The sequence below is a fragment of the Pongo pygmaeus genome, chromosome 9, assembly GCF_028885625.2.
Source record: "Pongo pygmaeus isolate AG05252 chromosome 9, NHGRI_mPonPyg2-v2.0_pri, whole genome shotgun sequence".
Lineage (NCBI taxonomy): Eukaryota > Metazoa > Chordata > Mammalia > Primates > Hominidae > Pongo > Pongo pygmaeus.
Genome location: NC_072382.2, coordinates 57,872,919 through 57,931,715, shown reverse-complemented (window position 1 = coordinate 57,931,715; position 58,797 = coordinate 57,872,919). Strand labels below are relative to the sequence as shown.

Sequence of the window (58,797 nt, the reverse complement as noted above, 5' to 3'; positions counted from 1 at the left end):
ACCCAGGGGCCCAAGGACAGGCATGCTCTGCCTGCTGCCACCACTGGGGCCTGTGGACTGGCCCACCTGGCATCCTATCCCAGAAAAGCCTCATCACATCCTCCATTAACAACTGCAGCCTAAGTCACTGAAGGAATTACAGACAATATTGACAGTATTCATAGGCAAAGAAAGTATATGGGGACAACACTACTGCATGTACCCATAATCAAACCTAAAGTGTTTTACTCAACAAATACAATAGATAAATCTACAGGAAAAAGTCTTGCCCTACAAATGCCAATCCAAAAAATTTTAAAAACTACTCTTACATCAGATGCACAGATATTAATGAAAGGACAAAAGAAACATGAACAAGCAAGGATATATGACACCTCCAAAGGAACATAATGATTATCCAGCAATAGATTCCAATGAAAAAGGAACTTATGAAATGCCTGGAAAAGAATTCAAAACAATTGTTTAAAAGGAGCTCAGTGAGATACACAAGAACCCAGATAAATAATACAAAAGAATTAGAAAAATAATTCAGGATATGAATGAGAAATTTACAAAAGAGATAGATATCATTAAAAAAGAATCAAACAGAAATCCTGAAAATGATTAATTTTAATAAATGAAATTTTAAAATAATCAAGAGCTTCAACAATAGACTATATCAAGCAGAAGAAAGAATTGTAGAATGTGAAGACAAGTCTTTCAAAATAACCCACTCAGACTTTTTTAAACAGAACAAAGTAAAAAAAAAAAAAAAAGGAAGGGAAAGGAAAGGAAGGGGGCTGAGGCGGGCGGATCACGAGGTCAGGAGATCGAGACCATCCTGGCTAACATGGTAAAACCCCGTCTCTGCTAAAAATACAAAAAATTAGCCGGGCGTGGTGGCGGGCGCCTGTAGTCCCAGCTACTTGGAAGGCTGAGGCATAAGAATGGCATGAACCTAGAAAGAGGAGCTTACAGTGAGACGAGATCACGTCGCTGCACTCCAGCCTGGGGGACACAGCAAGACTCCGTCTCAAAAAATAAAATAAAAAATAAAAAAAGTGACCAAACCATATACCACCACCTACAAGGAACTCACTTTACCTGTAAAGACACAGACTAAAAATAAAGGGGTAGGAAAAAATATTCCACATAAATGGAAACCAAAGCAAGCAGGAGTAGCTGTACTATTAGATAAAACAGACTTTAAGTCAAAAATCGTAAAATGAGACAAAGAAGGTCATTATATAATGATAAAAAGATCAATTCAGCAAGAAGATAAAATAATTCTAAATATGTATGCACCCAACACTGGAGTATATGGATATATAAAGCAAATATTATTACCTCCAATGGGAAAGATAGACTACAATACAAGAAAAGTTGGGGACTTCAACACCCCACTCTCTAATTATTAGATAGATCATCTAGACAGAAAATAAACTAAGAAACAGTGGATTTAAACTGCACTTTAGACCAACTTTATAGAACTTTTCATATGACAGCTACAGACTACACATTCTTCTCATCAGTACATGGAACATTCCTTGGGATAGACCATATGACAAGCCACAAAACAAGTCTCAACAAATTTTTTTAAAGTCTAAATTATATCAAGTATCTTCTCAGACCACAATGGAATAAAACTAGAAATCAATAATTCTTATTATTTGAAAATTAGAAAAACATGGAAATTAACATGATCCTCAACAACCTTTGAGTTAATGAAGCAATTAAGAAGGAAATTTTTAATAATCTTGAAACAAATGAAAATCAAGACACAACATACCAAAACCTATGGGATACAGGAAAAGTAATGCTAAGAGGAAAGTCCATAGCAATAAACGTCTACATCAAAAAAATTGAGAGATTTCCAACAAACAATCTAATGATACACCTCAAGTAACTAAAAAAGTGAGAACAAACAAAGCCCAAAATTAGTAGAAAGAATAAAGATAAGAGCAGAAGTAAACAAAATAGAAACAAAAAATATACACAAAGGATCAATGAAACAAAAAGTAGTTTTTTGGAAAGATAAACTCAGGCTGGGCAAGGTGGCTCACACTCATAATCCCAGCACTTCGGGAGGCTGAAGTGGGTGGATCACGACCTCAGGAGTTCAAGACCAGCCTGGGCAATATAGTGAAACCCTGTCTCTACAAAAAAAATACACAAATTAGCCGGGCACAGTGGTGCACGCCTGCAGTCCCAGCTACTTCGGAGGCTGAGGTGGGAGGGTCTCTTGAGCCCAGGAGGTGGAGGTTGTAGTGAGCCAAGATCGCACCACTGACTCCAGCCTGGGTGACAGAAATAAAACTTTGCCTCAAAAAGAAAAAAAAAAAAAGATAAAATCAATAAACTACTAGCTATACCAGCCAAACAGAGAGGACCCAAATAAAATCAGAAATGAAAAAGAGATATTACAACTGATAACATCTAAATAAAAAGATCATCGGACTACTATGAACAACTGCACACTGACAAACTGGAAAGCCTAGAGGAAATGGATAATTTCCTAAACACATACAACCTACCAAGGTTGAATCAGGAAGAAATAAAAAACTTTAACAGGCCAATAATGAGTAACAAGATTAAATGAGTGATAAAAAGTCTCTCAACAAAGAAAAGCCCCAAGGCTGAATGGTTTCACTGCCGAATTCTACCAAACTTACAACGAAGAACTAACACCAATTCTTCTCAAATTATTTCAAAAAATGAAAAAGGGGAGGCAAGGCAAAATGGCAGAATAGAAGGCTCCACCCATCATTCCCCCAACAAGGACACCAATTTAACAACCATCTACACACACACACACACACACACACAAAACCTTCTTAAGAACTGTAAATCACGTGAGCCCTCATAGTGCCTGGTATTAACTTGGTATCACTGAAAGGCTCTGAAGAGGTAGAAAAAACAGTCTTGAATTGCTGACACCCCCTCTCCCCCACGGCCCAGCAGCAGCTGCATGGTTTGTAGAGTATCGGGTGCTGGGGGAGGGAGAACACAGCAATTATGAGCCATTGAACTCAGTACCGTCCTGTTAGAGCAGAAAGGAAAACCAGACCAAACTCAGATGATGCGCGCCCACAGAGAGCTTTTAAACCAGGACCAGCCACAGAAGAATCACAGGCCCAATGGTTGGAACTTGAGTTCCTGCAAATCTCGCCACCTACACTGCTCTGTTTCTTTAAGTAAATATGAAAGGCAGTGAAGGCCATAAGGACTGTATGATGGTTAACACCGAGTGTCAACTTGATTGGATTGAAGGATGCAAAGTATTGATCCTGGGTGTGTCTGTGAGGGTGTTGCCAAAGGAGATTAACATTTGAGTCAGTGGACTGGGAAAGGCACACCCACCCTCAATCTGGTTGGGCACAATCTAATGGGCTGCCAGCATGGCCAGAATAAAAGCAGGCAGAGGAACATGGAAGGACTAGACTGACTTAGTCTTCTGGCCTATGTCTTTCTCCCGTGCTGGATACTTCCTGCCCTCGAACATCAGACTCCATGTTCTTCAGCTTTGGGACTCTTGGACCTTCCACCACAGACTGAAAGCTACACTGTTGGCTTCCCTACTTTTGAGGTTTTGGGACTCAGAATGGCTTCTTTGCTCCTCACCTTGTGACAGGCCTGTTGTGGGACCTCCCTTTGTGACAGTGTGAGTCAATAATCTTAAGAAACTCCCCTTTATATATACATCTATCTTATTAGTTCTGTCCTTCTAGAAAACCCTAACTAGGATGGGTGAGTGTGGGGCGGGCATAGGGAAGGACCAGGCTCCCCTCGCATATGGTTGGAGAGAGGAGAAACGCGCCTAAGGGCCAGTCGGGGCAGCAGGCCGCCCTGGCGGCTCACCCCAGTCCTCCGCGCAAGGCGGCTGCCCCAGCCTGGCTGCTGCGGGCCCCGCCCAGGCGGCGCGCGCGGAATTGAGAGGTGACAGCCTGCTGGCAGTCCTCAGAGCCCTCGCTTGCTCTGGGCACCTCCTCTGCCTGGGCTCCCACTTTGGCGGCACTTGAGGAGCCCTTCAGCCCACCGCTGCACTGTGAGAGCCCCTTTCTGGGCTGGCCAAGGCCAGAGCCGGCTCCCTCAGCTTGCAGGGAGGTGTGGAGGGAGAGGCGGGAGCGGGAACCGGGGCGGCTGCGCGCGGCGCTTGCAGGCCAGCTGGAGTTCCGGGTGGGCGTGGGCTTGGCGGGCTCCGCACTCGGAGCAGCAGGCCGGCCCTGCAGGCCCCGGGCAGTGAGGGGCTTACCCGGGCCAGTGACTGCGGAGGGTGTACTGGGTCGCCCAGCAGTGCCGGCCCACTGGCGCTGCGCTCCATTTCTCACCGGGCCTTAGCTGCCTTCCCGCGGGGCAGGGCTCGGGACCTGCAGCCAGCCGTGCTGGAGCCTCCCACACCCTCCATGGGCTCCTGTGCGGCCCAAGCCTCCCCGACGAGCGCCGCCCCCTGCTCCAAGGCGCCCAGTCCCATCGACCGCCCAAGGGCTGAGGAGTGCCAGTGCATGGCGCAGGACTGGCAGGGAGCTCCACCTGCAGCCCCCGTGCGGGATCCACTGGGTGAAACCAGCTAGGCTCCTGAGTCTGGTGGGGACGTGGAGTCTTTATGTCTAGCTCAGGTATTGTAAACACACCAATCAGCACCCTGTGTCTAGCTCAAGGTTTGTGAGTGCACGAATCGACACTCCGTATCTAGCTGCTCTGGTGGTGCCTTGGAGAACCTTTGTGTCCATACTCTGTATCTAACTAATCTGATGGGGACATGAAGAACCTTTGTATCTAGCTCAGGGATTGTAAACACACCAATCAGCACCCTGTCAAAACAGACCACTCGCTCTACCAATCAGCAGGATGTGGGTGGGGCCAGATAAGAGAATAAAAGCAGGCTACTTGAGCCAGCAGTGGCAACCCTCTGGGGTCCCCTTCCACACTATGGAAGGTTTGTTCTTTCGCTCTTTGCAATAAATCTTGCCACTGCTCACTCTTTGGGTCCACACTGCTTTTATGAGCTATAATACCGCCAAGGTCTGCAGCTTCACTCCTGAAGCCAGTGAGACCACAAGCCCACCAGGAGGAACGAACAACTCCAGACGGGTTGGCTTAAGAGCTGTAACACTCACCGCGAAAGTCTGCAGCTTCACTCCTAAAGCCAGCGAGACCACGAACCCATGAGAAGGAAGAAACTCCGAACACATCCGAACATCAGAAGGAATAAACTCCAGAGGCGCCACCTTAAGAGCTATAACACTCACTGCGAGGGGCCGCGGCTTCATTCTTGAAGTCAGTGAGACCAAGAACCCACCAATTCCGGACACAGAATCAGTTGAGTCTCTTAGGTTCCCCGCTCTTTCTCCTGTGGTGGGTGTTTGTCTCCTTGCTGGGCGACCTTTCCCGCGAAGGAGGTTGTGCCTTAATTCGGTCGCGCCCTGGGCTGGGGAGGCACCTCCCTGGTGCGCAGGAACCGCAGGGGCGGGTAGGAGCCTGGCTCTGCCTGAGCTCCCGCGAGAGCAGGGCTGGCACCTCGCAAGGGCCCCTGCTTCCCGGGAGACTGGGATTTCTGGCCTCCTCACCTCGGGACCCCTGACTGTGGAGTGTCAAAGACGGAAGGAACAGGGCTTAGTGATCTTGTCCAACCCCCTCCCCGCTTTTCACAGATTGGGGAAATGGACGCCTGGAGAACGGAAATCCAGTTATCAAAATTGACTCCAGAAGAGAGAACCTAACAGAACAATAACAATGGAAGAAATTAGGAATATTATCAAAAAGCTATCATTGTGTTAAACTCCAGGCTTGGATGGTGTTACAGGTTAAAAAAAAAAAAAAGTCCTTCATGAAAAAGAAAGAACTTAAGCAACATGATGGATTCAGAAGCTCATGGAAAGAGACCACCAATGCTAACATCTTCGAAACAAGATATGTCACCGCATATTACAAATTTGGTGAAATGAAGCATTACTTGTGTGGCTGCTGTGCAGCCTTCAACAACGTCGCAATCACATTTCCCATTCAGAAGGTCCTCTTTCGACAACAGCTGTATGGCATCAAAACCCGGGATGCAATACTTCAGTTGAGAAGGGATGGATTTCGAAACTTGTATAGTGGAATCTTTTCCCGATTGATGCATAAGACAACTACACTTGCACTTACGTTTGGTCTGTATGAGGATTTATCCTGACTTCTCCACAAGCATGTCAGTGCTCCAGAGTTTGCAACCTGTGGCGTGACAGCAGTGCTTGCAGGGACAACAGAAGCAATTTTCACTTCAGACATTGCTTCAAGACCACAAGCATCATGACAGATTTGCCAACACTTAGGCTTTCAAGGCACTGAAATGTCGTGGAATTGGAGAGTATTATCGAGGGTTGGTGCCCATTCTTTTCCAGAAAGGACTCAGCAATGTCTTTTTTTTTTCGGCCTTTGAGGTCACATTAAGGAGCATCTGCCTACCGCGACGACTCACAATGCTCATTTGGTCAATGATTTTATTGGTGGAGGTCTATTGGGTGCCATGTTGAGATTCTTGTTTTTTCCAATTAACGTTGTAAAAACTCACATACAGTCTCAGATTGGTGGGGAATTTCAGTCTTTCCCCAAGGTTTTCCAAAAAATCTGGCTGGAACGGAACAGAAAACTGATAAATCTTTTCAGAGATTCTCATCTGCATTACCATCTGTCCCTTATCTCTTGGGGCATAATCAATGCAAAGGTTATATGAAAAAAACCATCAGTTAAGTGCCACTTATCAACTGAATAGACCTTCTAAGAAGAATGCAGTTTGGCCTCTTTCTTAATTGGCCAAATACAAGTTGGTGTCATAACTCCAGGCCACAGTGAGTTATAGGCAAAGCTGTTTTCCTTAAGCATCAACAAAATAGAATAAAAGGTTCCAAAAGGAAAATATAAGGGGTTTTTTTGGTGTGTTTTGTTTTGTTTTTTATCATTACCTAAGATATTTAGGCTAATTGCCTGGTAAATAGCTGTCCATCTGATGGCCTTTGACAGGGAACCTAATCCCCAAAATAGGATTCTTTTTCTCAAACCAGTCTTGAAATCTTCTGCATTGAAACATAAACGGCTGTGACTGGCCAGAGAGAAGGTCCTCAGTGGGCAGGGGCTCCTCAGGCTTCCTTTGTTACTCCATTGCTTGCTTCTCTGCCCCCAGGGGCAGCTGCAGAGGATAGTTTTCATTAAGCTCAAGCATATGGCAAAGAGGCAGAACAGAGAAGAAAAACAGCTTATTAGGTATAGGCTTTTCATGATAAATTGCTTGTATTAGTTTTGAAACTAAGCCCCTATTGGATAGTTGTTATACTATTTCTATTCGGATACGGTAGATCAAGGAGCTATGAAAGTTCTCATTTTGCTCTGTGGGTTTGAAAGTTTTCTGTTTGATTCTGACTGTGGCCTTCAACCCTTCCAAAATATCCTTATGTTAATTTCACTTATTTCATTGTCAAAAGATGAAGGGACTTAAATTTTGTAATAGGTGTTCCATCAAGTTTTCATATTAATTGTGTATAGATAAAATTCTGTTTAGCTTAGTTGCTTTGAATTATTGGTGCCATCTCAGCAAAGGACTGTGGTTATTTTTCCCCTTGAGTAGGAGTTGGTCATATTCAAGCATCCTGTTCTCTTAAAACTCTCCTTTTAAAAAATAAACACTTCCATAACATTTTGTTTTAGACGTTTATTAATGCAATCCCACTTCCCCTCACCCTGGGTTTCTAAATATTACAGAGCAGGGAAAAGGGCTCAGGATAGTTTTCACCACACAGTGTTGGGTGTCTTTTATTTTACTCTTGGAAATAGAGACTCTGTTAGAGTTTTGACATTTTGGGAACCCAGTTTTACCATTGTGTCAGTAAAACAATAAGATAATTTGAGAGCATATGATCTAAATAAACACATTTCAAGGGTTAGTTTGAATTCTAAAAGTAGGTAATAGCCAAATAGCATTCTTATCCCTTAACAGATGAAAACTTCTTTGTCAAAGGAATTGGAAAATGTGAAAATATTTTTTTCAGATGAAGCAAAATGACTCATGTGCCACTTGTAATTGACTAATGAAATATAAGAGACAGACTGAAAAAGTGGATTATGAATCTTAAAACCCTTTCTGTAAATATTATGTAGTTAAAGATTGATTTCCAGCATCTGACATGATGGCGGGTTTCTTGTTAACCAGTTTTTCTTCTTTCTGGGTAATTGCCTGTGAATATGTGCACATACTGACCAAAATAAAATCAGGACCTCAACTTGGTAGTTTACTTAAAGTTTCTGGGCAAATAGTCTGTAAAAGCTGTTTACCTCTAAATGCTGTGTGGCTGGTTAAATACAGTGAACATCCTTCTTCCAGCTATAAAGAATGAAGCATATTAAGTATTAGCCAGGCAGTAATGAACTTAATAGCCATACAGCAGCTCTGTCTGACAATGCTGTGCTGGATATTGCAGTTTACTTTCAAGGTGCACATGTAAGGATTTAAAAATAATAATAATTTGGCACCAAATAAATACGAAATAAATATGAATAGCATCCTTTGGCCTATTAAATAGAGTCAGGATTTGAAGGGAGTTGAGTTTGAGAAATGAATGAATAAAAGCACCTTGGTGCCTGATCCCCTCATTCATGTGTGCACTTCACAGGCGTGTCCAGCTACTCAGCACAGGGCATGTGGGTTAGCCTGGGGTTATGCCTTGGCCCTGGGAATAAACACCACTGAGCCTTTGATTTTGTTGGGCTTCCTTTTGTCTTTACACTCCATACAGGTGGTAGAAATCTGAAGCACTTTTGTGAAATATAAGCTAAGTGAGAATTCTAAGGAAAATGCTTTGGTTTCTGCTGTCTCAAATAAGTGGCATTTAAAAACAATTATTAATAAATATTTTTAGGCTGGGCGCGGTGGCTCACATCTGTAATCCCAGAACTTTGGGAGGCCGAGGCAGGTGAATCACAAGGTCAGGAGATCAAGACTATCCTGGCTAACACGGTGAAACCCTGTCTCCACTAAAAATACAAAAAATTAGCCAGGCGTGGTGGCGGGCTCCTGTAGTCCCAGCTACTCAGGAGGCTGAGGCAGGAGAATGATGTGAACCCAGGAGGCAGAGCTTGCAGTGAGCTGAGATCATGCCACTGCACTCCAGCCTGGGCAACAGATCATGCCACTGCACTCCAGCCTGGGCAACAGAGCAAGACTCCATCTCAAAAAATAAATAAATAAATATTTTTAAAGCTTTCAACTTAATTTTTTTTTTATTTCTTTGTCACTTTTTACAGCTTTTGAAGACCAGACTGCAAATATATTACCAGGGATGGTTTTGTGTTGTCCTATAGACTTCTTAAATTTGACAAAAAATTCAGCAGAACTTGTAACCAACAGCTTTGTCTGAACTTGAAGTCAAAATGTGTTGTTAATAAGAGATTCTAACTATTGCTTTTACCTTCAGTGTGAACTAGTGTGGTTCAATAATTTTGAAAAGGCAGGCTGGGCACAGTGGCTCATGCCTGTAATCCCAGAATTTTGGGAGGCCGAGATGGGCACATCATTTGAGGTCAGGAGTTCAAGACCAGCCTGGCCAACATGGTGAAACCCCATCTCTATTATACAAAAAAATTAGCAGGGCATGGTGGCACATGCCTGTGATCCCAGCTACTGAGGAGGCTGAGGCAGGAGAATCGCTTGAACCCAGAAGGCGGAAGTTGCAGTGAGCCAAGATAGTGCCACCATACTCTAGCCTAGGCGACAGAGCAAGACTCCATCTCAAAAAAAAAAAAAAAAACTTGAAAAGGCAAACATGATTGAATATCTGAAAAGCTTTAAAAGTGCCCTTTCTGTTACATATGTGGCACAAATGGCTCATGAGAGCAGGACATTTATGGTCTTATGTCCTATACTTCATGTCTGATGCCATCAGAAATGTTATAGATTCTGCATTTAGAGTGATATGATCCCTCAGGACTGCACCACAGAGTAAACACAACCTTTATATGGTGGTGAATATGTGTGTCTTTCTTGTTTCATTTGTGGCTGGGGACAAAATCGATGTGTTTGTCTAAATAGTCAATATTCATCTTAACATGTTTGGCTGTGTAATCACCGGCTATATTGTGAACTGTGCAATAAAACAGAAACGTGTGTATATAATTACCTTTGGGTACCTGAAATTCCCAAGCCCAGTTACAATGTAATACTCAGTATAAGGCTGTGCAAACATGTAAGGAAATAATGGTGGTCGATGGGATATATGAAATGGGATCTAGAGGGCTTTGAGTGAAGCCAATCATGTTGAACTAACACTGGTTCAGTGTAGATGAAGTAGAGTGAGGGGTAGGCAGTCATAAAATGAAGGGAGAACAGGAGATTACATTTGAAGAAAGGGTAAGCACTCAGACTTGGTTTCTTTTAAATTAAAATATTTCTTTTAACATATGCAAATGCATATCAAAGACTTGAACAGGCATTCTCTTGAAATTTGAGAATTTTTAGTTTTTAATGCTGTCTTTGTTTAATATTAAATATATGTTGCCTAGTGGCTCCCAAATTTTGTGGGAGTCTCTAAATGTTTCCTCTTAAAGGTTCATTATTAAAAGTGGTTAAGCACACAATGCTATTTTTGTTTGATAGTTTGAGTTTTATGACCATGAGTTTAAATGAAATCTGTTAAATGTTTCAGAGTTAACACTTTTTTTGGATAATTTGGAATAAAGTTTGTTTTTCAAATCAAAAAAAAAAAAGAAAGAAAGAAAACCCTGACTAATACAGACTGCAACTCTTAGATGAGTCCTAGTGCTGAATCAGGCCCAGACACAGTGGACTGGGCAAGGACGGCACATAGGGGCAGACAAATTACTGAGACACCAGCTGGGGTGCTAAGGGAGTGCTGATATCATCCTCCCCTAAGCCCAGGCTGCACAGTTTGTGGTTCCAAAGGAGAACTCAGCCTTCCACTTAAGGAGAGGAGAGGGAAGAGTGGGGAGAACTTTGTCTTCCATCTTGAATACCCACCCAGCCACAGAAAAATAGGGCACTAGTCAGAGTCACAAGGCCCTGGCTCCTGGATAACATTTCCAGACACACCCTGGCTCGAAGGGAACCCACAGCTTTGAAAAGAAAAACCCAGTCCTGGTGCCATGCATCACCCACTAACTGAAGAGCCCTTGGGCCCTGAATAACCAGCAGCAATACCCAGGTACTATAGTGAGGGCTTTGAGTGAGCCTCAGGACTTGCTGCTTCAGGTGACACTTAGCACATTACTGGCAGTGGTGGCGATGGAGTGAAACTCCTTCTGCTTGAGAAAATCAGAGGAAAAAGTAAAGGAGGCTTCACCTTGCACTTTAGGTGCCACCAGCGCCACATGGGGTAGAGCACCAAGCAGGCTCTTGGGGTGCCCAATTCCAGGACATGGCTCTTGGCATTTCTGGACCTGCCCTTGGACAGAGGAGACCCCACCACTCTGAAGGGTGACTTTTAAGCCACAACATTCACCACAAACTGATTAAAGAGCCCTTGGGCTTTAAGGGAACATTGGTATTAGTCTGGTGGTACTCCCCATAGGCCTGTGGTGGTAGTGGCCATGGGGTGAGGCTTCTCTGCCTTTAAAAAGGGGAGGGAAGAGTGGGAACAACTGCATCTTGTGGTTTGAGTGCCAGCCTAGCTGTAGTACAATAGAAAACAGGTAAATTTCTAAGGTTTTGGACTCTAGTCCCTGAATCCTGGTTGACACCTCTAGACCCAACTGGAACCTGAGGATACTCACCACCCTGAAGGGAAGGACACAGGCCTGACTGGCTTTGCCACCTGCTGATTGTAGAGCCCCAGGGCCTTGAGTGAACATAGGCAGTAGCCAGAGAGTGGCTATAGCAGACCTTCAGCAAGACCTTGTGCTGTGCTGGCTTCAGGTCTGACCCAGACCAGTCACAGTGGTGGTGGCCACAGGGGTGCTTGTGTCACTTCACCCCCAACTTTAGGTGGCTTAGAACAGAGAGACAGACTCAATTTGTTTGGGAGAAGTAAGAGAAGAGAACAAGAGTCTCTGCTTGGTAATCCAGAGAATTATCCCGAATATTGTCCAAAACCATCAAGGCAGTACCTCTACAAGTCTGCAAGAACCACAGCTTTACTGGTCTTGGGATGCCTCCTAAAACACATACAGCTTAGATCAAAATACTCAAATCTGTCCAGATATCTGGAAAGGCTTCCCAAGAAAGTTGAGTACAAAAAATCCCAGACAGAACACTACAATAAATACTTTAGCTCTTCAGTGCCCAGACACTGAAGAACATCTGTTAGCATCAACACAATTTAGAAAAACATGACCTCATCAAATGAACTAAATAAGGCACCAGAGACCTATCCTGGATAAATAGAGATATGTGACTTTTCAGACAGAAAATTCAAAATAGCTGCATTAAGGAAACTCAAAGAAATTCAAAATAACACAGAGAATAAATTTATAATTCTATCAGATAAATTTAACAAAGGTATTGAAATAACTAAAAAGAATTAAACAGAAATTCTGGAGCTGAAAAAGGCAATTGGCATACTGAAGAATGTCTCAGAGTCTTTTAATAGCAGAACTGATCAAGCAGAAGAAAGAATTAGTGAGCTTGAAGACAGGTTATTTGAAAATACTCAACAGGCTGGGTGCAGTGGCTCATGCCTATAATCCCAGCACTTTGGGAGGCCAAGGTGGGTGGATTGGTTGAGGCCAGGAGTTTGAAACCAGTCTGGACAATATGGCAAAACCCCATCTCTACTAAGAATACAAAAATTAGCTGGGTATGGTGGTGTGCACCTGTAGTCCCAGCTATTTGGAAGCCTGAGGCACAAGAATCACTGGAGCCCAAGAAGCAGAGGTTGCAGAAAGCCTGGGCAACAGAGTGAGACTGTGTCTGAAAAAAATAATAATAATAATCAAAAAAGCAAGAGAATAAGGAATAAAAACCAATGAAGCACACCTACAGGATCTAGAAAACAGTCTCAGAAAGGCAAATCCAAGAGTTATTGGCCTTAAAGAGGAGGTACAGGAAGAGATAGGGTAGAAAGTTTATTCAAAGGGATAATAGCAGAGAACTTCCCAAACCTAGAGAAAAATATTAATATCCAAGTACTAGAAGGTTATAGAACACTAGGCAGAATTAACTCAAACAACACTACCTCAAGGCACTTAATAATCAAACTTCTGTCCAGGCACAGTGGTTCATATCTGTAATCCCAGCACTTTGTGGGACAGATGCAAATGAATCACTTGAATCCAGGGGTTTGAGACCATCCTGTCTCTGCAATAATACAAAAAATTAGCCAGGTATGCTTTCATGTGCCTGTAGTCCCAGCTATCAGGGGTCTGAGGTGGGAAGTTTACTTGATCCTAGAAGGTTGAGGCTGCACCACTGCACTCCAGCCTGCGTGACAGAGTGAGGCCCTGTCTCAAAAAATGACAATAATGATAAAACTTTTAAATGATAAAGAAAGGATTCTAAAAGCAGCAAGAGAAAATAAACAACAGACAATGGAGTTCCAATACATATGGCAACAGACATGTCAGTGAAACCTTACAGGCCAGGAGAGGGGGCATAACATACTTAAAGTGCTGAAGGGAGAAAATTTTTACCCTAGAATAGTAAGTCTGGCAAAAATATCTTTCAGACATGAAGGAGAAATAAAGATTTTCCCAGACACACTAAAGCTGAGAGATTTCATCAACACTAGTCCTGTCCTACAATAAATGCTAAAGGGAATACTTCAATCAAAAAGAAAAGGATGTTAATGAGCAATAAGTAATCATCTGAAAGTACAAAACTCACTGGTAATAGTAAGTACACCGAAAAAGACAGAATATCATAACATAGTAACTGTGGTGTGTAAACAGCTTTTATCCTAAGTAGAAAGACTAAACACTGAACCAATCAAAAATAATAGCTATGACTCATAGATGGTATATAAGATATAGATGGTACAATAAGATATAAGTAGAAACAACAAAAAGTTTAAAAGTCGGGGGATGTAGTTAAGATGTAAAGTTCTTATTAGTTTTCTCTTTGCTTATATGTTTTGTTGTTGTTGTTGTTGTTCATGCAAACAGTGTTAAGTTCTTACTGGCTTAGAGCAATGGGTTACAGGATAGTATTTGCAAGCCTCATGGTAACCTCAAACCAAAAAAACATACAATAAATATACAAAAAAATAAAAAGCAAGAAACAAACCATATCATCAGAGAAAATCACCTTCACTAAAGGAAGACAGGAAGGAAAGAAAGAAGGAAGAGAAGTTCACAAAACACAAAACAAAAAAATTGGTTGGAGTAACTCCTTATTTATCAATAAAACATTGATGTAAATGGACTAAAATCTCCAATAAGAAGATATAGAGTGTCTGAATGGATTAAAAAAAACAAGACCCATTGATTTGTTGCCTACAAGAAACATGCTTCACCTATAAAGACACACATAGACTAAAAATAAAGGAATGGAATAAGATATTCCATGCCAATGAAAGCCAAAAAAGAGCAGGAGTTGCTATATTTGTATCAGACAAAATGGATTTCAAAACAAAAACCATAAAAAGAAACAAAGAAGGTCACTATATGATGATAAAGGAGTCAATTCAGCAAGGGATATAACAATTGTAAATATATATGCACCCAACGCTGGAGCACCCAGATATATAAAACAAATAGCTAACAAGAGAGATAGACTGCAGTACAATAATAGGTGGAGACTTCAATGCCCCACTTTCAGCAATGGACAGATCTTCCAGACAGAAAATTAATCACACAAAAAATTGGACTTAATCTGCACTATAGATCAAATGATCTAATAGATATTATAAAACATTTTATCCAACAGCTGCAGAATGCACATTCTTTTCCTCAGCACATGAATTATTCTCAAGGATAGACCATATGTTAGGTCACAGAACAAGTCTTAAAACATTCAAAAAAACTGAACTCATATCAAGCATTTTCTGTATCCACAATGGAATAAAACTAGAAATTAATAATAAGAAAAATTTTGGAAACTATACAAATGCATAAAAATTAAACAATATGTTTCTGAATGACCAGTGGGTCAATGAAGAAATTAAGAAGGAAATTGAAAAATGTCTTGAAACAAATGATAAGGGAAACACAACATACCAAAACCTATCAGATACAGCAAAACAAGTATTAAGAGGGAAGTTTATAGGTATAAGTGCCTAATCAAAAAAGAATAAAAGCTTCAAATAAACAATCTAACAATGCATCTTAAAGAACTACAAAAACAAGAGGAAACCCAAGCCCAAAATTGGTAGCAGAAAACAAATAGTAACGATCAGAACAGAAATAAAAGAAATTGAAGTGAAGAAAAGAATACAAAAGATCAATGAAACAAAAAGTTGGTGTTTTGAAAAGTTAAACAAAACTGGCAAACCTTTAGCCAGACTAACTAGACTAACTAAAAAAAAAACATAGAATATCCAAATAAATAAAATCAGAAATGAAAAAGGAGACATTATAACTGACACTGCAGAAACTGAAAAGATCATTAGTGGCTATCATGAGCAACTACATGCCAATAAATTTGAAAATCTAGAAGAAATGGACAAATTCCTAGACTCATACATAACATACCAATATTGAACCAGGGAGAAATCCAAAACCTGAACAAAAACAATAGCAAGTCATAAGATCAAAACCATAATAAAAAGTACCCCAGTAAACAAAAGCCTAGGACTTGGTAGCTTCTCTGCTGAATTCTACCAAACATTTAAAGAAGAACTAATACCAATCCTACTCAAAATATTCTAAAATATAGAGGAGAAGGAAGAAATACTTTCAAACACATTCTATGAGGCCAGTATTACCCTGATACCAAAACCAGACAAAGACATGTCAAAAAAAATAAAACTACAGGCCAATATCTCTGATGAATATTGATGCAAAAATCCTCAACAAAATACTAGCAAACTGAATTTAATAATACATTAAAAAGATCATTCATTATGACCAAGTAGGATCTATCCCTGGGATGCAAAGATGGTTCAACATATGCAAATCAACCATGGTTCAACATATGCAAATCAACCAATGTGATACATCATATAAACAGAATGAAGAATAAAAGCCATATGATAATTTCCATTGATGCTGAAAAAGCATTTGAGAAAATTCAACATCCCTTCATGATAAAAACCCTGAATAAACTGGACAGAGAAAGAACATATCTCAAAATAATGAAAGCCATATATGACAGACTCACAAGTAGCAACATACTGAATGAGGAAAAGTGAAAGCCTTTCCTTTAAGAAGGGGAATACAACAAGGATGCCCGTTTTCACCGCTGTCATTCAACACAATACTGGAAGTCCTAGCTAGAGCAATCAGACAAGAGAAATAAATAAAGGGCATCCAAATTGGAAAGGAAGAAGTCAAATTATCCTTGTTTGCAGATCATATGATCTTATATTTGGAAAAACCTAAAGACTCCACCTGCTGGAAACCTCTGTGGCCAGGGGTGCCTTTGCCTAAGTTTTGCTCAGGCCTGCTGGGCTCATTCCACCCACTCTGTCTGGCAGGCTGCACTTGGCTAGTGCTACTGGCCCCAAGGTCATGCATGCCAAGGGTGAACCAGGCACAGAGTGGCAAGGGATGCATGAATGAGTGAGGGGACAGCCAGGCCCACTGGCTGCAGTGGGACAGGCAGCTCCAGACAACAGCACAGGCTCCTTGTGAGGCTTTGGCTGGACCAGGTGTACTGCAAATGGCTTCCACTGAGAGTACCAGGGAACACGGTGGTACCTGGAAGCTTGGAGATGCCAAGAACCACGGAACCCCAAAGAGATTGTCACAACCCTAGCTTGGGGAACTCCTAGGTCTGGGCTCTCCGAAGGGTCACAGCTCTTCTCTCTTCTCTCCTTCATGTTGCCCACAATGTGGCAAACAAGAGGGATGTTTGAGCCCAGTTTGTGTTACAGCTCTTTCAGTCCTGCTATCCAGTGGGTCTGGAGGGTCCTGGGTTCTTGTCCCACATCCAGGAAGAATGAGGTACAGAGACAAGAGGAGAGTGAGCAAGGTGAATAAGAGCTTTATTGAGTGACAGAATATCTTAGAGGAGACCCTGGAGTGGGTGGCTCCTCTCTGTAGGCAGGTCATCCCATCAAGTTGAACAGACCTGAATTAGGTATCTCCTTCCCACCGCTGGTAGTCCCAACATCTTCCCAGCTTTTAGCAGAGAGGAGACCTTGGAGTGGGCAGCTCCTCTCCACAACTGGTCGTCCTGTGGAGTGTCTGAGTCTTGCTGAGCTTGGGGTCTTTATGGGCTGAGAAGGAAGGAAATGCATGCTGATTGGCCCATGGGTAGCCATGGACAGGCCTGGAAAAGGCACTATAAGTTCTTATTCTGGTCCATGGAACTGGCAGCCTGGCCCCCAGGCTTCCAGCCATCCCTTGCTTGAAGGTAGGGCTTCACCAGGGACCTGCACCTTTCCACCCAGGAGCCTGTCTGCCTCCTGCCACTGTTCATGGTGCCCAGAATGTCTGTGCAGAAGGGCACCTGCAGGCCATCACTGAGCTGCCTTCAGCAGCCACCTTTGCCTCCCTCCTGTGCTCATCAATGCCCAAAGTCCAGAGGGGGCTGAGGCAGCAGGGGGCTGGCATGTCAGCACTGCCCCAAGTGTGTGCACTCCCAGCCAGGTGATGACAGTGCCCAGGCTTGACCTCAACTTTGCTCTGAGATCAGAGTGAACACCAGGAGTGGGGAGAGGCCAGGCAGCAGTGGTAGGCACTTCCGAGCCTGCAGGGACGGGGGACAAGACTGCAGGACATGCCCAGGTCCGCAGCCATGTCTTGGGCAGCTGCAGCCACACCTGGGAGAGTGGGGCTCCTGCCTGCTCCCAGCCCCCAAGAGCACAGGGGAGGACAGGAATGCCCAGGTCCATAGCCACAGCTTGGGCAGGTGCAGCCACCCCTGGGAGGGCAAGTCTCCTGTGTGCTCCTGGCTCTCTCTGGCTCTGCAGAGCCCACAGCCCAGTTGCGCCTCCCTTGCTGCTGCCAGCATCTTGGCAGTGCCCACACCAGGCAGGCCACCATTGCCATCACCATGTATATCAACAGAGTGATATTGTTAGTCCATATGTCTTTCTTTTACTTCCAAGTGTCACACTGCTCTCCAGGATGATAACCTATCTACATGCTCTAGCAGTACAGGAGGATTTCTATAGCTCTACATCGTTGCCAAAACTTGGCACAATCCAACATCATTTTTTTCTAGTCTAGTAGATTTCATCAAAATAATGATTTTGTTTCAAAGGTATAGATTAAAGTCTAAATATTAAATAAGATATTATAGGGTTTCACAGGACATAGTAACAATCTCCGAAGTGTTTTTTTTGTTGTTGTTGTTGTTGCTGCTGTTGTTTTACAAAATTCCTGTTAGGAATAACTTTTGTGGCCAGGCACGGTGGCTCACACCTGTAATCCCAGCACTTTGGGAGGCTGAGGCAGGTGGATCTCTTGAGCTCAGGAGTTTGAGACCAGCCTGGGCAACATGGCAAAACCCATCTCTACCAAAAATACAAAAAAAACTAGCTGGGCATGGTGGCACATGCCTGTGGTCCCAACTACTCAAGAGGCTGAGGTGGGAAGATTGCTTGAGCCCGGGAGGTAGAGGTTGCAGGCATACCACTGCACTCCAGCCTGGGTGACAGAGTGAGACCCCCATCTCAAAAAAAAAGAAAGAACTTTTGTAAGGACAGCTTTTATTATCCTACTGATCTAGCAGCTACAGAAAATGTTGCATTTTCTCTTCCTTATCTTGAAGAAACTTCTTTCACCGGAAATTAGTAGGGCCTCTAGTTCTCAAGGTCAACTGCCTAAATTCCACTGGTTAATCCTGATGGATAAGCAGGCCTGAGAAGAAATTGAATCACACTGGGGAAAAAGGTTAGAGTAAGGATTATTGGAATATGGAGCATATTTCATTGCAATCTTTATTAATTTGTGTGCATTATGTGTACCTATGTGTTTGCATATGTATTGCTGTGTGGTGTGTGTGTGTGTGGTGTGTGTGGGGGGTGTGCATGGTGTGTGTGGAGAGTGTGTGTGGTATATGTGGTGTATGTGTGTGGTGTGTGTATGTGTGCTGTATGTGTGTGGTGTGTGTGTGGTGTGTGTATGTGTGGTGTATGTGTGTGGTGTGTGTGTGGTGTGTGTGGTTTCTGTATGTGCTGTGTGTGTGGAGTATATGGGGTGTGGGGCGGTGTGTGTGTGTGCATGTGAGTGGTGTATGTGTGTGGTGTGTGTGTGTGGTCTGTGTATGTGTGTTGTGCGTGGTGTGTGTGTCTGTGTGGTGTATGTATGTGGTGTGTGTGTGGTGTATATGTGTATTGTGTGTGTGTGTTGTATGTGTGTTGTGTTTGTGTACAGAATTGGCTTCAGCAACCAACCACTTCCTCATTCCCATCGCACCCTCTAGTCCATAGAAGGAGAGAGAGAGAGAAAGAAAAAGAGAGAGGGCTATAAACTCTAAACTATATTATAAATAAAATATTTGTTATTTGTCCTTGTCTGAACACTGGAATCCCAATCAGGACAGGAACAGTGTAGTTGGGTTTTTCACTATGGATATTCAGTACCTGGGAAGGTGCCTGTGACATAGGTCGGCTGAACGAGTCTTAGTTGAGCGGACATATTCACTGATAGAAACTTGAAAAATACAAAATAAGTATAAGGATAAAAATAAAAAGCAATACTAATTTCATCAGCCAAGATTGGGGGAGGGGTGAGGAGAACCACTGTAGAATCTTCATACTTGGTCTCTAATCTATTTTCTAAGTGTTTATAGATATATGAATACATAAACACCAAGTGATACAATATCTATCATTTTATAGTCTGCGTTTTCATTTGGCAATTTAACATAAGCATGTTTTCATGTCATGCCCTTAGCTACCACAGAGTCAATGACAAAGCGGAAATTCAAATCTGGTCTGATAGGATTAAGTGTTGGGATTATTAACCAAATGCTATACAGCTGCAACCTAAACTTGGCAGCAGTATAGCATATATACAAATACATGTACAACATAATGTAATTCAATTACATCAACTAGCTTGATAATAACTCTTCCAGTGAAACATCAGCTCCATGAGAGCACTAGTCTTCTCTGCCTTATTCCCTACTGTATTCCCAGGGTCTAAAAGAGTTCCTGCCAATACTAGGAGTTCATTAAATACATGTTAAATAAATAAATAAATAAATAAATAAATAAATAAATAAATGGATGAATGAATTTTGCAAGCATCTTTACCAGAAAGGTAAATAGATTGAGGACTTTGTGTTAAAGAGAAGCATGGCACTATTTGGACAGTACTAAGTCCAACCCTAAACAGGAGTAAACAAAGATCACAGTGCATTGCATACTCGCCGCAGGTCAGATCATGCAGGAACAAGATACACAGAGCCCAGCCTGGAGTTACTGTAAATTCCCTCAGCCATTTCACAAAAGGTACAAGTAGGTCATCGGCTAGAGTTTTTGCAAATATGTTTTAAACAATGTGGTTTGAAATAAAGCATACTGTTCTCTGAGAATGGACCTGGATTTTTTCCCATAATTAGAGATTTTAAAAAGTGAACCTAGTAAGTTAGAGGATTGCAAGAGGGCTGCTTTTGACCCAAGTTTGGAAAATAAGCTGTTGAGTAATATTTTTTTTCCCTCTAACCACAGCTGAGACCAAAGAAGCTCCAAGTACCCCACATTGTAAAGAGAGCATCCAAGAAGTAGGGCCAGATCTCATAAGCCCCCAAGGCTTATGAAGAGGTAGCAGTGTAGGCCTTCAGCAACCAACCACCTCCTCATCCCCATTGCACCCTCCAGTCCATATAAGGAGAAGACTGAGGAAAGGAATGGGGGAGACAGCATGGTTGTCAGTCCATGGGGAGTACAGTGTTTGTGGAGACTGGTTATTTCTTCATATAGATTTGGAATTCAGAGAGGAAAAGAAGAACACTGTGTAGAAGCTCTTTAGTTTAATTAGATCCCACCTGTCAATTTTTATTTTTGTTGCAATTGTCTTTGGGGGCTCTGCCAAAAATTCTTTGCCAAGGCCAATGTCAAGAAGGGTATTTCCTGGGTTTTCTTCTAGGAATTTTATTGTGTGAGTCTTACTTTTAAATCCTTACTTCTTTACTCCATCTTTTTTGTTTGTTTGTTTGTTTGTTTTGAGACAGAGTCTCACTCCATCGCCCAGGCTGGAGTGCAGTGGCTCGATCTCGGCTCACTGCAACTTCTGCCTCCCAGGTACAAGCAATTCTTCTGCCTCAGCCTCTTGAGTAGCTGGGACTACAGGCATGCACCACCACACCCGGTTACCTTTTTGTATTTTCAGTAGAAATGGGTTTGGCCATGTTGCCCAGGCTGAACTCCTGAGCTCAAGAAATCTGCCCACCTTCTAAAGTGCTGGGATTACAGGCATGAACCACCACGCCTGACCTCTTTAATTCATCTTGTTAATTTTTGAATATGGTGAAAAGTAAGGGGCTAGTTTCAATCTTCTGCATATGGCTAGCCAGTTATTCCAGCACCATTTATTGAATAGGAAGTCTTTTCCCCATTGCTTGTTTTTGTCAGCCTTGTTGATTATCACATGGTTATAGGTGTGCAGCTTTATTTTTGAGTTTTCTAATCTGCTCCATTGGTTTATGTGTCTGTTTTTGTACCAGTACCATGCTGTTTTGGTTACTGTAGCCTTACAGTATCGTTTGAAGTTGGGTAATGTGATGCCTCCAGCTTTTGTTCTTTTTGCCTAGGATTGTTTTGACTATTTTGGCTCTTTTTTTTTCTTCCATATGAATTTTAGAATAGCTTTTTCTAATTCTGTGAAGAATAACATTGGTAGTTTGAGAGGAATACCATTGAATCTGTACATTGCTTTGGGCAGTATGGCCATATTAACAATATGGATTCTTCTAATCCATGAACATGGAATGTTTTTCAATTTATTTGTGTCATCTCTCATTTCTTTCAGTAGTGTTTTGTAGTTCTCCTTGCAGAGATTGTTCACCTCCTTGGTTAGCTGTATTCCCAGGTATTTCATTTTCTTTGAAACTATCAACAAAGTAAACAGACAATATACAGAATGGGAGAAAATATTCACGAACTATGCATCCAACAAAGATCTAATATCCAGAACCTATAAATAACTTAAACAAATCAACAAGCAAAAAACAAACAGGCAAAGGAACATGAACAGATACTTCTCAAAAAAAGACATACAAGTGACAAACGAACATACCAAAAAAATGCTCCACATCACTAATCATCAGAGAAATGCAAATCAAAACCACAATGAGATACCATCTCACACCAGCCAGAGGCAATTATTAAAAAGTCAGGCCAGGCATGATGGTTCATGCCTATAATCCCAGCACTTTGAGAAGCCAAGGCTGGCCAAGGAGTTCAAAACCAGCCTGGGCAACATAGCAAAATCCCATCTCTGGAAAAAAAAATACAAAAAAGTAGCAAAGTGCAGTGGCATATGCTTATAGTCCCAGCTACTCAGGAGGCTGAGGTGGGAGGATCACCTGAGCCTGGGAGTTTGAGGCTGCAGTGAGCTGTGATTGCACCACTGCACTCCAGCTTGGATGACAGAGTGACACCCTGTCTCAGTAAAAATAAACAAATACATACAATAAAATAAAAATAAAAAGTCAAAAAGCAACAGATGCTGATGAGGCTGCAGAGAAAAGGGGACATTTATACACTGTTGGTGGGGATGTAAATTAGTTCAGCCACTGTGGAAAGCAGTTTGGAGATTTCTCAAAGAACTCAAAACAGAGCTGCCATTAGACCCAGCAATCTCATTGCTAAGTGTATACCCAAAGGAAAATAGATCATTATGCCAAAAAGATATACGTACTTATATGTTCATTGCCACACTATTCACAATAGTAAAGACATGGAATCAATCTAGGTGCCCATGAGTGGTGGGCTGGATAAAGAAAATGTGGTGCATACATGCTATGGAATACTACACAGCCATAAAAAAGAATGAAATAATGTCCTTTGCAGCAACATGGATGCAGCTGGAAGCCATAATCCTAAGTAAATTAACACAAGAACTGAAAACAAAATACCACATGTTCTCATGTATATGTGGGAGCTAAACATTGAGCACACATGGACATAAACACGGGAACAATAGATACTGCAGACTACTAGGAGGAGGAAGGAGGGGAGCGTGGGTTGAAAAACTACCTTTTGGGTACCATGCTTACTACCTGGGTTCAATATATGTAGACCAACCTGTACATGTACCCACTGTCGCTAAAATAAAAGTTGAATTTTAAAACATTAAAAATGAATAAATACAAAGAAAAGAAAAATGTCTTCCCAGCTGGGTGCATACTGAGCTGCAAAAACTGCCAGCTCATTCTGGTGCCCCCATCAAAGCAGAGGGGAGTGTGGTGAGTTCCTGAGTGAGCTCACCATGTGTGAACATTCTGGTGCCTGCTTCTCATCTAGGGATTTCTGAAGGATGGAGTAGCCGAAGCCAGCAGAGCTTGAAGAGGTAGTGGTGGAATATGCCTAAAAAGAAGATGCGGTGACTTCTTACCCAACTCTGATCTCTGCACCCCTGGGCAGGAAGAGAAGAGATCCTCAGCCATTCTGGTGGGTCTATTGAGAAAACCACTGAGGTTAGGGAAAAAGCAGTGGCTGGGCCAGGTAAGGTAAACCTTACCCAGAGAGGGGGCTTGGAACAAGGACCACTTTCAGGACCAGTCGTAGATACAGCTGTTCTTCTCTCGGGAGTTCCACCCCCATATCTGAGGGAGCTGGATTTCACATCAGGAACAACCCTGACCACCATCTCGGTAGAAACCTCCACATCAATAGAGAATATATATCAGTATCAGTTAGAAGCACATCAAACCAGGGTGAGGCCAAAATGATTACCCCCTCCTTTACATCTCTCCCCTTTCCCAATCCTGAGGCTGAGAAGTGTGATAGAAAGACATCTCAGAATTGGACTATCCCCACTCTTCTCTAAGGTTCTGGTGCCAGAGGAGCAGAGAAAGAGTCTCTAAACCCTCACCCCTCCCAGCACTCCCACTACAATCTAGCCAACAATAGCGGAGCAGGGTGCTTTAAAACAGACACGATATTAGAGCTTGAAACAGGACTGCAGTGATCTTTAATAATCTAAATAATCAGCCGGCCGCGGTGGCTCACGCCTGTAATCCCAGCATTTTGGGAGGCCGAGGCAGGCAGATCATGAGGTCAGGAGATCGAGACCATCCTGGCTAACATGGGGAAACCCTGTTTCTACTAAAAATACAAAAAAATTAGCCAGGCGTGGTGGCGGGCACCTGTAGTCCCAGCTACTCGGGAGGCTGAGGCAGGAGAAAGGCATGAACCCAGGAGGCGGAGCTTGCAGTGAGCCGAGATGGTGCCACTGCACTCCAGCCTGGGCGACTGAGCGAGACTCTGTCTCCAAACAAATAAACAAACAAACAAAAAATAATAATAATCTAAATAATCTAAAATGACCTAACTGTTAAGGATAGAGAAAAGGGTTTATAAGACCACAGAAGAAAGCAGAGTTTAGGAAAACTAAGCCACTTGGAGTTAAAAGCCCCTTAAACTGAGAATCCTCTATAAACTGGTTACATTTGGATAATATATATCATTTGCAGAACGACATTGGTTTTTTTAATTTTTAATTTTATTTCAATAGGTCTTGAGGGAATGGGTGGTATTTGGTTACACGAGTAAGTTCTTTAGTGGTGATTTCTGAGATTTTGGTGCACCCATCACCTGAGCAGTGTACAGTGTACCCAGTGTGTAGTCTTTTATCCCTCACCCCCCTCCCATTCTTTCTCCTGAGTTTCCGAAGTCCATTGTATCATTCTTACACCTTTGCATCCTCATAGCTTAGCTCCCACTTATGAGTGAGAACATACGATGTTTGGTTTTCCATTCCTGAGTTATTTCACTTATAATAATGGTCTCCAATCCCATCCAGGTTGCTGTGAATGCCATTACTTGCAGAATAACATTGTTTTTAATCTGTGTATAATAACAGGTAGCTTTAGGTTGTAAGCTCCACAGTTTTCCATGCCCTTCCACCCAGCCCTTCTGGTCACACTAAAACATCTAGAACCTTTCTCAATAATGACTCTGAGACCTGGGAGAGACTAGGGCAGTAGCATCACATCACTATTATACTCCATGAGGCAAATTTGGACCATCCTCCAAGATCTGTCAACTTGTGAAGAGTATTTCTTCACCATTTCATTCACTTATTTCAACACCTGTTTATTGAGCATCTACTATATGCTAGGAGCTATAATAGGTGCTGTGGATACAATGATAACATACAATAAAACAGACATAATTTTTGCCTTTCATTTCTTACATACTTGCCCTACAGACAGACAAGTAAATGGGCAAAACAGTGTAATGTGATGGATCTTGGGAGCGGTAGTGTACAACAAAAGCAAGTTTACATGGTTTGGCTCTGTGTCCCCAGCCAAATCTCATGTTGAATTGTAATCCTTAATGTTGGGAGAAGGACCTGGTGGGAGGTGATTGGATCATGAGGATGGATTTCCCCCATGCTGTTCTCATAATAGTGAGTGATTTCTCACGAGATGGATGGCTTAAAAGTGTACTTCCCCCTTCTCTCTCTCTCTGTCTCTCTCTCATTCTCTCTCTCTTTCTCTCTCCACCCCCCACCCCGCCTCCACATGAAGAAGGTGCTTGCTTCCCCTTCACCTTCCACCATGATTGTAAGTTTCCTGAGGCCTGCTAGCCATGCTTCATGTACAGCCTGCAGAACTGTGAGTCAATTAAACCTCTTTTCTTCAGAAATTACCCAGTCTCAGGTAGTTCTTCATAGCAGTGTGAAAACTGACTACTACACAAATACAACTGGACTCCCTCAGATCCCTTGTCCTCCATGTCAAATCTTCTGCCTTCCCTGACCCCATCTTCTCCCCTTCCTTTCTCAGAGCAAGAGATATTTCTACTCTTTTGGGGTTAACTCATCACCTGTGGATTTGATCCTATCTCCTCTTGCTTCCACTTGACTTTGGTGCAGCTGTTATTCCCACTCCCTTTGTCTCCAGTATCTCCCTCTTCATTAGCACCTTCCTGTTCCCTGAAACTAAACTGACCTACTTTGAAAATAAAACTTTTCCTTTATTAGTAAATTAATAAATTAATTCAACCACTCATTCATTCATTCAATAAGCATTTGTTGAGGTCCCATTATATGTCAGGCACTTTGGTTGGTACTGGATATTTAGGAGTGAACAAGACAAAAGTGGTCACTCCTCTGACCTATTTTATAATCTAGGGAGAAAGATGGACCAAAAGAAAATCCTAACAAACAAGAATAAGCCAAGATATCAATAAAATAATCCCACATATTAAAAACTGATTAAGAAGTAAAGAATATCCATAGTAGATCAGCCAGGGAAGGCCTCTCACAGAAGAAAGAGGGATTTCAAGAGAGACTCACAAGGTGAGAAAGAGCCAGCCATGTGGGCAGCAAGGAGAAGAGGGCCTGGGGCAGACAGATTGTCATGTGCAAAGGCCCTGTGGCAAATAAGAGGCTGGCTTGTTGGTGGGACTGAGAGAAGGCCAGTGTGGGGAGCTTGGGAAGGTATGGCATGTCATGATGCTGGGGAGTGGCCAGGGACAGATCACACAAGCGCTTTGTAGGCCAAGGTAAGGATTTGGATTTTACCTAAGTGAGATAGGAATCCTCTAAAGGATTTTAAGCAGAGAGAGACATGATAAGATTGACTTACAAATGGGGTTATTTCCAGATAACTCATCCTAAATTCAAAATATTGTAGGTCAAAAATGCATCTAATACACTTAACCTACCAAACAGCATAGCTTAGCCTCACCTACCTTAAACATGCTTAGAACACTTACATTCACCTACAATTGGGCAAAATCATCTGGCAACGCAGTACACTACAGAGTATCAGTTTTTCCTCCTCATGATCTTGAGGATGAATGGGAGCTGCGGCTCACTGCCGCTGCCCAGCATTGCAGGAGAGTATCGTATGGCATTTCACTAGTTGGGGAAGAGATCAAAATCCAAAATTCGAAGTACAGTTTCTAGTGAATGCAATAAATGTCCTGTTTTGCCCAGGACAGTTCTGGTTTATTCCTATTATCCTGGTACAATTATCAATAATGCCTCTTTTCATTCTTGAAAGTGACTTGGTTTAGATGATAAATTATATGGTCACCTGAAGATGAGGGGCAAAGTATGAAAATGGGGAAACTAGGCTGGGCACAGTGGCTCACGCCTGTAATCCCAGCACTTTGGGAGGCCAAGGCAGTGGATCACGAGGTCAAGAGATCGAGACCATCCTGGCCCACATGGTGAAACACCGTCTTTACTAAAAGTAAAAAAGTTAGCCAGACATGGTGGCAGGCACCTGTAGTCCCAGCTTTAAACTGCGGAGTATTTAAACTGCGGAGGTTGCAGTGAGCCGAGATTGTGCCACTGCACTCAAGCCTGGTAACAGAGTGAGACTTCATCTCAAAAAAAAAAAAAGAAAAGAAAAGAAAATGGGGAGACTAGTTAGATGGCTACCGCAGTACCCCAGATGAGAAATGATGTAGCCAGGAGCATGAAGGTGTAAATGAGAGGAAGTCAATGGATTAGAGATGAACTTTGGAAGTTCACATCCAGCAGATGTGGATGGAATCCACGTCCAGCGGATTGGATGTGGGGGTAAATGTGTTGAAGGGAAGCATCAACACATTCCCCTATCTGTTGTGAGGAACAGAGAGAATGGCCGTGTCATTAACTGAAATGGAGAAACCTGGAGTGTGAAGAGTTCTGATAGGAAAACTCAAGTTCATTTTGGGACACGTTAAGTTTGAGATATCTGGAAGCCAGCTATGTAGATATGTCAAGTAGCCAGTTGGATGTACCAGCATGGAGCTCAGAAATGAGGTTTGCAGGGGGAGATATAATTTTAAAAGCCATCCACATATAAGTACTATTTAGACTTGTGAAAGAGAGTAGAGAAATAAAGAATGGGGGCCCAGAGCCAAGTCTGAAGAACAGAGTTTGGGGAGATAAAAAAGGCCCAGCTAAGGAAATAAAGGAGAATTGAGGTAGAGGGTAATATTATGCTACTTAGAGCTGATGAAGGAAAGAGTAGTATTATGAAGCCAAGAGACCAAATATATCAAGAAGGAAGGGGAAGGCAACTGCGCTGAATGTTGCTCACAGGGCTACTGATATGAGAAGAGAGAGATGTTCATTGTTTTTGGCAGCATGGAGGTCAGTGGTGACAAAGTTATTTTGCTGAAGTTGTGGGGACAGAGACCAGGCTGGAGTGGGTTAACATATGATAAGAAGTGAAGAATCAGAAGGTGTGTAGACGGGCAATACTTTCAACAAGTTTGACTTATTAAGAGGAAGAAGACAATGTGCAAGAGTGAAGAGTAATATGGGTTGAAGTATAGGTTTTCAATGTGATAATCTAATTCAGAAAGCAACTACTGAGTGCCTGGACCCTGCTAGGCATTATGCATGCAGTGATGAACAAGATATGGTGCCTGTTCTCAAACAAGTCAGGCATTTCCCCAAGCATAAGGGCTCACCTGGCCATTTAAACCAAGTGCTGGAGATCCAAGAAGAAGAAAGGGGTCTCCACTGCTGAACCTCTTGGTCTTGTTGAGTGTATCACAGGTTCTGAAGTCAGACAAACCAGCCTGCAGTCCTGGCTCTGCACCTGTTACATGTGTGACCTTGGAGAAGGTCCTAAACACAAACCTCTCTAAACCTCAGTTTATCCAGCTGAGAACATCAAAGCCTTCTCGGCAGCTTAAATCAAATAAAGTATTTAAACTGTAGGGCACAGTCTTGCAACTGCAATTAAAAATGGCAGCTATTCTAATTACTATTTGCTGACTTCCCATACCCCAGCAAAATTTGGACTGCCACCACTGTGTGCTTCTGTTGAGGCTCTTACTAAACTGTGTTGTCTACCTACATATCTCACTTCCCCTTTAGGACAGGAAGTAGAATTTTATCTGAACTAAAAGCCAATGAGATGCCAGCCAGGTGCAGTGGCTCAGGCTTATATTCTCAGAACTTTGGCCAGCTGAGGCCATGAGTTAGACTAGCCCGGCCAACATGGTGAAACCCCATCTCTACTAAAAACACAAAAATTAGCCAGGTGTGGTGGCCCATGCCTGTAATCCCAGCTGCTCCGGAGGGTGATGTGAGAGAATCACTTGAACCTGGGAGGCGGAGGTTGCAGTGAGCCGAGATTGCACCATTGCACTCCAGCCTGCTTGACAGAGGGAGACTCTGTCTCAAAAAAAAAAAAAAAAAAAAAAATCAATGAGAATAAAGATAAGGAAAACCAACAGGAGAGTCATTCTTTAGGTAAAATGAGCGGGACAAATTAAAAATTGAGTCAGGGGAGGCACAGGTGTCGATAAGAGATAAATCACAGTTGGCCAGGCAGAGGGGCTCAGGCCTGTAATCCCAGCACTTTGGGAGGCCAAGGCAGCAGATCACTTGAGATCAGGAGTTCGACACCAGCCTGGCCAACATGGCAAAACCCCGTCTCTACTAAAAACACAAAAATTAGCCGGGCATGGTGGTGCGCACCTGTGGTCCCAGCTACTCCAGAGGCTGAGGTGTGATAATTGCTTGAACCCAGGAGGCAGAGTTTGCAGTGAGCTGAGATCGTGCCACTGCACTCCAGCCTGGGCAACAGAGAAAGACTCTGTCTCAAAAAAAAAAAGAAAGAAAGAAAGAAATAAACCAGAGTCCAAGATAGCAGTTTCTAGGATAGAACTCCTAGGATTAGGCTTCTCTAAGCAATATACCTTCTTTTTATTGAGACAGTGTCTCACTCTGTCATACAAGCTGGAGTACAATGGAGTGATCATAGCTCACTGCAGCCTTGACCTCCCGGGCTCAAGCAGTACTCTAGCCTCAGCCTCCCAAGTAGCTGGGAATACAGGCACATGCCACCATGTCTGGCTAATTTTTTTGGTTTTTAGTAAAGATGAGGTTTCACTATGTTGCCTAGCTGGTCTTGAACTCCTGGGCTCAAGCGATCCTCCTGCCTCAGCTTCCCAAAGGGCTAGGATTACAGGCATGAGCCACCGCACTCAGCCCACAATGTACCTTCTCCATAAGGAAAGAGGTCACTAGGGGACAAGGCCTAGAGGCAGAGAGTGGGCAGGATGCAATGAATTGGGCAGTACAAAGTCTGTATACAGAGAGGCCTGGAAACTGCAACAAAATAACCTGTGAGGCCCAGGAGAGGTGGGGATTTGGGGGTAGAAGTCCGATCTGAGTTACAGAGGAGACTGATGGAAGACTGCCCAGGGCTGTGCCAGAGCCATGACTCCAGTCACTCAGAAGCCCAGGATGATGGTCAGTGCTTTGCCGGCTTAGGCTTACTCAGGAGGGGAAGCTGGGGCCGAAAATGACCAGAGAAGCTTGGCTTGGGTCATGTGAGGAGCCTGCATAGTTACAGGCCAGCTGGGAGTCCTTGGTCCCCCTCAGTCACAGGCTCATCTGCCATGGTGCTGTTTATCTTCCATATGGCCTCAGATGACCATTCTTCCCAGAAAGTCTGCCTCAATGTTTCCAGTTTCCATCAACAAATTCAATTTGACAAACATGTATTGAACACCTCTAGGTGCCCTATACCAGTTCCTGGGGACACAAAGCTCAGTGACCCTGTGTCCCTGTCTGGGGGGAGAAGTGTGTGGCTCACAGCCCAGTTCCCCTGAGAGAAGAGGAGCAGGAAGCTCAGTATTTCTTAGGCAGGCTGTCAGGTCTGAAGCAATCAGAGTCTTTGCCACTCCGGCCCTATTCCTCAGCTTTCTCATTGGACTTCGAGTCCTCCAATACAGTGCTGCTGTTTCCAAATAAATAGTAGTCTATTAATCCCTGAAGATAGACCCTGGAACGGCTGCAACCCCAAGAAAGGAGACAGGAGATTAATCTCTTGACTCACCTGCTCACCTGAGACAACTCCACCTGCTAACTCCCTCCTCTTCTCCCACCCAAGGAATGACTGAGAGGGGGCTGGAAAACTCAAGGAAAGGGGAAGAAAACTATCAATCTTCTTGGGCAAAGGCCTAAGTCTGCTGATACTTTCTGCACTCTACAACAGAGTGCTTTCCCTTTTTTTTTTTTTTTTTTTTTTGAGACAGGGTCTCATTCTGTTGCCCAGGCTGGAGTGCAGTGGCTAGATTGTGGGTTATTGCAGCCTCAACCCTCAACCTCCTGGGTTCAAGGGATCTCCCACTTCAGCCTCCTGAGTAGCTGGGACTACAGGTGCATACCACCATGCCTGGCTAATTACTTTTATTTTCTGTAGAGATAAGGGTCTTGCTGTGTTGCCTAGGCTGCTCTTAAATCCCTGGGCCCAAGAGATCCTCCCACCTTGTCCTCCCAAAGAGTTGGAATTACAGGTGTAAGCCCCTGCACCCAGCCCCTGCAACAGTGTGCTTTCGAGACCTCTCCTCGGTTCTTACTTTCCCTTTGTGGGTGAAAGGAGACATGTCCTCACCAGCCTTGCTCTGGCTCTGCCGGCCACCCAGACCCCAGGAGTGTGTGCCACAGGTTCTCCTGACTCTCAAAACAGGTAGGCACTGCTGGCCTCTCACTGGAGTCCCCAGGAATCTGTGTTACCTGATGAGTTTAGCAGCCCAGACACCCCCAGGTCCTCTTTGGGCAGCATCATAGTTTCCCTGAGCATAGAAATATCTGTTTGAATCTTGGTGACTGGATATCACTATGTCCCAATAGGCTCTGTCCAAGTCTCCAACCCCTGGAAAGAAAAAAAAATGACAAAAATGAACCCAGTGACATACTGGAGAAATGTAGAAATGAACATTTTCCACTGATTTCCAGATTTTGACCCTTGACAAAATAATCCTTTGAAATCATACGTGGAGGTAAACATTACTTCCTGTGAACAGCTTCCCTGAGTAACTGTAAGGAAGGTGCTTTTCCATGGATTACATTGAATTGAATTGGTTGGCAGTTGTCATGCCCTGGGCTACATCTTACATGGGTCTGTGTGTGCTGTGTACAAAGAGGGGACGCTCGTGTGAGGAATGTCACAATGCAGAATAGTACAACAGATGTAAGATCCAAGGACATTACAAGGGACTTGGTGAGAAGAGGAGGGGGCTGCATATCTACCATAGCCCATAAGAAAAATACATCCTTACCAGCTGAGTGAGGACAACTAGGACTTGAATAAATCTGACTGTTATGGGCATAAATGGCACAAGAAAGCTGACGGAATGGGCAGTACGTGATGAGGTGGAATGACCTGAGAGAGCTTCACAGGACCTGTATAATCAGACTTATCATGAAGGGCATGAATGTAAATGTTTAACTCTCTGCCCTGACAATTAAGTTGCAGTTTCCACATTCTTCAGTTGGGGGGAATCATACCTACCTCCCTGGTGGACTAAATGAGAAGATAAAATGAGGTAACATACATAAAATGCCTAGCATATTGGAATACTTGATGCAAGTTGGATTCCTGTTCCTATTAGTGAAGGGAAGTGGTGACAATAAGATACCACTATACACCCAACAGAATGACAAAAATTTTTCAAACTGACAATATAAATTGTGGGCAAAAATGTGGAACAACTGGAACTCTCATAATTGTTTTGGGTTTTGTTTCTGTTTTGTTTAGTCAGGGTCTCTGTCACCCAGGCTGGAGTGCAGTGGTGTGATCATGGCTTTCTGCAGCCTTGATCTCCTGGACTCAAGTGATCCTCCCACCTCAGCCTCCTGAGTAGCTGGGACTACAGGCACCTGATAACACACCTAGCTAATTTTTTTTTTTTTTTTTTTGGTGGAGATGGGGTCTCACTTTGTTGCTCAGGCTGGTCTCAAACTCCTGGCCTCAAGTGATCCTCCTGCCTTAGCCTCCCAAAGTGCTGGGATTACGAGTGTGAGCCATCATGCCCAGCTCTCATAATTGTTCATGGAAGTGTAAATTGGTACAATTTTGGGAAGCTGTTTGTTGGTATCTACAAAAGCTAAATTGACATGACTATACCTTATGACTCTACATTTCCATTCCCGAGTGTATACCCACAACAGAAACGAGGGCTTATGTACACCAATGTTTATTGCAGGTTTAGCCATAATAGCATAAAACTTTAAAAAGCCTAATTATCCAATAATGTAGGACAAATTGTGATATCAGTATACAATGGAATACTATGTAGCAATGAAAAAGAACAAAATATTAATACACATGACAAATGCTGTCATGTATATTAGTATGTCATAATGTTGAGTGAAACAAAGCCAGATACAAAAGACATATTCTGTATGATTTCTTTTATTCAAAGATCAAACACAGGGACACTAATCAACAATGATAGATGTAAGAATAGGAGTTACCTTTCGTGAGAGTTGTTAACTGGAAGAGGGCATGAGAGACCCTTCCGGGGTGTGTGAAATGTTTGACATCTTGATCTGATGGTGTAATATGGATGTTTGTATGTGTAAAAACCTCATCAAGCTATACAGTGTACTATATGTAAGTTATATATCATTTTAAAGTTTTTAAAAAGATTAGTGGAAAAATAGATGTTTGAAACAGGTCTAAACCAGGAAGAGCTATAGAAAGTGTCTATCAGTGCCTGTGTTGTTCAATCAATAAATATTTTTGAGTTCTGCTGTGGTTTAGGTGTTACCGAGTTCTTTAAACCAACTCACTTGGAAAAAAGAAAAGCTGTGATAAATAGTTTTAATTGTTACTTATGTACTGTGTTCTAAGGGATATTTCTCACTAACTTCATGTATTATTTTGTGTCTGTAATTTTGTCAAATAGTTTATCTCTGGCATGGCATGACTGTCCCTTCTCTGATGCATGATTTATGTTCATTCTATGTTTTCCAGATCTACTAGCAAGAGTTTTCTCCAAGCACCTGACAGATTCTGTCACTGGGTGACAGAAAAACTCAAGACAGTTGTTCTCATTGGCATTGTGCTTAAAGTAACCTGGGGAGTTTTTCAAATGCTATTCCTAGTCCCACTTCACTTCTAAGATTCTGACTCAGTAACTATGAGAAGAGGCTCAGGAGTGTACTTTTTAAACAAACACTCAGCCGATTTAAATGCTGGTGGACCATACAACAAATTCTGAAATACACTGACCTAAGGAAAAAGATATTCTCTACTATGTGCAGAAAAACTTAGTACATGCTACCAAAACTTTTTAAAAACTATTTAGAGAATATCATTTTTAAAAGCACAAAATGCAGAAAAAATGAGAATTTATAAAATTTCAATTGAAAAATTACAAAAAATTCAACTACAAAATGAATAACAACACATAAAGTTCAAAGTATTGCAAAACCTGACAAACATAATTTTCCCATTTTAACAGCTAGTCAATAAGATTCATTTCCCATCCAGAATGGCAGAAGTCAGTTTCCTAGCCGTATCTCAGCCCTCCTGTGGCTAATCAGTAGAAATTTGCTCTTTTTATTTTATGGATAGAAGTTAGGGCTTAATTTTCTTGAGCTCTGCATCCCAAGCATTGGCCATTTGCTTGGGTACAGGATGGGATTTCTCTGTGCAAGCACTATTATTCTATTCTCTGCTAGGCATGTCTCAATCTTGGAGTATAATTGTGAACTCAGTATATTCCCAGAGGTGGATGAGCTAAATAAACATCATGCCCTGAGAAGTTTGCCATCTGTAAATTTCCACAGTGGGAGATCACCCCCTGCAAGTTTTTATCCTTCTGCACTCTACACCAAGAGTACAGGCTGGGCCCAAAGCACCTTTAACCTCTCGTCTGGAAACCCCAAGGGAGGGTGATAAATCAGACCAGCCTAGAAGAAGAAACAGATACAGAAAACCACACTCCTGCTCTGACCTCTGTGTGGCTTCTCTAAGGAGCACTCACATCCAGTGAGTATGTGGTCCCTGCTCAGAATGAATCCTGGGTATGTGCCCTCCATCCTCCAGAGTTCTTACCTTGGACAGCCTCCTTGAAAAACGAATACCAGCTTTCACTGGTGACTCCCATGACCAAGGAGCAGAAAACAACGCCTGTGAAAAGCCTCATTGTGCTGAAGAGAAAGAAAGACAGGGGCAGAGAATCATTAAAAAAAACACAGATCTATGTTTTGAGTACTGAATTTCTTTCCTTTTTTTCTTTCTTTTTTTCCTTTTCTTTCTTTCTCCTCCCTTTCTTTCTTTCTTTTTTTTTTTTCTATTGCCCAGGCTAAAGTGCAATGATATGATTAAGGCTTACTGCAGCCTCGACCCTCTGGACTCAAGTGATCCTCCCACCTCAGCTTCCTGAGTATTAAGGACTACAAACATGCACCATCACATTCAGCTAATTTGTTTTTGTTTGTTTTTTTTTTTTTTGGTAGAGACAAGGTCTTGGTATGTATGTTCGGCCCAGGCTAGTCTCGAACTCCTGGCCTCAAGCAATCTTCCTACCTCAACCTCCCAAAGGATTACAGGCATGAGCCACTGTGCCAGCCAAAGGACTGAATTTGAAAGACTAATTCCCCATTTCCATTTGTTTGTATGAGAATCATAACTGCATGAAAGATTGAAATGGGTTTTAAGAAGAAGCATAAACCCTTAATTCTCAGCCCAGATCTCTAGAAAGAATAAGAGGATTCCAACATGTTATTTGGTCTGTGGTCAATTTGTCGCCCAATACAGCAGACTAAAGTCAATCAAGAAGCATTTCCTGAGTTCCTACTCTCCTCAGCACTGACCCCATAATGAGATAGAAAACACAGTTTCTCTCCAATTGAAATTTGCCAATTATGTGAGAAAAGGATCTCAAAAGAGTCAAATAAGAGAAATTACTCCTTGGAAGAAACCTCACCTGTGGACCTTTCTCCAGCTGAGATTTCAGTAAAGGCAGAGCTGCTGGTACCTTCTGGCCATGGAGCTATAGTTGGTACCTCTGCTGGCTTTGGCATTAATGGGAGAACGGTTTTAAACCCAACAACCTGCCTTGCCAAAGTCCTTTTTGCTCAATTCTTTGAGTATTTTAAAAATTAACATATTGGGTAATAGTGTTTCCTTATCCAGAAGTAGTTTTCCAAATTGTGTCATCAAGGTATTTATTTTCTGGCAGTTTTTCTTAATTGCCACTTTTCCCTCTTTTTAGTTTCCTGTATCACAGAAGAGTTGTATTTGCAAAATCCAGTGTGGGAAGACAGAGGTCTTTCTCCACTTTCTTCTCTTTGTGTCTTTCCATTCTTACCTGTTTGGTAGGAGATCTTCCCAAAAAATTGCACATAGATATTACGTTGTAGGAAGTGATCAATATTATTAGCAAAGGAGATGTTTGCTTGTCTCTTGTGACTTCTCTCTAAAGAATGTAAGGACACAGAACAAGCAAGACTTGACTGTACCAGTCATGGGATGAGGTAAGGATTCTGGGAGAATACAAGGACAGGAATAACACCAGAAGATCAAGGGTGAAGGCCTTTGAGGCATAAAATCTCTTTTTTCAAATAAATATGTATTATTCTGCACTTTCTTTTAAATTTACTATTTATTGGAAGTCTTTCCATATCAGGCTTGGTGCTTTTTTATTTTTTACAGCTACACAGTATTCCATTGCATGGATGGACCATAATTTATACAATATTAATGGCTGTTTTGACAGTTATTAACCTTTTGATATTGCAAATAATTATGCATTTATTAACCTTGTACATATGTCTCTTGCACATGTACAAATATATCTCTAGGATAAATTCCTACAGAAGAAACTCCATGGTGAAAAAGTATCAGATTTTATAAATTTTTTGTTTGTTTGAGACAGAGTCTCACTCTGTCCCCCAGGCTGGAGTGCAGTGGCATGATCTCAGCTCACTGCAACCTCCACCTCCGGGGTTCAAGCGATTCCCCTGCCTCAGCCTCTTGAGTAGCTGGGATTATAGGCACACGCCACCACACCCAGCTAATTTTTCTATTTTTAAGAGAGACGGGATTTCGCCATGTTGGCCAGGCTAGTCTCGACCCACTTACCTCAAATGATCTGCCCACCTCGGCTTCCCAAAGTGCTAGGATTACAGGCGTGAGCCAACGTGCCTGGCCCTAGATTTTATAAATTTTTATATATGCTGCAAATTGCCTTCCATGAGGGCTGTATCAATCTCTACTCCCACCAGAAATGAGTGAAAGAACTTGGTTCCACATTGTCTCTCACACAGTACACTCTCAAACTTTTTGGTCTTTGAAATTGTGAGTAAAATAAAACTCAAAGTAATTTTAATTTATATTTCTCCTATTATGATTTTGGTTTCACATCTTTCCACATGTTTAAGAGCCATTTCTATTTTCTAGGAATTGTGAATCCATACCTTCATATCAAAGTAGTCATTTTTTACTGGTTTATTGTGTTTTTATTTATCACATTACAGAAACTTTTTATATAGAGGGAAAATGAGTATGTTATCTAGGATATGAGTTACAAATATTTTTTCCAGCTTATTTATCTTCTGATTATGATGGCTTATGTTCTGCCAAAAGAAATTATTTATGTTCTTGTCTTTATTAATATTTTCTTTAGTTGTCTTCTCAATTTCATAGTATTTGAAGAGCTTTCCCTACTTTATTTTTTGTGGTTTTCTTAAACTCAAATATTTTTATTTCATTACTTTTTAAAAATTTTTTGTGGGTACATAGTAGGTGTATATACTTACGGGGTACATGAGATATTTTGGTACAGCCATGCAATGCGTAACAATCACATCATGGAAAATTGGGTATCCATCCCCTCAAGCATTTATCCTTTGTGTTACAAACAATCCAATTATACTCTTTTGGTTATTTTACAACGTACAACTAAATTATTACTGACTATAGTCCCCCGTTGTGCTATCAAATACTAGATCTTATTCATTCTAAGTATTTTTTTTATACCCATTAACCATCCTCACCTCCCCTCACTCCCCCCTCCCCACTACCCTTCCCAGCCTCTTGTAACCATCCTTCTATTCTCTATCTCCATGAATTCAATTGTTTTGATTTTTAGATCCCACAAATAAGTGAGAACATGTGATGTTTGTCTTTCTGTTCCTGAATGATTTCACTTAGCATAATGACCTCCAGTTCCATCCATGTTGTTGCAGCTTTCCCTACTTTGGGTTATAAAAGAATTTTCCATGGATTCACCAGATAATGTTAATATTATTATTATCATTTTCCTTATTTGTTTATAAATATTTAGCATATTTGGAATTTGTCCTACCATAATATATACAGTATGTTTTCAACATTATGTTATTTTAGATGGTCACCCAGTTGTACCAATACCGTTTGTTGAATAGTCCGTCTTTTACTTACTACGTTAACATACAACCTTTATCACATACAAAATTCTCATATGCACTTATGTCTAATTCTGAGGATTTGGCTCCACTGATCAGGTTTTTTCTATATGTAAGTCAGTACTACACTGTGTACTTATTGAGGCTTTATTCAATGTATTAATTGCCCTCATTACTTTTTTTTCAGAAGTAGTTGGAGTTCATTTTCTATTATTTCTTCTAACTGCTAGTTTTTGTATCCACACCTTCTTGTCTGTTGTGTTTTGATTGATGTCTGGGGTGTCCAGGAGTCCTATCATACCATCTCCCATTCTCTCTTATCACTGCTCCATTTCGTTCTCCAGACCTTCCCCTGCAACCACCTTCACAAGATAGTCAATGACTCCATGTTGCTTAAGCCAAAGGTGAACTCCTCAACTGCTGAGCAGAATCTGATACTACTAATCAATAGCTCCGTCAGGGATTCTGGAACACCATGCTTTCCTAGTTTTCCTCCTTTCCCAACAGCTGCTCCTTCTCAGTCTGTTTTGCTGTATCCAGCTTCTCCTCCAAACTTCTTAGAGAATGGAGACACCCACACTGAGCCTTCGGACCTGTCTTCAGTCTCCATCCACATGCTGAAGGAGCTCATCCATGCCTCTTAGCACAGCTTCCAAAGGCCATGGTCTTGTTAGTGGTGGTTATTTACACTGAATCTTCATTGCCTGGATCAATGCCTGGGTCATGTAGGGATGAAGAAAAAAAGCTTCTTCCTTCACTCTCTAGAGTTCAGCTGAAAATAAACTGACAAAGGCAGATTAATAGGAGAAAAAGTCATATACATGTATTTTAACTTGCATGGGGGAAAATCACAGGAGGGTGATTTCCCAATAACCCAGTGGGGTACAGGTGATTATATACTATTCTTCATAGGGGAGGAGAAGATGGGGAATGTAGACAAATTTTTTGAAGTCATAAATGATTATTAGGAAGAATGAGTGGACCTGGGGGATAGAAATTAACTTGTAAATGATTCTCTTGAAATTTGAATGAGCCCAATAAGCAGGTGTCATCTTTTGAAAAAGCTGTATTCCTCAGTCATCTTCTCTGAAATAATGAGATTTCATGAAGCAGGTGGAAGGCAATTGTTTTCTCTTTCATGGGATGCAGCCATAAGGCAGATAAGAGAATAGCAGAGAACAGCCTCTTCCAGCATCTGCTGCCTTTCAAGGGCCTTTAAAATAATCAGCCTACCAGAGTACTGTATTTTGGGGTGACATTCCCTGGGTTCCTTTAGTCACATAGCTACTTATTTAATAAATGTTGATGGTACTGGTATAAAAATAGACACATAGATCAATGGAACAAAATAGAGAACCCAAAAATAAAACCCCATACATATAACCAACTGATCTTTGACATAGTCAACAAAAACATACACTGGGGAAAGGATACCTTATTCAATAAATGGTGCTGATGAAAGTGGATAGCCATATGCAGAAGAATGAAATTTTATATCTCTCATCATATATATATATACTCAAGGTGGATTAACAACTTAAATGTAAGACCTGAAACAAAAAATTCTAAGAGAAAACCTAGGAAAATTCTACCAAACATTGGCCTAGTCAAAGAATTTATGACTAAGATCTCAAAAGCAAATGCAGCAAAAAAAAAAAAAAAAAATACATACAAGCAGGAATAAACTAAACTAAAAACTTCTGCACAACAAAAGAAATAGCCAACAGAGTAAACAGACAACCTAAGAATGGGAGAAAATATTTGCAAACTACGCATCTGACAAAGGACAAGTACCCAGATTCTACAAGGAACTCGGACAACAAGAAAAAAGCAAATAACCCCATTAAAAAGTGGGCAAAGGACGTTAACAGGCATTTTTCAAAAGAAAATATGCAAATGGCCAACAAAATATGAACAAATGCTCAACATCACTAATCATCAGAGAAACACAAATTAAAACCACAATGAGATACCATCTCACACAATCAGAATGGCTATTATTAAAATGTCAAAAAAACAACAGATGTTGGTGAGGATGTGGAGAAAAGGGAATGCTTATACACTGTTCATGGGAATGTCAATTAGTACAGCCTCTGTGGAAAAGAGTATGGAGATTTCCCAGAGAACTAAAAATAGAGCTACCATTTGACCCAGCAGTCCCATTACTGGGTACTACCCAAAGGAAAATAGATCATTATATAAAAAATATACCTGAATGCGTGTATTTATCACAACACTATTATTCACAGTAGCAAAGATATGGAATTAACCTAAGTGTCTATCAACGAATGATTGGAGGGGTGTGTGTGTATGTGTGTATACACATATATACACCATAGAATACTATTCAGCCATTAAAAAGAATGAAATCATGTATTTTGCTGCAACATAGATAGAACTAGAGGCCACTATCTTAAGTGAAATAACCCAGAAAGTCAAATATCACATTTTCTCACTTATAAATGGGAGCTAAATAATGTGTACACATGGACATAGAAGGTGGAATAACGGACACTGGAGACTCAGAAAGATGGAGGGCGGAAGGGGGCCGAGGGTTGAGAAATTACCTGACAGGTACAATGAACTCTACTTGGGTGATGGTTACACTAAGAACCCAGATTTCACCATTATGCAATCTATCAGTGTAACAAATCTGTACTTGTACCCCCTAAATCTATAAATAAATAAATGAATGAATGAATATTTTAAATAATAATAAATGCTGAATGAACACATGGAAGCACATTCCTGAACGTTTGAAATAATTCCTAATTCAATGACATGTTTAAAAATAACAAGCAGCTCAATTTGCAAGTAGCATGAGGCACATGAATTAGTCATAGGAGATAAGACTGAAAAGCTTGGGTACCCTATTAGTCAGGGTTCTTGAGAGACACAGGACAAATAATTTACTTGTGTATGTATGTATGTATTTATTTATTGTAAGGAATTGGCTCACAAGATAATGGGGGCTGAGAAGTCCCACGATCTGCCCTCTGCAAGCTAGAAACTCAGGAAAGTGTAATTCAGTCTGAGTTCAAAGGCCGGAGAACCAGAGCAACTGATCAGGTAAATCCAATTTGAGGGCAAGAGAAGATGAGAGGAGATGTCCAACTCAAGCAGTGAGGCAGGGGAAAAGGGAGGCAAATCTGTCCTTCCTCTATTTTTGTTCTATTCAAGCCTTCAACAGATTAGGTGATGCCCAGTTGCATTGAGAATAGCAATCTACTTTACTGAGTCCAATTCAAATGTTAATCTCCTCTGGAAACACCCTCACAGATGACCCCAGAAACAATGTGAATCTGGGCACCCTCAAACCGACACAAAAATAAATATAACAGTAGGCCGGGCTCAGTGACTCATGCCTGTAATCCCAGCACTTTGGGAGGCCAAGGCAGGCAGATCACTTGAGCCCAGGAGTTCAAGACCAGCCTGGGTGACACGGCAAAACCCCGTCTCTACAAAAAATATAAAAATTAGCCAAGTGTTATGGTGCACATCTGCAGTCCCAGTTATTCAAGAGGCTGAAGTGGGAGGATCTCTTGAGCCCCGGGAGGTCGAGCTTGCAGTGAGCCATGATCATGCCATGGCACTTCAGCCTGGACGAAAGAGGGAGATGCTCTTAGTTTCGAAACAAAACAAAACACAACTATAACATAGAGCAATGCAATGTCCCTTTCCCAAACTTTTCTAACAGAGAGAAGCATGTTAATTCTTACTGAGGAAAACCAAGTAATTAATAAAAGGTATTTGGGTGTGTCAGAGCATAGGGATTAGGTGTGACTTTACAAATTATAAATTCCTGGGTAAACCAAGCACCTTTTTCCTTGGATACAAATTTTGATTTAAAATTTTGTTTTCTTGTTTTTTTTATACTTTTTCTTCCTCTGAACCTATGGACTATATTGAATTAAATTTTTTTTTCAAATTGTAGATTTCAAGAAGGGGAGTGATTTGGTCCTTTACAGACGGATGGATGAACTTCTGTATCCAAATCTTGCTTTGATGAATTATTTCTAGTAATAATATGTTGATTGCAAAGTTTTGAATATCTACAAAGACTCTGAAAGCTTGTTTTATTTGACTTTGAAAGCCATTCTTTCTCTCATCCTCCCTTTCTCTCTCTCCTGCCCCCCAAAATCTACAACTTCAGTACTTGTGACAGAAATCTAATTGTAAGCATTTACAATTGCTATTGTAATAATAGCATTACAGTCTTTTTTTACAACTTGGGGTCAACTCAGACTTTACTAGACTGAACACTAATCTCAACAGTGGATTGAGTCTGCTCCCATGAGCCAATCTTCCACCCCTCTCTCCTTTATCTTATTTATCTTGCCCTTGCCTTGTTTTGGCATTGGCACATCTTTGAGACTCAGACTCAAACCTCCTATACCTCCTATACCTACACTTCTATTAGTGTCTTTTGATGAGAACTGTATGAGAAAGTTCTGTTGTAAATAGTTCTACTTTATATCCATACATTTTCTTCCTCCTTGACAAATAAATTTGTCTTTCCTCTGTAAATATAATTTCATAACTAATCTTCTCACCTTAGGAGTCCTCCTCAATCCTTTTTCAGAGAAAAGGGGTATGCCAATTATCAGTTTCTTTATTTTGAGCTCCACACCCACCCCTTTGCCCTATTTGTGATGCTGGAGCTGGACCCTGTGAACATTTCTCCTTTGCCAGTTGGGCATGATGTTAATCTTCACCCATAGAGGGCTCTAGAGGGCCAAGCAGGAGATGAAGACATCTTTTCCTGATCTTGTATACTTTGCTTCCTTTCGGCTCCTGTGGTACTCTTCTCCTGTACAGGACACCCAGTGGCACTCGCCCCAGAGATCTGAGTAGCATCCCAAGGCCAAGACAGTTTCCTGACAATTTCTGTGGCACCTCAGTAGGATGTCCATGATGTTTACCAGCAGCCCACTTATCTTAATCAGCTTGGGCTGCTGTAACAAAATAGTACAGCCAGGCTGTGAGTTGGGGTTTCAACATATACATTTTGTCAAGACACAGTTCAGTCCAGAGCACTGCCACTTCCACAACTGGCTTCCCAGGGGGTTTGATAACCTATCTCCTGCCCCCAAGCAGTTTCCCAAATTTGTCACAGGAACCCTAGCTGCATTCCCAGAGCTAAGTTACACCCTGGGTAGCTTCCTGCCAAGTTTCATTAATACCTCAATGGAGTTCTTATATGTTAGTTTTGGCTTGAAGGACCCAGTAAACTATTTGCCATCCAATGTCAGTCTTGTGAGGGGCCCAATCTTAAATTTATACCTTCTCATATTCTGTACTCTTAGAAGTTAATGCTGCTATCAGTTAATAATTCTTTATATTAAAATTTCCCTTTTCAAATTACTGCTTGGTTTCTGTCTCCCAAAGGGACCCTGACTGATAAAACAGTTCTTCTCTATCTGGCTCTCTCTCCACTGCCACCACTTCCACAACTTTGATCTAGTTAAGCTCCAGAAACTCAGAAAACATTCATAAAAGGAGTCACATTACATATTTAGACTTGAAAGAAGGCAATGAAAATAGAGTGGAAGAGAACTGCATTGGAGGCATTTTTTAGATGGAGTGGGTAGAAATTCATTAATGCCTGGATTTGTAGGTGTTGCTGAGAAATGAAAGGAAGATTGGGGTGGCAGTCACTGAGGCAGGATTTCACAATTCAATTATCTGTGTCCCCTGCCTCCAGAAACAGAGATCACTGAGGAACGAAGAACTGGGGGACAGAGAACGTAACAGGAAATAATTAACAGGAGGTGAGAAGCCTGGACAAGGAAGGGACTGGAAATAGCAACAATGTAACCACAAAGGTCTGGAAAAAAGGAGGTCTAATTTGTGGAGGGGTTGATGCAGGTGTCTGCACTGTGACTGCTAAGAATGTCTCCTCACATCCAAACACATAGGCCTACCTAGGCTCATCCTTCACGTGGGTGTGCATTGATTTCCCCTTTGTACCAAACAGGCAGTCAGCACCAAAAGAAGAACACACTGTTTCAACAAATTCCACTTCTTAAGCATTTATTAGATGCCTATTATATGCCATATCTCAGCTTCTCTGGACATAGACTTCACTAACTTTTTGTCCCTGCCCCGAGGGCCTCACAGCCAGGTCTCCTGAGAGCAGAGTGAAGAGGCTCAGTATTTATCAGGCAGGCCAGCAGGTCGGAAGTGATTGGGGTCTTTGCCACTCCTGCCCCATTCATTGGCAGCCTGATCAGCCAGCGTGTCCTCCGCACCATGGCCTGTGAGTCTCTGGAAATGCTCTCTGGCATCACTTTAATCAAGGCAAGCAAGAAGGAGATTAATCATCAGGCCAGTGAGCAACAGCCCACCCTCCCATTCTCCCCGTTCCAAGGGAGGGCTCAGAGAGGAGCCCAGAAAGACCAAGGAAGGAGGGGTGAAAACACTGACCCTGCCTGGGCACTGCCCCACTCAGCCAGTCTGGGCACCCCTAGGCTGGATGAACAGCACCCAGAGAGGGAGGGTGAGGAATCACTCACTCCTACCATCCACTCAGGCCCTCACACTGAGCACAGAGGCAGAGAGAGGGCAAGAAGAGGAGGGACCGCAGCCTCTAACGTCAATACAAGGAGCTCGTCTCCCTCCTGACTGTCTGAGGCAGGCAAGCTCTGCTCACCCAGCCCTGGCGTCCCAGGAGCTCCAGTTACCTGATCACTTCTGCGGCCCAGGCACCCCCAGGTCCCCTTTTGGCAGCATCATAGTTCCCCCGAGCATGGAAGTATTTGTCTGAGTTGATGTAATTGGCTTCTCTCATGTCAGAGTAGGCTCTCCACATGTCCCGAGCCCCTGGAAAGGAAAGGAAAGGCAGAAGGGACATCAGGAGAACATAAAGACTCCAACACCACCTTAGAGGAGAATGAAAGGACAACTCTTCCACTGACTTCAAGCTTTCAGCCTGTGATCATAGCAGCCTTGGATACCATGGGTTGAGAAGCACATTCCTTTATCCTAGTTGGCTTCTCCAGGTCCCCTGGTGAAAAGCCACTGCTATAGAATGAAGCTGCCTATGATAAGATCCAGGAGTGTATATGAATGAGGTGGTGACATGGAATACTGATGCTGAGAAAGGTGGCAGACAGAGAGTACTTCTGCCCTGACTACTAAAGTATATATTCTTGCAAATGGAATACACGTCATTGTGACCTGAGTTCCAGTAACTTTTAAGAGCGTAAATGTCCCTAAACACTTTCTCAGTAGGCTGTACTGATGCTGTGGGTTGCTTGAGGAAGAAACAGAGCAGCGGTGCTTGGCCTTGGTTGCACTTTCTTTTTCTTTTTTATTTTTTTAGATGGTGTCTCACTCTGTCACCCAGGCTGGAGCACACTGGAGCAATCTAACTCACTACAACCTCTGCTTCCCGGGTTCAACTGATTTTCCTGCTTCAGCCTCCTGAGTAGCTGGGATTACAGGTGCCTACCACCACGCCTGGCTACATTTTAGTATTTTTAGTAGAGACGGGGTTTCATCATGTTGGCCAGGCTGCTTGGGAACTCATGACCTCAAGTGATTCATCCACCTTGGCCTCCCAAAGTGCTGGAATTACAGATGTGAGCCTTGGCTGCACTTTCTAACCACCCAGAGAGAAACTGAAAGTCCCAATGCCCAGGCCACACCCCAGGCCAGTTTCTGCAGACTCTGTTGGGGAGTTGCAGGCATGGGTAGTTCAGGTGATGCCAAGGTGTGCCTGAGATTCATAACCATCAACCTCTAGGAGGTGGTCAGTGATGCATCTACCTGGTAAGAGCCCTGACCTCAAGCACAGCTGGGTTCAAACCTCTGCCCTGCCACCTGCTGACTGGCAGTAAGTCCCTGGGCATTGGCCTCAGCTGCTCTAAGCCTCAGCTTTCTCACCTTCCAAGAGGGGAAGATGCCTGCCTCACAGAGTCATTCTGAAACTAAATGAGAAAATGCTCTGGTCCTTGTGGGGGCTTCACGAATGTTAGTTCCCAGCTCTTGTCAAGAAGGCTGGAGAAGGAATGGAAATAGAACAAACCAGGAAGGGAGCCCCTGACAGAGTGAGGCTAAAGAGCCCTGTACATTATCCAACTAGGAAATCGAAGGAGAAAAGAGAAAGAAGACAGAAGAGTCAACAGCCTTAGCCATACTCTTATGCGATTTATGCTGAGGGACATTTTATACCAATTGCAGGCCTTATTTTGCATCTTCTACTCAAAACAAACAGCTCAGCTGCTCCTGGAAAGGATGATTGTTCTTTCTCTGAGTAACTGACTGACAATAATCCTCGACTCTCTAATCTGTGTAGCAGCTCCCCAGGCACCCGGCACATCCTGCACATTGGGCAGCACAACCTAAGGCAGCGGCTCAAATCTTAAGGAAGCACAAAAATACCCCGTGTGCGTTGTTACTGGATGCCCCGTCCCTTACGGCTCAGGAGATGTGTTTTTGATACACCTTGCAGCGGCTTCTGAAACGTGATCCATCCACTGAACACACCCTGAGAAGCTGCACTACGGGCAGAGGAGATATTCCCAGCAGCTCTGAAAGATTCGAGACAGGCAAGCCAGCAAACCCTAGTTCCTGGCAGGCCTCACCAACGCAGACACTAGCAACTCCATGGTTCAAAAGCAGCTTTCCGAAAGCGTCATTTTCCCCAGTTTATCAGGTCCAGGGCGATGTTTCTCTTCAGAAATCCTGCAAACCTTCTGAAGCCTTACCATCAAAAGCCTCACCAAGGAATGAAAAGAAGCTTCGGCTGCTGACACCCAGGACCAAGGAGCAGAAAACCAAGCCCGTGAGAAGCTTCATGGTGCTGAAATGAAAGGAGAAGTCAGGCAGTCGCCCACAAGACTGGCACAGCTTCCCTTGGGACTTATATTCCGATGAGAGCCTGGTTATTTCCACTGGATCTTATTAGAGTCTCAGTGGCTCATCTAGGAAACCTTGCAGCAGGACCTCACTCAGAGCCAGAAGCCCTCGGTTCTGAACCCATCAGCCCTGAAGCCTGACTGCGTAAGAGGATGCCAACGTGGCATTGATGGAGGAAGGCGGGAGTTACGACCAGACTGTCACTCCCTCAAGTAACCTATAATTCCCCACAATGCATTTACTGTGTGTTCCCTCTGCCCAGCACAGAACTCAACATGGGATAAACACAAAGCAGGATGATTATTTTTTATTCTTAAAGCCTTTAGCACCTGGTATTCCCAGGTGGTCTCCCATCCAAGTACTACCAGGCCCGACCCTGCTTACCTCTCTGGATCAGAGGAGATAAGACACCTTCAGAATGGTATAGCTGTATGCCCCAGGATAACTGTTTTTTAAAGGAAATGATAATCTTGTTGGGAAAGAGAAAACACAGTAAGTTTTAAAAATCACTCCTTGGTGTGCTCCTCACCTGATCTGTGCTAGAGCCAAGCTGCGTGTCCCTGTCTGCCAGGGAGAGGTGGCTGCTATTTATAGTGAGCCTTCCATGCTGGTCTCTTGGGAGGGAAGAAAAGCTGGATGTGGTCCCTGGGGAAAGTCCCTGCAGGTCATTTCCCCTACAAAATGGTCTAAGACAGGTTCCTGGATGCCAGTGGTTTCTTCATCCCGGGTCATTTATCCCAGTTGTGTAACCTGAGGGAACAAGAGAGGTTTGCTGTGCCTTGGCAATGGACAGGGCACTAGACCAGCTCTGCTCCTCAGCACTGGGAGAAGTGCAGCTGCAGAGATGCCAGTGGGAGCCCCGTGATGGCGGCACCTGGGCTGCTGGAAGGTGTGGAGTGAGGGCAGCTCTTCAGCCAGCTCCTGACTATACCGGTCATTTCCTCAGGATGGGCCCTGCTGGGCCACATGGCAGATGACCCTGATATGAAGTCCCTGTGAGTTCATGTCTAAAGCCTTTAAGCTTTAAAATGGACAGCCTACCCCTGCCACATCTCATGTGTGCCCTGGAAGGCTCCTTCCACCCCTCTGTCTGGATATCCTGATATTTCTCAGCACAGAAAATCTCTGCTCAGCTGGCCCAGCCAATTTGGAAATGCTTTTTCTAAGTTGGCTCCTGAACCAAGGGCAATGTAGAGAGGGGGACTTTCTACTGCCCTAGCCTAGTCCTGGAGCCCCACCTTGGGAGAATGAGAGTGTGGTGTGTTAAATCGGCAGCCCAGCTGGGGACGTGCCCAGCTCCCAGGCAGGAAAGGGTGGAAGAGCTCTTGGTCTGCTGTATTATCACAGAGGGGTGCAGGGGGCATGCAGGTCACTCTCTCATGGGAACATCAACAAGGTCAGATTAGCTCTGTAGAGGCTTATGGAGGAGCATGGTGGCCAGAGATGGGTCAGTACCAGAGCCCAGGGGGGCTGAGGCCAGGACATGCAGAGAGGCTGGTGGACGTAGCAGCAACTCTGGTTTCTTCTTCTCCTGTCCATGTTCATACCCTGAGGGCTAGGCATTTGTAATAACAAACAAACAAGAAATTTAGAAATGGGCCAGGCATGGTGGCATGTGCCTATAGTCCCAGCTACTTGGGAGGCCAAGACAGGAGGCCTGCTTGAACTCACAAATTTGAGGCCAGCCTGGGCAACACAGCAAGATTATCTTTAAAAATTTTTTTAATCTCTGAGAAATGGGTAGGGCCAGGAGGTAAAGGATGGCCAAATGCCCCATAAGCAGCAAATGCATGGCTCCAATGTGAACAATGATATTATAGACTCTGTTCTGACACCTACGCATTGACACCTCCACCTCCGCCACTACATCCTGCCACCTTAAAACCACTGAGAGTGGTACCTGCTGGAATGGGTCCACACACACAGTCACACATATTTTAGGCAGGGTAGTCGACATCCCCAGGGAAAAAGAGCTCACAGAGAGAGGCTGAATGTTTCCAACTGGGTAGCAGTAATAGTACATCATGCTGTACATGGTACAGCACAGATCAGGTGAAAATAATAGTACATCATGATTAACCAGGGCTTATTCCAGGGAGTCAAGAAGAGTTTAATATCAGAAAAATCTATCTTTGTAATTCCCTGTGCCAGTAATCAAAGAAAAGGATTGTACATTTATTTTACTAGATGCAGAAAATGAATTTCATAATTGTCAACATCTATTGATGATAAGGAAAATGTATAACAAAATAAAGAGATCCTTTGTGACTTGAGAAAGGATAAATATCAATATGTTATAGCAACAGTTCTCAAACTGTTTTCCAGGGAACCCTAAGAATCCCTCCTTAGGGAGGCTTTGATATCAAAATTATTTTTAGAATAGTACTAACACACTATTTTCATGTTTCAGTCTCATTTTCTCATGAGTACACACAATATGATAAGTTAGTTGATATGAGTGTGGATTTCCACATGATAACTGACTTTTCAGAAGCTACCACTTGTTGAGTTTGGTATAATATAGAATAGACACAATTATGTAAAAATACCATTAAAATACACTCCCCCCTTTCAACTATATATCTGTGTGAGGCTGAATTTTCTTCATATACTCCAACCTAAATAACATATTAAAACAGGTTGGATGATGAATCAGATAGAAAAATCCAGCTATGAAAAAAAAATCAGACGTGAAAAATTTTCAAAAGGGTAAAACCATAGTACTCTTCTTACTTTTTTTTTGGGAAGATGGTTATTTTTCATAAAAATATATTATTTATGTTATCATATAGAAGATTTATAATTTTTTGAAGAATTGATGAATGTTTAAATTTTTTCTTTCTATTATGGTAAATACTGATGAATAGAGTCCCCATAAATAAAAGTTCTTTGGGGTCTTCAGTAATTTTTAATAGTGTAATGGGATCCTGAGACCAAAAGGTTTGAGAATCATTGCTCTACAGCAAACATTATGTGTAATGAAGACACTTCAGGTGCATTCCCAAGAAGACCAATAAAGAGGCCACAACAGCAGGCGTGGTGGCTCACACTTGTAATCCCAGCACTTAGAGAGGACGAGGCAGGTGGATCACTGGAGGTCAGGAATTCGCCACCAGCCTGGCCAACATGGTGAAACCCTGTCTCTACTAAAAGTAAAAGTACAAAAATTAGTCGGGTGTAGTGGCAGGTACCTGTAATCCCAAGTACTTGGGAGGTTGAGGCAGGAGAATCACTTGAACCCGGGAGGTGGAGGCTGCAGTGAGCCGAGATTGTGCCACTGCACTCTAGCCTGGGCAACGGAGTGAGACTCCATCACGAAAAAAAAAAAAGAGGCCAGGATGTCTGGTTGTTACTGCTACTGTTTCACATATCCCTGAAGGACCTGCCCAATGCTAAAGAAACACAAGGAAGGTAAGAGGTGAAAGAGAAAAAATGAAACTATCATCGTTTGAAGATGACAAAATCTTTTACATAGAAAACCTGTTAGAATCAAATGGCAAGCTGTTAGAACTACTAAGAGAATTCGGTGAGGCTGCTGTATTCATGGCAAAATTTTAAAAATGGATAGCATTTCTCTGCAACGATTGTTGCACATAAATATGTCATATTAACATTAAATATTAACATTAAATATTAACACATAAAATACAGCACAAAGTAGTACCAAAAATATTAACTATCTAGGAAATAACCTCTTATAGAGAAAATTTAGTTTGTTAAAGGATAAAAAGTGGCAATGTACGTCATGTCCACAGAGATTATATTTTAGCTTAGCAAAGATACCAATTCTCCCAAATTTATTTATAAATTAAATGCAATGTGAATCAAAATTTCCCACTGGAATTTTTATCAGGAAGGCAACAAATTCTTTCTTTCTTTCTTTCTTTCTTTTTTTTTTTTTTTTTTTTAAGACAAAGTCTGGCTCTGTCACCCAGGCTGCAGTGCAGTGATACAATCTCAGCTCACTGAAACCTCAACCTCTCCGGCTCAGGTGAAGCTCCCACCTTAGCCTCCCGAGTAGCTGGGACTACAGGTGCACACCACTGGGCCTAGATAACTTTTTGTATTTATTGTAAATAAATACAAAAAATAAATATTTTGCTCAGGCTGGTCTGGAACTCCTGGGCTCAAGCAATCTGCCTGCCTTGGCCTCCCAAAGTGCTGGAATTACAGGTGTGAGCCACCACACCCAGCCAACAAATTAATTCTTTATGATGAATAAGTTATCAATGAAAAGTTAAGTCAGCTGGGTGCGGTGGCTCACACCTGTAATCCCAGCACTTTGGGGGGCTGAAGCAGGTGGATCACCTGAGGTTGGGGGTTCGAGACCAGCCTGACCAACATAGAGAAAACCCGTCTCTACTAAAAATGCAACATTAGCTGGGTGTGGTGGCACATGCCTGTAATCCCAGCTACTTAGGAGGCTGAGGCAGGAGAATTGCTTGAACCCGGGTGGCGGAGGTTGCAGTGAGCCGAGATTGCACCATTGCACTCCAGCCTGGGCCACAAGAGCGAAACTCCATCTCAAAAAAAAAAAAGAAAAGTTAAGTCAATGAAAAGTTAAGTCAATTAAAAAAGTAAGAGCTGTGGTGTTTTCTTTTTTTTTGAGACCAAGTCTCTTTTTGTTGCCCAGGCTGGAATGCAGTGGCACGATCTCTGCTCACTGCAACCTCTGCCTCCCAGGTTCAAGCGATTCTCGTGCCTCAGCCTCCTGAGTAGCTGGGATTACAGGTACCTGCCACCATGCCCGGCTAATTTTTGTATTTTTAGTAGAGATGGGGTTTCACCATGTTGGCCAGGCTGGTCTCAAACTCCTGACCTCAGGTGATGCACCGGCCTCAGCCTCCCAAAGTGCTGGGATTACAGGTGTGAGCCACCATGCCCAGCCATATATTTTGCTTTTCATCTGCAGCTCCTGGATCCTAACTCCTTGTTATATTGTTGGGCACTTTAGGCCTCAGTAAACAGAATCTCTGTCTATGACCTTCTCCTGTCCTTCTTCCACCTGCCCAAAGCAGGACTCTAATTTGATTGTGGGTCAAAAGACTCTCATTCCAGAAAGGGCCTTGCCTCATACCCTAGAGGAAGGAATGCTGCACAGAGAGGCCAAGTCTGAACAGACAAGCCTTGCTGGGTTTATACCACATGCTTTTTGTCCAATCACATTTCTGCATGGTTGTCAATCATGCCTATGTAATGAAGCCTCCATAAGAACCCAAAAGGACAGGGTTCAGAGAGTTTCCAGATAGCTGAACACTATCTGGAGAGTGAACACTTTTTTTTTTTTTTTTTTTCTTTTATTATCATTATTATTATTGTTATACTTTAGGTTTTATGGTACATGTGCGCAATGTGCAGGTAAGTTACATATGTATACATGTGCCATGCTGGTGCGCTGCTCCCACCAACTCGTCATCTAGCATTAGGTATATCTCCCAATGCTATCCCTCCCCCCTCCCCCCACCCCACAACAGTCCCCAGAGTGTGATGTTCCCCTTCCTGTGTCCATGTGTTCTCATTGTTCAATTCCCACCTATGAGTGAGAATATGCGGTGTTTGGTTTTTTGTTCTTGCGATAGTTTACTGAGAATGATGATTTCTAATTTCATCCATGTCCCTACAAAGGACGTGAACTCATCATTTTTTATGGCTGCATAGTATTCCATGGTGTATATGTGCCACATTTTCTTAATCCAGTCTATCATTGTTGGACATTTGGGTTGGTTCCAAGTCTTTGCTATTGTGAATAATGCCGCAATAAACATACGTGTGCATGTGTCTTTATAGCAGCATGATTTATAGTCCTTTGGGTATATACCCAGTAATGGGATGGCTGGGTCGAATGGAATTTCTAGTTCTAGATCCCTGAGGAATCGCCACACTGACTTCCACAAGGGTTGAACTAGTTTACAGTCCCACCAACAGTGTAAAAGTGTTCCTATTTCTCCACATCCTCTCCAGCACCTGTTGTTTCCTGACTTTTTAATGATTGCCATTCTAACTGGTGTGAGATGGTATCTCATTGTGGTTTTGATTTGCATTTCTCTGATGGCCAGTGATGGTGAGCATTTTTTCATGTGTTTTTTGGCTGCATAAATGTCTTCTTTTGAGAAGTGTCTGTTCATGTCCTTCACCCACTTTTTGATGGGGTTGTTTGTTTTTTTCTTGTAAATTTGTTGGAGTTCATTGTAGATTCTGGATATTAGCCCTTTGTCAGATGAGTAGGTTGCGAAAATTTTCTCCCATTTTGTAGGTTGCCTGTTCACTCTGATGGTAGTTTCTTTTGCTGTGCAGAAGCTCTTGAGTTTAATTAGATCCCATTTGTCAATTTTGGCTTTTGTTGCCATTGCTTTTGGTGTTTTAGACATGAAGTCCTTGCCCATGCCTATGTCCTGAATGGTAATGCCTAGGTTTTCTTCTAGGGTTTTTATGGTTTTAGGTCTAACATTTAAGTCTTTAATCCATCTTGAATTGATTTTTGTATAAGGTGTAAGGAAGGGATCCAGTTTCAGCTTTCTACATATGGCTAGCCAGTTTTCCCAGCACCATTTATTAAATAGGGAATCCTTTCCCCATTTCTTGTTTTTGTCAGGTTTGTCAAAGATCAGATACTTGTAGATATGTGGCATTATTTCTGAGGACTCTGTTCTGTTCCATTGATCTATATCTCTGTTTTGGTACCAGTACCATGCTGTTTTGGTTACTGTAGCCTTGTAGTATAGTTTGAAGTCAGGTAGTGTGATGCCTCCAGCTTTGTTCTTTTGGCTTAGGATTGACTTGGCGATGCGGGCTCTTTTTTGGTTCCATATGAACTTTAAAGTAGTTTTTTCCAATTCTGTGAAGAAAGTCATTGGTAGCTTGATGGGGATGGCATTGAATCTGTAAATTACCTTGGGAAGGATGGCCATTTTCATGATATTGATTCTTCCTACCCATGAGCATGGAATGTTCTTCCATTTGTTTGTATCCTCTTTTATTTCCTTGAGCAGTGGTTTGTAGTTCTCCTTGAAGAGGTCTTTCACATCCCTTGTAAGTTGGATTCCTAGGTATTTTATTCTCTTTGAAGCAATTGTGAATGGGAGTTCGAGAGTGAACACTTTCTAGAGAGTGGCACACCCAGAGAGATCATGAATGCTCCACGCCCTTTTCCCCTTACCTCGCCCTCCACATCTCTTCATCTGTATCTTTCATAATATCCTTTATAATAAACCAGCAAATGTGTTTCCCTGAGTTATGTGAGTCACTGTAGCAAATTAATCGAACCCAAAGAGGGGGTCATGGGAACCCCAACTTGAAGCCAGTCAGTCAGAAGTTCCAGAGGCCCAGACTTGCAACTGGGGAGAAAGAGGGGGAGGTCTTGGGGACTGAGCCCCCAAACTGTGGGATCTGACACTGTCTCCAGGTAGGTAGTGTTGGAACTGCATTGGAGGACACTCCTGGTGTCTGCTGCTTGGTGTGTGGGGGGAAAAACCCCACACCTTTGGTTATGGAGGTCTTCTGTGTTGATGATCATTGCTGTTTGAGGGCAGAGGGAATACACGGTTTGAGAGAGTTTTCCCTGACATGAGCGAACAGGTGACATGTACTGGTCTCTGAGATGTGGAATCATGGGATCTGCCGCAAGTGGGGAGACCACTGTGACCCCTGCCGCAGTCTTTGGGGCAGAGGGTGTCTCGGGGGCAGAAGAAGCAAGAGTTGTTTGCGGTAGCAGTTATGTCCAAAGTGGACGCCTGGAAAGTAGGGCTGCCCAGCTTTGAAAAGCCTCCTTACTCCCGGCCTGAATGAAACCATTTCCTGTAAAGCGCTAAGCATAAAGTTTGTCAATGGTGATGCATGGAGAAGTGCGTGTACCCCACCCCGCCATCCCACAGGGAATGGCGGAGTGATGTTGGACTGCATCTAGGGAAGGAATGGTTCATGAGATGTGGTGGAGATGCTGAGGGCCCGTGGACATCAGATCCTACCCTACCTGTGCCAGGACAAGCCATGCGCATGTGCTTCAGACCACCAGGCGACAGGAGTGTTGCATGAGGTGTGAAGCAGGCACCTGGGAAAGAGGAATGTGAACAGCAGATGGGACACACTGGGGGCAGTCATAGGAATGAAATGTCCCAGGATGGATGCAGGCAGGTTATGGATGACTTAGTGAGGATTGCTCTCCTGGTGGGAATTGTGGAGTGGGAGACTGGATGGAGACTGGAGGTGTTTTAAGTAGGGAAGCAGACTTGCAAGGGTGACCAGGGAAACTATGCCAGCCAAGGATGAGACATGCACTGGCAAGACTCTCAGACAGCCTGGCTTATCTAAGCAGAATGCTTGAGCCATGCCAAGGGTGCCTCGCAAGTTGTATTAACCATGTCCTTTCATTTTGTGTTTTTGGTGCTTGGCATCTGGGCCCTTGCTGACCCTGAGGGACCGTTTCTCTCAGAGCTAGTCAAGTCCTAGACACAGTAAATGACTCTCCTGGGAGCATGGCTTCCATGTGCAGACCAACCAATCAAGAGTCCACACTCCCACCCACCTCCTTTATCGAGCTCTCACATCCTGGGGCACCATGCACCTGCCCTAATCACTCAAGGACCACGTCCCAAACAACTAGGGACAGCCTCCATGCCCCTGCACCCATTGAAATTATTCATGCTAGCCAATCCTAAATCTGTGTATGCTGCCACATCATTCCTTCCTGCAGAAACACAGTAAGGACTCTTCCTACACCTCCCCTACTTCCTCTGCTCCCTGACTTACCCACTTACTTCCTGGTACAGTCCCCTGTGGCATAGTTCACTCTCTTCTCTTGGGAACTGAGAGGCTATCTTCTCAACGGCAGTCATCTCCTGAGCTGTTGGCCTTGCCATACCTAACTAATAATAAAACCTATATTCTAAGGTAAAAACAAAACAGATAGGGTCTCACTCTGTTGCCCAGGCTGGAATACAGTGGTGTGATCATGACTCACTGCAGCCTCAAACTCCTGGGCTCAAGCAGTTCTCTCATCTCAACCTCCCGAGTAGCTGGGACTACAGGCACACACCACCACGCCTGGCTAGTTTTCTTATTTTTTTGTAGATACAGGGTCTCGTTATGTTGCCAAGGCTGATCTTGAACTCCTGGGCTCAAGTGATCCTCCTGCCTTGGCCTCCCAAAGTGCTGCAATTACAGGCATGAGCCACCATGCCCAGCTCAGAAATCTTATTAAAAACATTTCAAGGAGAAGAGAAAGCCAAAAATGTTGAATATATATAGATATATATAGATATATATATATGTGTGCGTGTGTGTGAGTGTGTATATATATGTATATATGTGTATATATGTGTGTATATATGTGTATATGTGTATATATGTATATATGTATATATGTATATACGTATATATATATGTATATTGGGGCAGGTGTGGTGGCTCATGCCTGTGGTCCTAACTACCTGAGAGTCTGAGGTGGGAGGATCACTTGAGCCCAAGAGTTAGAGGCTGCAATGAGCTACAATCCCACCACTGCACTCCGGCCTGAGCAACAGAGCAAGACCCTGCCTCCAAGAAATAATAATAATAATTTTTTTAAAAAATGAAGACATCTTGTGGGCTGCAAAAAAAATAGTAAAAATCAAATTAAATTAAAATTTTTAAATGGGCCGGGAGCGGTGGCTCACGCCTGTAATGCTAGCACTTTGGGAGGCCAAGGTGGGTGGGTCACTTGAGCCCAGAAGTTTGAGATCAGCCTGGCCAACACGGTGAAACCCCGTCTCTACAAAAATTATAAAAATTAACCGGGTGTTGTGGTGTGCTTCTGTAGCCCCAGCTACTCGAGAGGCTGAGGTGGGAGAATTGTTTGAGCTTGGGAGATCGAGGCTGCCGTGAGCTGAGACTGCACCACTGCACTCCAGCCTGGGTGACAGAGTGAGATCCTGTCTCCAAAAAAACAAAAAGAAAAAAAAAAAGAAAAAGACATGAAAAAACAACAACAAAAATACCCACACATCATCAATGGGAGGGAAGCATCTTGAGGCAGCAAAGCGGGAGTGCTGGTAGAGAGGCAGATAGGGCATTGGACCTGAGACATTAAGGAAAGTCAGGACTTGGAGCTTACAAGTCTCTTATTGGAGATGGGATGGGGTTGGAATGAATGTCTGAGCAAACACAAAGCATTTCCTTCCCTAATGACTCCCCACCAGCCTAAAGAATCCCACATTAGGCCGGGCACGGTGGCTCATGCCTATAATCCCAGCACTTTGGGAGGCCGAGGCGGGTGGATCACGAGATCAGGAGGCCAAGACCATCCTGGCTAACATGATGAAACCCCGTCTCTACTAAAAATACAAAAAAAATTAGCCGGGCATGGTGGTGGGCGCCTATAGTCCCAGCTACTCGGGAGGCTGAGGCAGCAGAATGGCGTGAACCCAGGAGGCAGAACTTGCAGTGAGCCTAGATCGCGCCACTGCACTCCAGCCTGGGTGACAGAGCGAGGCTCTGTCTCAAAAAAAAAAAAAAAAAAAAAAAAAAAAAAAAAAAAAATCCACATTAGACTTGGGGAAATGGGCAGTCCTGGTAGAAGTTAGGGAACAGATTTGGGACACGTTATAGCCAGCTGTACTACAGGAGGCCATAAGCTCAATTCTTCCTTGACTCTGAAACTTTTCGCTGGTCCTAATGCCTAGTAATTCCTGGCCTTTCCCAGTTGTGCCAGGCCTGGAGGTGAACACATCTATGTGCCAAGAAGGAAAGGTATGCCAAGCAGGAGCTCAAGTCATCCTTATCCTCAGTCTGTCTATGAGTGGTATGTACCCCTCTTTCCCTTGTAAGATCTGCTGGGCTTAGGTCTCCTGGCTGTGAGTTCCCCATACCTGGGCATAAATGTAGTGAGTCTGAGCTCCCAAATAAGGTTGGGGGCTCCAGAGAGGTGGAGGGTCCTGTCTCTGGGAAGTGTGCCCACCCAGCAGGTCTGACCAGGAAGATACACTACTGGGGTTATGGAAAAAGACTATGTGTCAAGAGACGAGACCTGTGTCTCCATTTAGGCAGAAAATCATCTTTAATTAATGGGAAATTGGAAGGCAAATCACTTGGACCTGAAAGTGCTTTTTGTTTATTGAACCACTGTGTTGTAAATCACATCTCTCTGAAGGCAAGAGAAACCAGGGAGTTACAAAATGTTTAGGAGAATGAAACAGGACTCCCTATTTTGCTAACTAATCAGATTGAGACAGGCTCTCTGGTAAATCCACAAATTTGATGTTGTTCAATCATAAGCAGTAAATTTCCTATGTTGGATTTCCCTGACAATTAATGTAAAAGGAAAAGGAGTCTTTTTGACAAAATATTTTATTGCTCATCTAAACTGAAAAACTTCTCTATTTTTCAAAATTGCTATACATGTTTAAAGATGTAGATATTTGAATAGCCTAACTGGTACAGAAGGTTTAATGATGATTCCTAAGACATACCTATAAATTACTTGAAATTGAAACGAAATTTAAGAATTATTGGAATTTTAAGACCAATTTTCCCCTTCTCAAATGAGTTCTTAGTTTCATAAATACTATACAATTCCATAAGAGATTTGGGGTTTTGAGATGTCTTTTTTTTTTTTTTTTTTTTTTTCAGATGGAGTTTCAC

General features: G+C 42.7%; 2 protein-coding genes and 1 pseudogene across 3 annotated transcripts; 1 reads left to right on the top strand and 2 right to left on the bottom strand.

The window, feature by feature from the left end:
- Nucleotides 1–5,229: 5,229 nt before the first annotated feature.
- On the top strand, nucleotides 5,230–6,870 carry LOC129008072 (mitochondrial nicotinamide adenine dinucleotide transporter SLC25A51-like; annotated as a pseudogene).
- A 20,585-nt stretch (nucleotides 6,871–27,455) lies between these two features.
- SAA4 (serum amyloid A4, constitutive) lies at nucleotides 27,456–35,932 on the bottom strand. Its single transcript, XM_054437808.2, has 4 exons — nucleotides 35,862–35,932; nucleotides 34,988–35,082; nucleotides 31,657–31,795; nucleotides 27,456–30,931 (listed from the first exon to the last, which is right to left on the bottom strand). Exons 2-4 carry the CDS (start codon nucleotides 35,076–35,078, stop codon nucleotides 30,829–30,831), a joined length of 333 nt encoding a protein of 110 aa, XP_054293783.1. The 5' UTR covers nucleotides 35,079–35,082; nucleotides 35,862–35,932; the 3' UTR covers nucleotides 27,456–30,828.
- An 8,406-nt stretch (nucleotides 35,933–44,338) lies between these two features.
- Nucleotides 44,339–47,793, bottom strand: LOC129007231 (serum amyloid A-1 protein). 2 transcript variants are annotated; one of them, XM_054437805.2, is made up of 5 exons: nucleotides 47,714–47,793; nucleotides 47,569–47,629; nucleotides 47,034–47,128; nucleotides 45,006–45,144; nucleotides 44,339–44,611 (listed from the first exon to the last, which is right to left on the bottom strand). In XM_054437805.2, the coding sequence occupies exons 3-5, from the start codon at nucleotides 47,122–47,124 to the stop codon at nucleotides 44,473–44,475; spliced, it is 369 nt and encodes a 122-aa protein (XP_054293780.1). In that variant the 5' UTR covers nucleotides 47,125–47,128; nucleotides 47,569–47,629; nucleotides 47,714–47,793; the 3' UTR covers nucleotides 44,339–44,472. The 2 variants fall into 2 exon arrangements, with proteins under 2 accessions (XP_054293780.1, XP_054293781.1); XM_054437806.2 differs by lacking the exon at nucleotides 47,569–47,629 and having other exon boundaries at nucleotides 47,714–47,780.
- Between the last annotated feature and the right edge of the window lie 11,004 nt (nucleotides 47,794–58,797).

Excerpts from the sequence above, each read along its gene's own strand:
- SAA4 (XM_054437808.2), bottom strand. The coding sequence starts at position 35,078 with ATGAGGCTTTTCACAGGCGTTGTTTTCTGCTCCTTGGTCATGGGAGTC. Across the intron at positions 31,796-34,987 it reads TTTCAAGGAGGCTGTCCAAG|GGGTTGGAGACTTGGACAGA; the intron begins GTAAGAACTCTG and ends TTTTCTTTCCAG. Across the intron at positions 30,932-31,656 it reads TGGGCTGCTAAACTCATCAG|CCGTTCCAGGGTCTATCTTC; the intron begins GTAACACAGATT and ends TTGGGGTTGCAG.
- LOC129007231 (XM_054437805.2), bottom strand. The coding sequence starts at position 47,124 with ATGAAGCTTCTCACGGGCTTGGTTTTCTGCTCCTTGGTCCTGGGTGTC. Across the intron at positions 45,145-47,033 it reads CCTTGGTGAGGCTTTTGATG|GGGCTCGGGACATGTGGAGA; the intron begins GTAAGGCTTCAG and ends TTTCCTTTCCAG. Across the intron at positions 44,612-45,005 it reads TGGGCCGCAGAAGTGATCAG|TGATGCCAGAGAGCATTTCC; the intron begins GTAACTGGAGCT and ends CCTTGATTAAAG.